At 38.2% G+C, this 60,948-nt stretch overlaps 3 protein-coding genes across 3 annotated transcripts; 2 read left to right on the forward strand and 1 right to left on the reverse strand.

The window, feature by feature from the left end:
* The first annotated feature begins 18,577 nt into the window (after positions 1 to 18,577).
* On the forward strand, positions 18,578 to 35,542 carry LOC149811564 (putative UDP-N-acetylglucosamine--peptide N-acetylglucosaminyltransferase SEC). The gene is made up of 28 exons (XM_089993747.1): positions 18,578 to 18,914; positions 20,261 to 20,406; positions 20,577 to 20,675; positions 20,846 to 20,896; positions 21,710 to 21,826; positions 21,935 to 21,991; positions 23,746 to 23,865; positions 24,839 to 24,901; positions 24,997 to 25,075; positions 25,274 to 25,383; positions 25,491 to 25,544; positions 25,632 to 25,699; positions 25,805 to 25,907; positions 25,994 to 26,196; positions 26,280 to 26,376; positions 26,844 to 26,915; positions 27,027 to 27,103; positions 32,731 to 32,847; positions 32,914 to 32,998; positions 33,106 to 33,273; positions 33,704 to 33,814; positions 33,905 to 33,991; positions 34,082 to 34,209; positions 34,363 to 34,445; positions 34,603 to 34,708; positions 34,894 to 35,040; positions 35,122 to 35,242; positions 35,337 to 35,542. The coding sequence occupies exons 1-28, from the start codon at positions 18,740 to 18,742 to the stop codon at positions 35,448 to 35,450; spliced, it is 2,958 nt and encodes a 985-aa protein (XP_089849873.1). The 5' UTR covers positions 18,578 to 18,739; the 3' UTR covers positions 35,451 to 35,542.
* Positions 35,543 to 38,998: 3,456 nt separating this feature from the next.
* LOC149811565 (cysteine proteinase inhibitor B-like) lies at positions 38,999 to 39,464 on the forward strand. The gene has a single exon (XM_089993750.1). The coding sequence runs from the start codon at positions 39,036 to 39,038 to the stop codon at positions 39,396 to 39,398; it is 363 nt and encodes a 120-aa protein (XP_089849876.1). The 5' UTR covers positions 38,999 to 39,035; the 3' UTR covers positions 39,399 to 39,464.
* Positions 39,465 to 50,836: 11,372 nt separating this feature from the next.
* On the reverse strand, positions 50,837 to 56,718 carry LOC149811566 (small ribosomal subunit protein eS8). The gene is made up of 5 exons (XM_089993927.1): positions 56,654 to 56,718; positions 56,477 to 56,549; positions 56,048 to 56,378; positions 51,321 to 51,490; positions 50,837 to 51,238 (listed from the first exon to the last, which is right to left on the reverse strand). Exons 1-5 carry the CDS (start codon positions 56,655 to 56,657, stop codon positions 51,154 to 51,156), a joined length of 663 nt encoding a protein of 220 aa, XP_089850053.1. The 5' UTR covers positions 56,658 to 56,718; the 3' UTR covers positions 50,837 to 51,153.
* Between the last annotated feature and the right edge of the window lie 4,230 nt (positions 56,719 to 60,948).

A 60,948-nucleotide genomic window follows, 5' to 3' on the forward strand; every position in this document is an offset into this window, starting at 1 on the left:
CTTCGAGTCGAGTCTTTTTATCAAAAACTACCCATTTCCAAAGTCAACCTTCAAGTTGAGCCTCTTTCCAAAACTATCTTCGCCGATTCTTTTCAAAATCAACTCTCAAGTTGAATTTGATTTTCGAAACCCAGTGTTCGTGGTGGTCTTTTATAAAAAACCAGTACTCATACTAGTTGCTTTTTAAAACTCAGTGCTTGTGCTGGTCCTTTATCAAAATCCAACGCTCGTGTTGGTCATTCTTTCAAATCGAGTCCTTGCACTGGTCTTTCATTAAAATTCAAGCTCAATACCAATCAGACCTTTAGGTCACCAGTTTTGTCAATCAGATCTTCGGGTCACCGATTTTACCAAATTTTTAATCAGACATTTGAGTCATCGATTTTCAGACCTTTCGGTCAACCAATTTCTGTCAAGTAGACCTTCAGGTCACCAAATTTTTACAATCAAACCTTCAGGTTACAATCTTTGTCGATGCCAATTTTTATAATCAAACCTTTGGGTTACAATTTTGCCAAGTATCAATCCTTCAAAATCCAACTTTCAAGTTGGCCCTTCCAAATTCAGTCTAGCACTCCTCCCAAATCCAGTTTAACACTGGTCCTTTAAATTCTAGTTTTTACACTAGTCCTGCCAAATCCAACTTTGCGCTGGTCTTTCACAATCCAACTTTGCATTGATCATTTTACAAAATCCAACTTTGCGTTGGTCTTTTTACAAAATTCAGCGTTGCATTGGTCTTTTTACAAAATCCAGTTTTGCGTTGGTCCTTTTACAAAATCTAACTTTGCATTGGTCCTTTCACCGAAATGAGGCACATTTTAAGTTCAGAAAAGTTAGAATGTCAGTCATTTCTAGCTCACCTGAGCTCGCAATGAGAAGACCCTATTCATTTCTGACCATTTCAGCTAAAGTTGGTTCATTTTCTGAGAAATGAGCTAATTTCTAGCTCAAATCTAAGTCAGTTGTCTCTGAGTCAGTAATTTCCTATCGACCCTATTTCCTTGAGCCTAACTTGAGCTCATTAGGAGTTCAAGTAGTCCAGTCCAAGTTCATATTCACTTCTCACAGTCTTGGAGTTCACTTTAGCACATTTCAGCTCATTTCAGCTAAAATTGAGCTAAGTTTTATCATTTTAGCTAATATTTAAGCTCCAGATTTAGTTCATCTCAGTATAACTAACCTTCATTTCAACTCAAACCCAGTATATTTTTGTGATCCACTTCACTCTGGTGTTCATTTCTTACCATTTTCTTGAGAATTGTGTCATTTCTCTATTATCCAGTCTAAGAGTTTAGTTGAGTCAGTGTTTTTTTAGTTCATCTAAGTTTAGAAACCCTAGAATCTAGTTTAAACTAGTTCAGACCTCATCTTTCAGTGTCACTCTTTGCCTTGAGAGGCAAAATCATTTCTGAGATCATTTTATTCAAAACATCAATTCTATCATTTTTTAAGCTGGTACAAATGTCAATCTGGACTCGGATCAATTCTTTTTCTGAAATTTTAGCTATATCCAAGATCAATTCACATTTGGATTGAATCCAATATCAAATCTGATATTCAATATCCAATTTCTATCCTCAGACAGAAATTTTCAATTCCTTATCTCTGCCAGGGGTCTGGGACTTCAAATCCCTTATCCAGGGTTTGCATTTTGCATGTCATTTTACTGCATTCCATGTCATTGCATATCATTTTTGAGATCCAGCACTTTTGTTTTCAAAATGTCAAATCCAGACTTGATTTTAAAACCTTTCTTTTGAAATTAATTTCAAAAACCTAAATTTTAAAACCAATTTTCGTCATTTGGCCAACCCTTAGGAATTATATGCCCTTATTTCAATACATTTTCCTTAAAAAAATGATTTGGATTCGTTTTAAACTTAAATTTTAAATCAATTTCTAGTTTTTGCCAATTTTCTTCAAGTGGGGCCCACCCTGTAGGGGCGCCAACCTTAATTTTTCCACCTTTATTCAATTTCATTTTATTTCTATGTTTTATCTATTTCAAAAATATAAAAAATTTAGTGGATCTAGGTGTCTTTTAAAGCTTCTTGAAAATCTTATTTTTAACCCCTTTATTTTACCCTTTTAAAATCATTTTTGAAAAACCAAATGGGGCCCATAAAGGTGGCGCCACATTTGAGGGTATTTAAGTCTATTTAGGTTTAGTTAGTGTTGTAACTAAGTTAAAGTTTGAAAAGTTAAAATGAATCTCATTAGGAGTCCTTAAGAAAATCCCCCCCCCCCTTCCTCCTTTTGTTTATCTCTTTTAATTAAGAGAGTTACGACTAGATCAGAAATCTCTAAACCAAAGTCAAAAAAATCTATAAATAGTGCTCCATAGGGGGGACGTCCCATGCTCTCTCTCTTTCTCTCCAAACACTTTCTCTCTCTCAATCTCTCATTCTCTAGCAGCCTCCATTGAAGCAGCCAAAGGTGAGCTCCCTCTTCTTCTTTTATTATTTTCCATTGAATCAACCATTGTCGCCCCTCTTGTTTGGATTTTGTTTTATTCTTTTTCATGCAAGAGTCATATTTATGATTCAAGAAGATAATCAACTGGGTATTTGATGTTCTTTACACATTTTTGATCCATTAATAATGCTTAAATTCAATCTATTTCATTAATGTCTAAAAAAAATGAGATTCGACCCTTCTATAAATCGAATCCCTCTTTTAATGGCTAAATCAAATTCTTGACTATGCTTCCCTGTATTTTTATTTTATTTCATCATGCTCATGCATATTTTTATTATTATATATATTTAATCATGATCTATGGCTTTAAGTACACATTTTATTAATTTTGTCATGCTTAATTAGGTTTCATTTTGTTCTAGGATTTTAGATTTCACAACCTTGAATTTTGGTCGTCTGTTTATGCTATTATTTTACCTGTTTATATTAGTTGTTTAAATCTGAATTTTTTTATGGTAAAATTATGCATCTGTCTACAGTTTTCAGTAAAAAAATAATTTTTTTTTGAGTTTTGTAACTCTGTTTTCAAAAATCAAAGTTGGAACCTGTTTTCTGCACCGTCAAAATGTTGTGCAGAATCAGGAACTACTTATCAGAGTCATATCTCCCTCACCGAAGATCATATTTTAGATCCATAAAAGACGGCATTCTTGTATGCATGTCTAGTTTAATCTGTGAAATGTTTATAATTTTCTATGATCGTTTATTATTTTATTTTCATTCGATATCAGAACCTATGTTTCTTGAACCGACAACTCTAGTTCGGATCTAGGTTCATCTTGCCAGAACGATATCTACCTAACCGGCGATCGTATTTCTGATCCATAAAAAGTGACCAACTCATCTGTATGTCTACTTTATATGGTTTGATTTTTGTGATTTTTTACCATCATTTTCTATTTTCTTGAAACCCAAAATTAGGGTTTGTGTTTCTTGAATCGTCAGGCTTGATTCGAACTCTAGGTCATCTTGTCAAAATGGTTTCTCCCTCACCGGAGATCATATTTATGATCCGTAAAAAGGGTTATTCCCGTCATTATATCTAGTTTATTTTTTAAATAAATTATGAATTTTGATGACTGATTGCTATTTTTCCTTAAACCTAAAACCAGGTCTGTCTTTCTTGCACCATTATGCATGGGCTAGAATCAAGTGCGTTTTGTCAGAGTTTTATCTCCCTAACCAAAGATTGTATTCTCGATCTGTAAAAAGGGTTATTTTTATTGATCTGTCTAGTTTTTACTTGTTAAATTTCATAAGTTTTTATCTCTATTTGATATATCGTTCTAGTCTGACACCGTGATAGGTACAAAATAGCAGGTAAAAATAGCATATTTTCTTCTTTTTTATTTAATATTTTTTGCTTAAATAATGATAAAAATTCATTTTTTGATTGCATATTGTTTTTAGGGTCATTATCAGTATCCATGTCGATTTTTATGATTTTTGAAAGTTGTTTGATATGTTATTTGGTTATTTCATAAAAACAGGATGCCCGCAGAGTCCTGATTTAAATGAAATACGGGCAAAATTCAATATATTTCTACTATTTTCTCTTTTTTCATGAAAAGTCTTATATTTTTAGGATTTGATAATGTTCATAATAATATCAGAGCGCTCTCCACCTGATTTGGCAGTGTTTTGAATTTGTTTGATCCCTGGGTTAAACATATAATAAAAATCTTTTTTGAAAACCCCTATTTTGCAAATAAGGTCAATTTAAATGTATTTTGGTCATTTCTTCTCAATTCTGAATTTTTAATTTATTTATTTTTATTATTTATGTAGTCATACATCATTCATTATGTTATTTAGAATTTTTATTTCAGGAAAGCACAGGAAAAAGGCTTATATCAGGATAAATCCCTCAATTTTCAAATATTGTTGGATCAATCCCGAAAAGCCTACATATTTTTACTAACATGTTTGCTAATTTTGCAGGAAAGCTCAAGATTAGATTTTCTTTTATTCCTTCTTTGTCATTTATTTATTTTATTTCAATTATTGATATAAATTATAATTGTAATATTAGAATAGGAATTTTTCTTTTCTGCATAGATTAGGGTTGCATTTGCATATAGTTTATTTTCAATAATTAACTGTTATGAATGATGATTCATGTATATTTTAAATCTACAATGGTCAACACGAATGGCACGTGCACCTACTTCTAAGGAGTTGATAAACTTAGTGGAGTTCGTATTTGTGGCCATAGTCAAAATACAAATAAAACTCAGATTTGCCATCTTCTTTTAAGTTACAAACAACCTACACTCTTAGGCTATCTTCATAAATTATTGCATATTTTTAAAAGCTTTTCCAAGTATTTTCTTTTTTAGAATCAAATGAGATATATTCAAAATATATTTGTGACCACAGTCATGGATATATGGCAAATTTATTTCATCTAAATTCTATAAGGCACATAAAAACCCTTTTATACAAAATTGATTTCTGAAAGAAAGAAGATTTCTCAAAACCTTTTCAAAAATGATTTTATAAAATTACATTTCATTCATCATATAGGTTAGTGAGCATCATTTTCTAAACCCTTTTCCTCAAAATCTTCAGTTTTCAAGAAATTTCCAAATATTTTCTAAGTCTAGTTCACCATTTTTCCAAATTCTCCTTTCTTCACAAGTTTTTTTTTTCAAGTCTGGCTCACGATTTTCAAGGCATCCCCTTTTCCAGATATTTTCAAATATTTGAAACATACATAATGTTTTCAATCTATATTTTTTTAAGTCATAGTGGATGCATGCTTCTTCATGCATTTAGAAATAGAATAATGGTTTAGGCAGTTGAGCAAAGTAAAGCACAAAATTGATCATTGGTTTGATTACCTCTAGTTATGGCACTAAGAACGGTTGAACCTCATACCGACAGGCGAGTCTCATTTTCTAAGTATTTTCCATATTTTTCAAAATAGAGACGAGTTATTTTCAAAACTTTTTTAAAAAGTCATTTGACTTGCAAAAGTAAAATTTTGTGATGCTAACACGAGTTTAAAAGAAACGCACGCTTTCTCCGTCAAAGAGAGGAAGTGATACTGAAATTTCTGAAGAAGCTTAGAAAAAATATATCATGTTACTTCGTCATGCAGAGGAGGTGTTGCCCAAGTTCTATCAAATACTTTTTACAACATAGAAAGGGTCATCACACTTCTGCAGTCAAAGCAGGAGAAGTGCTGTCAAAATAGTTGGCAAAGGATTTGCCCGAACCGGTTGAATGGCACGAGGATGCCCTATTGTCGGAACGCTGCCAAAATGGCTCATTCCCATGTTTGCTTGTAAGGGCACTTCACTCGTAAGGGTTGAAGAGCTAAAGTAGTTGTTGTGCCTTGACTAGGCCATGTGCTCATTGCGATGATATATGTTGAGCAGTCGATCTATTGAGATTGTGTCATATACATGCATATTGAGATACTGTTACACAACTAGACTCGTAAGGGCCGAAGAGCCGGAGTACATTGTCCACCTGAAACTGGTGAGGTGCTCATGATGGCCGTTGATGCCGAGAGCAATGTCAAACATGCATATGAATAAGATTTAAGGTCTCAGAACCCCGCGGTTGATGACCGTGTTAGGGGAATACTGAATGGGGTCGGGTACATAATTCCCTCGTGCGGGTTGCACTGGCTTGCTCGAGTGGCATGCAAATATCCAATAAGTAATCGTAAGACTGACTGACCCCTTCAAGACTATTGGTCATCGTGAAAGACGATGATGGTACAGTCATGAGTGACATGTATTTGATTATAAACATGATAGAGTTCAAGGGACCTCCTGTCACTCAAAAGGTATGGAGGTTATACTTATCCTTAAATATCTAAGGATTGAACTCGACTATTGTAGTAGAGAGGATGCATCTGAACCAGCCTGTTAGGATTATGCCGGTATGAGTTTTACCACCCTAACATGGATGGGGTCAACATGCATCTGGGGTATCTAAAATACATGATCAACCCCAGAATATCGCGTTGATGCCTGAACAAAACTTCTCCCGTGTATCAGGGGGTGAACCGCTAATATCGAAATAATGCATTAGCTCTAGGTTCAATGATGTATGAATGTATGAGTGAATGAACGTTGTTTTGTCAAGTCCTACATAACCTTGAGAAATGTGTCATGATCAGTATACTACTGGACTGATAGGGCAAAGAACCATGTTGTATCTGCACAACTAAGATAACCTCGAGAAACTCACGCTTGGATTCATGGGATACATATGTGTCAAGTCATGGTGACTTGAGTTTGACATCCAAATGAGGCCTTAAAGAGGCTTACGCTAAGTCGTAGAGACTTGAGCGAGATATTTAAATCACAGCCCTAAAGAGGCTTACACTAAGTCATGAAGACTTGAGCAAAGTGTTTAACTCGTAGCCCTGAGGAGGCTCTCGCGATATACGCTAAATCATGAAGACTTGAGCTTCATGTTGCGAACTGTGACCCTGAGTGATCCTTTGAATGAGTTGATGCTTGATAGAATGTATTGATGAATGCTTGCTTACCAAACCAATTGTGGTTCTGACCCAGTTTAATGGGGATTTCAGGTATTGAACCTGCATTGCGATATGCGGAGCAAGGCGACATAGAGTTTCAGGGTTTCTCTAGACAGTGTTGTACTGCTTCCTTTATTAAAATTAAATGTTATTTTTCCAAGCAACGATGTTTGTAATAAATAAGTTGTTTTGATAAATGAAGCACTTTGGTGGTCAATGAGAGCTTTGCCACATACCTATGACTTGCCCAGAGTTTTCTAAAACTGATAACTCATTATCGTTTATTTCCGCTGCTAAAATATTTTTTAAGTTCAGCTGTAAAGAAAAAAAATAATGAAATTTTAAACTTATCTTTGTTTTGGAAATCTGGGGTGTTACATTTCACCTCAAATTCCTGACTAAGAATATAAACCAAATGAGACATAGCCGAAGAATTGGAGGCTGTCAAAATAATATCATCAACATGAAGCAGTAATATCATGGTAATATCATCACTTTGATATGTGAACATTACTGGATCAACACGACTCTCAATAGACCCAATGTGCAAAAGAAAATCATTGAATCTCTTGGGCTAAGCTCGAGGCGCCTGTTGAAATCCATAAATAGCTCCTTGAATGTGACAAACATGATTCGAAAAGTCAAGATGCTCAAAATCCTAGACATTGAGACATGTATACCTCTTGATCCAAATACCCATACAGAAATGCATTCTTGACATCAAGTTGACAAATATGATAGTTGTTAGATAAGGCAATAAATAACAAAAATTGAACAGTAGTAGAATGAATAATTGGGTTAAAAGTCTCATCATAGTCAATAACTTCACATTTATGGAAGAAGTGAGCAATTAAACACGCTTTATATCTCTCAATGGAGCCACCGGACTTCTGCTTATTCTTGTACACCATTTACAATCAATAATAATAGAAGCTTGAGTGGAAAGAACCAAAATTCAAGAGTTAATTTTTAGCAAGGCATTGAATTTGTCGGCAATGACTTTCTTGATGGCTTGTTTGAAAGAAAAATGTTCAAAGGGTAAGGCTTGGGTAAGAAAACACATAAAAACATGATGTTTTAAGGCCAACCAAACTTTAGGCACACAAGTGTCATCCATAGAACGGGTAACCATAGTATGGTTGCGAGAAGGAAGTGGTAGAGGGGCAGGAGACAATGAGGGGGAGACTGAGGTTTGGGAAACAACAGGTGAAGCTAGAGAAACAACAGGTGGTGAAGACACTTTGGGAAAAGCTTCAGTAGAAGATGGTTAAGCAATGACAGTAGGAGCAGGTAAGGGTAGAGGTTGTGATTCAACAATATGAATAGGCATAGACAAAGTTATAGCAGAAGTTGAGGTCTTGGAGGCCAATGGCGGTGATCAGTTGATAAGGTCTTTCGTAAGAAAAAGAAGTCTCATAAAAATAACATAACGAGAAACATAGATGTGGTTTTTAGGAACATCAAGATAGACACTTATAGACTTTATGCTAAGAACTATAGCCAAGAAAAATGCTCTTAATGGTTTTCCAATCAAGCTTATTTGACATGTAATCTCCAATATATAGACAACAAAGGAAACCAAAAGTTTTCAAAGTTTCATAATAAGGCTTTTTCTTGAAAATCTTTTGGAAGGGAGAGGTTTTGAGAAGCATGGAGGTTGGTAGCACATTAATAAGATAAACAACTATTAAAAATGATTCAACCCAAAACTTTTGTGGTAAGTCATCATGAGCCAAAAGAGTAACACCCGTTTCTCTAATGTGCCTATGTTTAGGCTCGGCCAAGCCATTTTTCTCAGGGTTCCTTGGGTGCGGAAACCAAGCTTGAATCCCATTATCACTTAAGAATTTCTCAAACTGACTACTAGTATATTCACTGCCTTGATCACGTTAAAAATATTTTATGCTTGAAGAAAAAACATTCTTGACCATTAAAACAAACTTCTTGAAACAATCATAAACTTCATATTTCAACTTTAAAGGAAAAGGACAATAGTAACTAGTACACTCATCCTCAAAAATAACATAATAACGATAACCATTAATAAAATCATTGGGTGTTGGACCCCATATGTCAAAATGGATAACCATAAAAGGAGAATCAACCATCCTGTTTAAAGTATCAAACGGTAGTCTTTAACTTTTGCTAAACTGACAACTAGAACATAAAATATCAAATTTTTTGTCAACTACTAATGATTTATTTTGATAAAAAAATATGTCTCAAGCATGCTTCCCTAGATGACCAAGCCAATTACGTCATGTTACTTCAAACACCCAAATTGCAGCAAGAGCCATGGCCTTCGAATCTTTCTCAACTTTGCCATCTAGGGAATATAGGTTCCTGCTATTCCTTCCTCTATGCAAAACTCTCCCTATTTTCTGATCCTTAATGGTATATTCCCAAGGAAAATTCAAAACAATAATTATTGTCCAAAATAAATTTAACAACCAATGAAAGATTTCTTTTGATTTTTGGAAGTAAAAGAATATTTTGTAACTGAAACTGAAACTTATTAATGGTCAAGACAACATCATCTAAGTGACAAATGAGAATAGAAGAACTATAACCTAATTAATATATTGATAAGTTGAACTGAGAACATTTTTGGAGTTGTTGGTGATATGATTTGTGGTTCCAGTGTCAGCGTATCACTCATCATCGTCCTTCGAGTCCATTGAAAAACCATAAACAACTGCACTAATGAATTTGTAAGACCCATGAATCTTTGGAGAAAATTTAATATATGAGGGAATTTCAATATGCATATATATATGAATTCTTAGAATAAATGCATATAACCACATGGGTCAAATCCCTGAATTCTCAAACACATTTAATTTTAGACATTTTGACAAGAACCGAGGTGTTTTGAGAAATGCGTTAAAACTGGTGAAAAAAGAAAGAAAGCCCAAAGATAGAAATTTTGTTTACAAGAGGTGGTATTTGGCATTTAGAAACATTGGCATAGGGCCAACGTCACCCAAAGTAGGCATGGGCGCACGCTAGAGTGCAACCCATGCCCAGTTTTGAAAAGATTTCAAAAAAAAAAAAGGAAAAATAAAGGAGGGGCATAGAAGAAAGATTTTCAAAATCCCCTAGAAGGGCATGTGGGTTGCAAAGGAGTATTTTCAAGTATGCCACCGTCTAGAAGGGTGTGAAACTTGAGTGGATGGACCCTGGCCATTCATCTTGTCAGAGAAATCTCAACCCTCCATTCTTAAAACCCTAGCCTATTTAAGGTTTTGAGGAGAGGAAGAGAGAGAAAACCCTAGCCGATCTTCTCTCTCCCTCTCTCTCTCCCCCTACCACTGACCGTACCTCCCTCACCCTTCTCCTTCTCTTCCTCTTGTTAGGTGTAGGGTTGGGTACCACATAAGGGACTCCCCTCTACACAGTATAGCAAGAGGATCTTGTCTTCCTTCAAGCCCTGAAAGTCACATTTTTTTGCCACGATGAGAGTTTCCCCTAAATTTCATTTTTGAAAGATGTATGTATTTCTAGCATGATGCCATGCTCCCTAGTGCCACTTTGGAAAATGCCTAGGACCTAGGTCGATTAGAAACCCTAAGGGGTTAGGAAAGGGTCCACTCAATGCCTCACACATGCACGATTTTTTTTTTTGGTTTGGCATCCCTTGGTGTTTCCTCCTAGTGCACCATGGCATTCCAACTTAGTGGCCTCATGCATGGAGGACCACAACTCTGGATGATTGGTAGGAGCGGCTAGTGCATGTCACCACATGTTGGGATGTTGCATGTTCAAAACCCAATGGTGAAAACCTGACCAAACCATGTCCGTATGGACTGGTTATGGCCCGGTTCTGGATGGGAGGGCTATTTCTTGTATTCTCCCTACTTTTTTTTCATCTGTTAGTTTGGCATTGTAGCACACGCTGCCAGGCTGCAGCAAAAAACCTCACCATTGTTGGGTCGGTCTTCTGCAATTGGCTGCCTATTTTTTTATTTTACCTCCTTGGCGTTAGGCGGGCCTCGACGTGCGAGTAAGACAGTGCAAGCAGCCCTTTCCATACCCTGCAGGCGCCTTTCTCAACTGGACCGCAGCATGCTGCAACTGGGTTTTATGGATGCATGCTGCTGCGGAACCAGACCAGGTCTGAGCATGCAGGTCGTACCAGACCTAGTCGGACATGCCCATTTTCTTTCTTTTGTGTTGTTGTTTGGTCGAACCAAAACTGGCAAGCCGTGCTTGCAATTGCGGTGGTCCCGGCCCAGTCATGTCCTTCGGTTCGAACGCCCTACCATGTTGGGTTGTTGTTATCATGCAAAATTTTACTTTTGCAAGTCAACTAACCTTTTGAAAAGGTTTTTAGAAAACTCTCATCTGTTTTGAAAATATGAGAAAAGTTGAGAAATTGGGATTCGCCTGTCGGTACGAACTTTAACCGTTCCTGGTGCCTTAACTAGAGGTAATCGAACTAAGGATTGAACTGTATGCCTAGCTTTGTTTAAATGTCTAAGATATTATTCTAAGTCCTAGCATGCATAAAGAAAATAAACACACATATGATATGATTTTGAAAAGTAATTTATTGAAAACATGATGCATGTCTAAAATTGTTGAAAAACACTTAGAAAAGGAAGATATTTTTGAGATATTCTAAAATTGATTTTCTGGAAGGCTCAACTGATTGGGCGTGGCCTCATGGGCACATGCATGATGTAACCTAAGTCTAAATGATGCATGGATGCAATTTGATAAAAATGTCTTTTTAAAATATTTGAGAAAAAACATTGATAAATCTCCTTGTTTTATAAAATTCTTTTGATGAAAAAAGGGTTTTGTGCCTTATAGAATTCAGATGAAATAAATTCGCCATATATCTATGTCTATGGCCATAAATATATTTTGAATATAACTCATTTGATTCCTAAAAAGGAGGGTTTTAGAAAATACTTGAAAAGCTTTTGAAAATATGCAATGATTTTGGAAAATAACCTAAGAGTGTAGGCTTTTTGTAACTTAAAAGAAATTAATAAATCGGAATTTCATTTGTATTCTGACTATCACCACAAATATGAATTCCAATAAGTTTATCAACTTCTTAGAAGAAGGTACACATGTTATTCGTGTTTCACCATTATAGAATTGGAAAAGTGCATATGCATGACAAACCATAGCAATTAATATTGAAAATAAACTATATGCTTATGCAACCCTAAGCTATGCAGAAAAGTAAATTTTCACTATTTTTCGTATTTGATTACATTTTATACTGAATAATTGAGTAATAAAATAAAAAAAGAAAAGAGAAAAATAAAAAAAGTAAAATCTTGAGCTTTTCTACAAAATTAGCAAACAGGTTAGTAGAAAAATGTAGGCTCTTCAGGATTTATTTAACAATATCTGAAAATTGAGAGATATTATCATAAAATAAGCCTTTCCCATGCATTCATAAAATAAAAATTTTAAATAAAATAAAGGATGATGCATGATTTAATAAGCTGTAAAACTAAATTGATTATAAAATAAGAAATTCTGAATTGAAAGCAAAAAAAACAAAATACCCCTAAAAATTGATATTAATTGCAAAACAGTGTTAAAAATCAGGATTTTCAAAAAATAGTTTTGAAATATGCCTAATCTGAAGACCAAACAAATTTGAATCAATGCCAAATCGGATGGAGAACACCCTGACATGATCAAGAAAATAATCAGAATATAAAAATATAAAAACTATTTATGAAAAGATGGTTGAATATAGGTTCCTTCGTGCCTATATTCAGATGGTATACACTATACGTGTGCATCATGACACCTTGCATATGCATAAAGACATTGCGCCCTTACCTCGATTTAAAGAACCGTGCCCCAAAGATGGTGTTGCTTCATTCCCTTCCGATTGAAGTCTCATGTAAGGTGAAGAAAAACCCAATGGAGGTTTAGAGAGAGAGAGAGAGAGACATATTTCACGATTTGGGGTTGAGAGCCTCCCCTACTTTATCTCCTTCATTTAAGCAAGACTTTTAATTTCTAAAAATTTTAGAAACTGTCCACCATTCACGTTTTCTCCTCTCTTTTCTACACTCTAAATCAAATGTACCATATTGCCCTTTCTTCCTTCATGAGCATTTGATTTCTCAATCATTTTTTTTTCTTTTGTGGTACCCTTTCTAATCTTGTGGTGCAAGACTCCACTAAAATCATGGAGAGTGGGGGAGAGATCTTAGCTTCTTAAAAGCTTTTAGCAAGTGGTAACTCCCAACGTTACCACTTACTTTTTGATATAGCAAAAACATAGGAGTTTAGTCTCACTTTTTTTTTTGTAAAAAGGTTCAAAATGCCAAAGTGCAAAAAGCCGTGTGCACTGAGGGTTTCAAACCAGGGTCAGTCCCCAAAGGGGCAATGAATCCTACAACTGCATTATGTTCTGTTTCGTTGCAATTAGTGTATCTTTTAAACTATTTATGCACATCTAAGCCTCTATGCATTTTTGTAAAAAGGAGAGCATGTTTTTTTCAAAAGACTCGATTCAACTGGAAACCGGGTCCCTTTGAGTCAGGCACAAACCTGGTCTACCCAAAACCTATCTGGGTTCTGGATTGGGTCCATCAGATTAGAGTTAGACCTCATCCACTCGAAACTAGTTCAGGTCGGGCTTAGTTCTGATCCATCCGAAACCTGCTAATGGGTTTGGGTCTGGATCAGGTCTCGTCAGGTCAGATGTAGACCCAATCTACCCAGAAACCCACCAATGGGTCCAGGTATGCATCGAGTCTCGCCAGGTCGGGTGCATACCCAATCCACCTAGAAACCCATTAGCCCGGATCAGGTCCCCCTCGAGATGCGAACAAACCTGATCCACCTAAAACCCAAGATCGAGTCCCCCCCCCCTTCCCGTCAAGTTTTACAGTAGCTGCTAGAGTAAAACCCGACCCCTCCCCTCCTGGAAACCGTTTATTTCTTTTGCAATGTTACATCCCCTCTCATCCCAGCGTCCTCTGCTGCCTGCAGCCAACCTCTATCATCAACAGTGATGGCCGACCATCGACAACGGCTAGTTGACGACCGCTGTAGCGGCAAAAATATGCTAGTAGGGAACATCATTCCCTATTGCCTCATATTACATTCACCACCGGAAGGCAGTTACAACCACCTCATATTAATTTTGATGAATTTTTCAACGAGCGTCACATGGACACCGATACACCCACACCTAGAATGCGTGCAACAAAAGCGTTGTGTGGGCTCATAACCCAATGTTAGGTAAATGGATCGGAAAGAGCCATTTACTGAAAGCGGTCATGGATGATCCAAACAAAACTTTGATGGAGGTGGGTGGTCGGCATTCTCTTCAACCAATCAATGCCCTCGATGAGTTAAGGTCGTCAAGTCAAAAGTTGAGCAAGACCCTTAAACCCAGAGAGAGAGAGATCACGTAGGTAGTTCTCATCACACTACCATAGGTTTCATATTTATAGTGAGATCTAGTAGGAGGATCATGATGAGACCATAATGGTCATGCATGGACAATTATTAGACCTAGCCCCTAAAACTGAAAGGTAGCTCCAGCTAGGGGTGGCAATCGGGTCGCGTTGGCGGGTTGGTCAGCATACCTCAACACAAACACGACCCGTTTATTAAACGGGTCGGATGTGGCAAACACGAACACGACCCATTTATTAAATGGGTAACCCGACATGACACGGTTAACACGTTTAATAAACGGGTCAGGTCGGCATGACCTGATTACAGCTCCATCTGTATTCTGTTCTATCTTCTTTCAAGAAATGGTGCCTGTTAAAATGCTTTGGTAATGATGAAACATTATAGGTCCTTTCTGTCACTCCAAAAGTTAGTAGCATTCAGATAAAAAAATAAAATAAATAGTGACCAAGATAGGTTGAAGCACAAGATGATCACCATAAACGCTCAGAGCCGCCTGAGTTTATTATTTCTGTCAGAGACTAAAGGACAAGAAAAAATCAGAGATTCAGGCAATGATGGCATTGCACTCAACCTCAATGACAAGAACAACCTCGTGCTTCAGTCTTTTGCCTCCAACTTTTTAATCTAAAAAGCCTATGTCTTCCTTGCATCAAACAATGGTATTACTGCCACCAACAAAATTTAAATCCCAAACTATTCATCATCCATCCCTTGTCAAACGTTCTTTCAGTGAAAAGATGCTGATCCTAGGCGCCAAACTCAGAAGTCTGAACCTTCAAGACTCACTAAATTACATAAGTACCCTTAATGCATAGAAAAAGAAAGAAAATGTGAAAACCCATTCAATGCACAAAATATCATAAGGTATTATGTCATTAAAGGCTGAGAGCCAAGAACTTATCCATTAAATAGACAAGACCAGATGGTGAGCTACTCTGCTGCACCTTTAGAAGCAAAAACAAAAAACAAAAAGGAAAAAATAATCACGCGTGCCTCTCACACGAGTACAACAATGACTCTCATCATTTCACCGGGCAATACCAAACGACCCCCATCATTCCCTCTTAAAAAGAACAGAACTGAACACCACTGCTTCCATTGCTCTTCACTCCCTCCCCATCCATTCTCTCTTTCTAAAGCATCCACGCAAAGTATTTCTATAGTTTTTTCCTGCCAAAACCTATCAGAAAACGTCCATTACTTTGTTGAGTCATCATTTTCTGGCACTAAACACCCACCATCTTTGTTGAAACAGGAAGGAAGCACACTGAAACTTCCTCCTTTTGTGCCTTCGGAACCCCCACTCCTTCATTGTTTTTCTGTTTACGTACTTGATCTATCACCCACTTCGCCAATGGGATTTTGAATTCTCGACTGATAGGATTCTAATAAGCTATTGAGGAGGCTCGTCGGAGAAATCCCACTTGCCAAGATTATATCCTCACTTTCTGTCAGGATTGATTCTTATCTGCTCTTCTTCTCTCCACTTAAAGCGCGCCAACATCATTTTCCTTCAAGTTTCTGCGTATCATTTCCATCAATCAATGGTTCTCCGGCCAAACCTCGGCAGGTGAAAGCCTGCATCCATTCGTAACTCTTTCTCCAGGAGCTCTATCTGAAACTCGCTCCCACAAAATGGGTTGATCCATCAAACCATTTATTTCCTTACTAAACTTCATCTTGGTTCCGACCTCCTTTAATTCACTCGGTAAACCACCAAAAACCTTGCCGGAAAATCACCCTTGTAAAACCCATCTGAGTTGGCTTCATCCCGTTTTTTCCCCAACTGAGTCGTCGTCAAAACACTGAATCTTGCCGCATAGCAAATTGTCGGAAAACCTTCTTTTCGGAAACTGCATCCGGGTTATCTTCCTTGCAACGTATATATAAACGGGTTGCGAGTTGATGGGTTCGGGTAAACGGGTTGACCCGCCCGCCTAACCCATTTATTAAACGGGTCAGCCGGGTTGGCGGGTTGGCATACCCCTAACACGAACCCGACCCGTTTAATAAACGGGTTAGGCGGGTCAACCCGTTTATGACACGAACCCATTTAAGCCAAACCCAAACCCGCCTAAGAAGCGGGTTGGCCGGTCATGTCAGATTTTGCCACCCCTAGCTCCAGCCATTTGGACCCTTGATGTGCCCTGGCAATACGGGTCACATCTAGTTTGGATCCGATCCAACCAAAAAATCCGACACAAAGACCTAACTGCACTTACTTTGCCTGCCGTATTTGAGATCACTGTTCTGGCAGCATAAAACTCCGTGGTTAGGACTATTCTGGCAGTGTAAAAGTTCGTGGTTCGGACCAGGACCTATGTTGGGCATTGGTATCATTGGGATCTAATAATACCTTACGCCTTTCAATGTGAAATTCATCTTTAGGTCACTTTTACATATTTATTGAAAATGATAAGTTTTCTTCATTATTGGGTCCCTTTCATAAGCCAGCTATTTATTTGGTCTTGCCAACGGACTGTTGGGTCGTCCCGGGCAGGAGTCCACTCAGATGTGAACCTCAAGTGGTTCTGGATCCAGGATAAGATCCAATTCCTGTGTCACTCTTGCCAAAGACATTTGACTAAAAGAAAGAATGACAAGGAGATTTGTTCGACCCATATGGGCCTCAACGATGTGCATCCCCGACCCGTCTGCCGCACCAGCCTAAAACGATTACCTTAACCTAGCCTTGTAAACGGGTTGGATATGATTAGACGTAGGTTACTTGGATTTTGAATCGGATTCAGACTCAGTGAAAAGAGCTTATACCAAATCCAGATCCAATTCCTATCCTTGTATACCTTTACAACTCATCTGTTTGGTTCTCGTCGGATTTTGAAAAGGTGAGCCAGATCCGGGCCCAAACTCGAACACTCGCAACCCCATTAATCCATCACGTGACAGAAACTTCAAAGTTGACTAAAACCTAAATTAGGGTCCCTTCCAGAAGCATCCCAAATCCATGACAAATTAGGGTCGATCTGTAGAGGACGATACTGTACCAAAACAGTAGAGGGTGTGAATAGGTCCAGTTTTCTGGACCCGAAATGAACCAAACCATATAGGGTCCGAGTATGATGATAAATAAGAAGGCCGGATTAAGACCCGAGTCTGAACCTGAAGGTTAGATTAATACATGGATTTGGGTATAGTTTGTGAAAATTTATACCAGACCATGTAAGACCCATAATTTTTAATATAAAAATGATAAAAAATAGTATCTTACCGGGTATGGCCGGTGTCTGATTCATGTAATTCTTATATGGTTTCTAGGTCCAATTTTGGGTTCGGGCCTGATTCCGTACCTCCAAATCGGGAACAAGTCCGGGAACCAAACCCCACCCGTTGACACCCGTACAAAATACCTAAAAAAATTCTCAGAAACAAAAAAAAAAACGTTTCTAGAAGCCTCGAAGGTAACGTCAGCGGCTACGATTTAATTGTCTCTCAATCCGACGGTTAGAGTTCACCACGCGTGTCTTCACATCTTCTCCGGTTTTTTTTTTTGTTTTAATTTGAAATACACATCCTCTCCGGATACATCGTCAAAACCTGCCAAGCCAACGGCCCAGATCAGAGCACACACGTCACGCCAAACCCCCACTTCAGCGACACGCATCCCTGGCACGGCGCTCACGATGTGCGGTCGAGATCCTACCACAGTGTGGGACTTTTCAACGGTGGATAAGGATAAAAAAGTAAAAAAAGTTGAAGAGACATAAAACCATTTGTTTTAAATGCATGCATACATGATAATTCATCGTCATATTAAACACTTCGTATTTATATACATCATTTCATCTAAAACAATGATGTAACCGGTAGGCACCCAACTAATTATCTTTTTAATTTTTATAAAATTAATGCATTTTAATGATAATTAATAACTTATTGTACACTTAATTAATTATTTTTTAATTTTTATAAAATTAATTTAATTAAATAAATAAAATATAGTTACCAACTTACATTTTAAGCAATTAATTAGGTAGCTAAGGCTCACCGAATATGCCCCGTAGCCCATACGCCGTTGTCTCCAAATTTTTATGCCATTATTGAACAGGTTTGTAAAAAGCCAATCCGTATCAGCAATTTCACAAAGTATGAGCCGTATCTGAAATATCAGTAAAATAAAGGCCTTGATATGAAATTTATTCTTTAAAAGGAAGGAGTTAAGAAAGCTGTAGAGGTGTAAAGAGGCGAATTAGGGCTTCCTGCAAAGTCGATTCTCGCTTTCCCTTCTTCTTCTTCCTGTAGAAAAATAGGGAAAAATTTCGTTTTTTCTTTCTGTGATTGATTCCAATCCGTTGGTTCGGAGGAGAGTTCTTCGCCTTGCCGGAGACGATGCTCTCGCTTCAGAGCGACGGTCGTCATCCGCACCAGATCCACGGATCGGGCGGCAATGGCGCGTTCTCTAGGGTTCCCTTGAAGGCCGAGCACGAGGAGTCGTCGTTCCTCGCCTCTCAGCTCGAGTCATGCTTGAAACCGTCCCATTCGGCCGTCGTCGAATCGCACGAAGGTATCGGATGATTCGTTTCGTTTTTTCCTCTATTTTCGTTTTTTCGCGCTTTCCATCTCTCGTCTCAGGCAGCCGAGCGGGTTCAGATCGTGTAGAATGATGAGTTTTTCTAGGGTTTCTAGTGCCAAAGAGTGAAGACAGGTTTGGGTTGGGGTTTTATTGCTTTGTGTATTTGCTCATGACTTGAAATTTGGTTGTGATCTTGAAGAACTTTTTGATTGATGAATTTGTGATTTGACTGATGACGTTTTGTTATGATTTGCTTTATCTGCGGTTTAAACTCCGAAGATATGTGATTCAATCGATTGTTGATGGAAGTTGTTTGATAGGAATAGTTTCAGACTCCTGAGTACTGTGAAAAGATACGATCTGTGAGTTGATTTTTTATGGTTGATTGCATGACGATTTCGAAGCCCGAAATGTGCAATTGGAGAAGACAATCGTTTGTGATCCATATGACTGCTGACTGCTGACTGCGAGGATTTGTTGCACAGTGGATAGTGCTTTTGAGTGCAAATTCTCTTTTCATTTTTTTGTGTTGACGTCGATTCATCCGGTATGAGGAATTTGTTAAATGCAGTGTATGTGTTAGTCTTGTGCCAATTGAGTCGTGCTTAGGTCAGGATTGCAGCGTTGTAAATGATGAATGGTGGTAGTGTTCACCTAGTTGCGTTCCAATTTGGAGGTCAAATTGTGCCATCTTTTTCAATTGCTTGAGTGGCTTCTTGTTCTTTTACTGCAAGCCTTAATGTGACTTGTTATGCTATACCAACATCTTATTTGTACATCCACTTGTATTTGAGAAACTTTCTCCTTTTGACGGAGTTCCCCGTGAGATTCTCTGAATAGATTAAAGGAATTTATTGGACAACCTTGCGTGACAGGTAGTTCTCTCTTTTTTCTTATGTGCTTTTGCTGAATGCGGATGACGAGCTTACTGAATGCATGTCCAAGTCTATGCAACTTTCTTTCCGCCACTTTGGATTGTGTTTTACATAAGTTCATCCCAGCGACCTGTGGTCTGGTCTGATCTCATAATGAGGAATGTCTTCCCAGTCATGGTCTCTTTGGTAGTAAGGACTAGGCTCTTTCATCAAGAGTTTGATTATTTTGGTTACATATCCCATTTTCAGCAATTCTGATGGTTTTTTTGCTCATGAATGTGTTCCTGTATTTAGTCTTTTTGAATATGATAATTCGTGCTGTAATTCTGGATTGTTTTTCAAGGCTGTATCGTTGCATGCTAAATTTGGTCAAAAGCATGTTGCATATAGCTGCAGCCAGCAACATATATCAGTTTGTTCATTCCAGAGATTCCCATTAAGATCTTTGTGGTTGTGATGCAGTTGATGGAGACATGATTTTTGCCCTTGCTCACCAAAAGTACAAGACTGGACATTATAAACAAGCTCTGGAGCATAGCAATGCTTTTTATGAGAAGAATCCTAGACGAACTGACAACCTTCTTCTTCTTGGTGCAATTTATTATCAGGTGATTAGATATGAATGCTTTTCTAGAATATTATTCTTTCATTCGATATATTTTAGCTCACAACTAATTTTAAGTTTTTTATCAGTTCTTTAGTTGATATGTCCAATGCGTGAACCCTTGAAATGAGAGAAATTGTTGACATTCATAATTTGTGGCCTTTTTGTCTCCAGCTTCATGATTTTGATATGTGCATAGCAAAGAATGAGGAAGCCCTTGGTATTGATCCTCATTTTGCAGAGTGCTTTGGTAACATGGCTAATGCTTGGAAGGTAAATGACGTTTGAAAAATACAAATGCTGTTTCATATATCGTGCATTCTAAAAATAGTTTTTGGTACATTCTTTTTGTTTCTATTTTATTTTCGGTTTTGCTTTCCAACTCAGGTTCAGAATCTTCAGTTCAGATGAATATTGACACAAATTTTCTTTATGCTTTTCAGGAAAAAGGAAACATTGATTTGGCTATTCGCTATTACATGGTTGCAATAGAGGTTAGTTGGAAGTTGATATTTTTTGTCTGATAAACCTTTCACTTGATGCCTTAGGCTCTCATCTAACAGCAAACTATTAAAATTTGCCAAATAAAAAAACAAAAAAAAGATGCTTCATTTATGTACTATTAATGAATAATTGGATATTTCAATAAACAATCTTCAAGAAAATCACAATAACTAGTAAGAACCACTCTACATATTTGTATAAAGGACAACATAATGCTATACACCAACATAGTTGTACATAGTAAACACAATTGCATAATACAAACAGCATGCCACTTGTATATAACACAAATAAGCAACAAATCAATGGATTACTAAGTCAATAATTAATTAATTAATTAATTAACAAGAACAAAGTAATTTTCTGATTAATAGGTCCGATTGTTCAAGAGCAGGGGAGGAAGAACAGAGAGAGACGAGAATATCTTCTTCTTCCTTTCGGCAGAGAGACACACACACTATAGACTAGAGATGGAGTGTCCTATTCAGGGCCTCCCCTAATTTGGGTCAAATGGGGACTTTGACCCCCACCCAACCTCAAATAACACTGGTATTGGGTGCTTCTAAGCATTGTCATACATAGTGTGTAATATGTAAAATAGAAAGTTTTGTACTTTTTATGTTTATTTCTCACATTCTATTGCATGCATGCATGTGCTGGCTCATTGTGTCTTTTAGACATTAATAGAATTCAAAACTTTTGTTCCTTGTGATGTTTGTGTGCTTTCTTTAGGCTTTTTTTAGTTCCAAACTTCTGTTGTTCACTTCGATCAACCTGTAATCCCCATTACATTTTATTTGCAGTTACGACCTAATTTTGCTGATGCATGGTCAAATTTAGCTAGTGCTTACATGAGAAAGGCAAGGTTCAATGAAGCTGCACATTGTTTTCGCCAGGCTCTTGCACTCAATCCTCTTCTAGTATGCATTGTCTTTTCCTTCTCTTATATTTGTGCTTATTTGGAGGATTGCAGTGGTGTTGAGATTCTGTTGTTTTATTTTTTAACCATCTTCCATGTTCTGGCCCAGGTTGATGCTCACAGTAATCTTGGGAATCTGATGAAGGCTCAAGGTCTAATACAAGAGGTAAGGTGCTTGATCTTTAGGAAGGAGAATCTGGTTTTTATTCTGTCTGGCTGGTATTGTGGCAGTTTGTTTTATTCCTGCTATTCTGGTAATATAGGTTCGTTGAATTTGGCTCTCCTGTTTTATTGTATGCATTGTTGAGTGTCAAAAATATTTCTTTGTGAACTTGAAAACAGTCAAGGATTCCAAGTTTCGTTTGGTCTAATTTAGATTCCTTGCACTCGTTTAAATGTGTTTTCTATACTCTTGTTTGCTTTGCCCAGCATTGGCCAGAAGCAATGAAGAGATCCTTAATTATTCTGCTTTCCTTCTAGAAAGTATGCACATCCCCATGTTTCATTTTCCTCTTTCTTCTTTCCACATGATGACCTCACGGTGTTGGAAGTTTTCCCATTCTAGTAGTAAAAAAACTTGTTTGCCAAAGCTTTATGTGGATGATTTTGTCAGTAACAATGTTGTGAAAATCATGCCTAAGGTTCAACCATGTGTGGGGCATGCGCCTCGTATGCCTTGAGGCGCACGCCTCATAGCAAAACACGCCTCAGGGTGAGGCACACATCTCATTTGTAATTAAAAAAAATTGAAACAAAAGGGGAGGGGGGGCCGATGTTAGGGCACCCCCCTCCCTTTGTCTCCTCCCTTTTGCTCCCCAGCCTCTTCACCACCAGCGGCAACAGCCCCTACCGACGGCAGCCACCACTTGCGGCAGGTACATACTCTCTCTTTCTCTCTGTCTTCGTCTCTTCTTCTTCCCTTCCTCTGCTCCCGCTTCTTCTTTCCTCCTTTTTTGTTATTCTTCTTGTTCTTCCCTCCTCCTCCTCTTCTCCTTTTTCTTCTTCTTCTTCTTCTCCTTTTTCTTCTTCTTCTTCTTCTTTCCTCCTTCTTCTTCTTCTTTTTCTTCCTCTGTGCAATTAATTGACTGTACATGTGATTATGTATGTACATGTAATTGACTGTGTATGTTTTGGTTTTTGTAAAGATTGTGTATATCAAATTGCGAATGTTACTTTGTCATTATTTTAAAATAATTTTTTGATAGGTGGATATAAATGTAATGGACTGTGTATGTGTAGGTTTGTACGTGTACATAGCTACATATAAAGATGGTGTATGTACATGTGATCTATTGTGTATGTGTAGGTTTGTAATTTTGTATATAAAGATTGTTAATGTGAATTTGTGACTTTTAGTTTGTGTCATTAGATCATGGATATTAAAAATAAGTTTAGGTGTTTTTGTTGGTGAGACTAAGTATAGATAATTAGATATGCATTATTACGTGTTCTAGTTCTTGAAAAATTAGCTAGATATACATTAACTTTTGGTTGTTAATGCTAATATGCATTATATAATGATGACATGATGTTGAGGAATTTAATTGTTAGTGATTTTGTTACTTAATTTTTTTCATTGAATGCTCATATTTTATTTGTTAGATAGTTAGATAGATCAAGTTGTTGCACTCATATTACTTTACATGTTATTCTCATGTTTTCGGTATATATTTGATATTTTCTATTTCTTATTGGTTGTTGCTTCATTAATAAAGCATTTCTTTTATTTATTTGTATTTTTATATATTTTTTAAACTTCTAAAAAAATATTTTTGAGGCTTATGCTTTAAGCCTCGAGGCTTACTCCTCGCTACATATTTGGTGGAGCGCTTCGTTACGCCTCAACGCTTTTCACAACATTGGTCAGTAAATAATAATTATAACGCAACCTATTTACTAGAAATTGCTGCATGTTTTCAGGCATACAATTGCTATGTTGAGGCCATACGTATTCAACCATCTTTTGCCATTGCTTGGTCTAATCTTGCTAGCATTTTCATGGAGGCTGGAGACCTGACAAGAGCCCTCTCATATTATAAGGTAGGTCACTGCCATCCTGAAAACAAAATTTATTTTGTATGCATTGATCAGCATTATGAGTTGCTTGTCATCTTTTGGTTCTTTGGACTTCCATCATTTTCATTTTCTGGTGATGTATTAATTGACAAAATTTTTCCTATACTTAACAGCAACATAAAGTTTAGCAGGCAAATGTTAAAAATAATCTTACATCTTTTTTAAAGTTATTTGACACTTACTATTAAAGAAAGAAAATAAGGCCAGACTTAAAAGGAAAAGAGAAAAAAAGAGGGGATGTGTAGGAGGCCTTTCTGGAATACTAGCAGATAATGCTCTAGCATATTCAGTGACCTTGCTGAACTATGTATCTAACCAGTGCAACCTTGGGTTGATCCAATTAAACCCTAATACTGTCTTTGTTCATGCTTTGTCTTAGATGACTCTTAGATCCATCTGTAAGCTCTGTTGAAGCCTAAAAGCAGGTGAAGATTAGAGGCCTTCCAGGCTTCCGGCAAGCGGAATTCCATGTAAAGTGGATCATGTGTATGGATTTAGTAACAGAACCAAATCATCCCATGTAAGGAAATTTACGTCAAGCTTTTTGTGCATCCCATTCTGAATTTTGTTTCATATCCTGCCTTGTATACTTGCTTGAGATCTTTCATTGTCAGAGTATGGGTTCTATCTTCAGAAGCATGATGCATTAGTGGATTCCTTCAAGAACCACTCACTTTAGAAGGCTATTTTTATATGAAAAGAGAGTTAATTATATAAATAGTTCGGGGAGGTCAGCGTGTCTCATTGCTCTGTTTTTTTCAAGCACAGTGAAGTGGTGGAATGATGGGTCTAGACCATCTGTTCTTTTGCTTATTTTGTGGTTTAAGCTGCATACTGTGGAGTATGGATGGATTTATGTCTAGTGTAATTAGAAGCATCACCCTAGGAAGCACAGTTAAATTATTTTATGTGATTATTCTGTTGTATGTATTTCCAGGAAGCCATTAAGTATAAACCAACATTTGCTGATGCCCATTTGAATCAAGGAAACATCTACAAGGTAAGTCATCATGTATAGTTCCAGTATGGTCGGGTTGCAGCAGATTCCAAGACTGGATTCTGGAGAAAAACAGATCTTTCTTTTGCCTTTTCCAGGCCATGGGAATGCCCCAGGAAGCTATGACTTGTTATCAACGTGCTATACAGGCCCGTCCAGAATATGCAATGGCTTATAGTAAGTTTTACGTGTGCTTGTTCTTTGATTCAGTTTAATATTCCCTTCCAGTTTGATCAAATCTATCTGGTATATTTCTTGTTGTATGGTTTCCTCATACAAGAGAATTTTGTTACTTCAATGTTGTCTTTGTGTCTGATTTCCTCATGCAAGAGAAGTTTGTTACTCCAATGTTGTCTGTGTTTGAGTACCGTTCAGGCAATCTGGCAAGTTTGTATTATGAGCAAGGCCAGTTGGACCTGTCAATTATTCACTATAAACAAGCCATTAATTGTGATTCAGGATTTCTTGAAGCATACAATAATCTGGTAAGTTTCTTTCATGCTTTGCAAGAATCTCAGTTTGGTTTATAATCTCCTAGAAAATATTGTTTGCTGACTAATTGGTTTTCTGAAATCAATTTTAAACACTGAAGGGTAACGCCCTCAAAGATGATGGCAGAGTTGAAGAAGCAATTAACTGTTATAGGGTTGGTACCTACTATTTAGCTGCTATCTTTTGGCTCATATGTATTTAATAGAATTCTCACTGTTCTTATTCCTGTTGTCACATGAAGTCATGCCTTGCACTCCAACCCAATCATCCACAAGCTCTTACTAACCTTGGTAATATATATATGGAGTGGTGAGTTTCTTTTTGTCCTTGGGATGTGAGTGGTGTTACCAAATTTTAATTCTCCTGTAAAGTTCTTACCGAAGATCTAATGTAACATTCATTTTGGGCTTGTAGGAATAGGATGAGCGTTGCTGCCACCTTTTACAAAGCAACCTTGGCAGTGACAACGGGATTGTCCGCACCTTTCAGTAATCTGGCAATAATATACAAGCAGCAGGTTCTGACACGACTTTCCATTTGTTCCAAAAACTTGGCATGCATTATTCTCTACTGTAGACAAAGCTAATAGTTGATCTATGGCAGGGCAACTATGTGGAGGCAATATCTTGTTACAACGAGGTTCTCCGAATAGACCCTTTAGCAGCAGATGGACTTGTGAATCGTGGCAACACACTTAAGGAGATTGGTCGAGTTACTGAAGCAATACAGGATTATGTTCGAGCTGTTAATATTCGTCCAACTATGGCTGAGGCTCATGCTAACCTTGCATCAGCTTATAAAGATAGGTAAACCTACAAATTAATTGAATAACTTCATATTATGAAATGATTTCATGTTTTCTTATCATTTGAGTTGTGCTTGTTTTCAGTGGGCATGTGGAATTAGCCATAAAAAGCTACAAGCAAGCATTGATTTTGCGTACTGATTTCCCTGAAGCAACTTGTAACCTGCTACATACCTTACAGGTACCAAAGAAACTCTTTCAGCCCCTTTGATGGGTAGTTGCAGACATGAGTTTCATTTCAGGGTGAATCACACACATGCATATGGAAGGAACTTCTTTGGTCTTCCAATAGCAATAGGTGATTGGTTCACTCATGTATCTTCCAAAACTGAAAAAGTATTTTTGAGAGTTGTTTCATGGATCTGGAAGATAGTACTTTGATCCTCCCAATAACTAAAAAGTGTATCATGCGTGAATATTACATCTTCACTGGAACAACCTGATCGACCTCATCTTGGTCCAGGAAAGGATGCACTTGATTTGAATTTCATGAGCCAATAGTTGGTTGCTCAAAATTCAAGTTGATGTCATCTTCTCTCATCTCTCTTTTTTCATTTATCTTTTCTATGGGGGAAAGAGGGGGGGGGGTGTGGGATTGCTATTTTGCACATATCAGGCTGACATGCTTCTGTGGCTTACTTTTTTCAGTGTGTTTGTGATTGGGATGATCGAAAGAACAAATTTATTGAAATTGAAAACATTATAAAGAGACAGATGAAGGTTTGGTTTTGCACTTGCACTGTGTGATTATTTAGTATTTACTCTTTTTTCCAAAGCAGCATATTTCTTTCTTCTGCGTTTTTATTTTGCTTTTTTCCTTTTTCCTTCCAGATGTCTGTTCTTCCCAGTGTTCAGCCATTTCATGCAATAGCATACCCACTTGATCCGATGCTTGCTCTAGAAATAAGGTTTGTTTCTGTTACCTGATGCATTTGATGGTATCAATTTGATATGCACTGTAATTGTTTTTGTTTCATGCAATAAGATATACTCTTGATGCAATGCTTGCTCTGGAAATAAGGTTTGTTTCTGTTACCTGATGCATATATATATATATATATATATATATATATATATATATATATAGAGAGAGAGAGAGAGAGAGAGAGAGAGAGAGAGAGAGAGAGAGATGAAAACCTACCCAATAGAAAACCTCCCAAACCTACCCAATAAAAAACATTTGTTGGATTTTCCGTGTTTTTTTTTGAAATTCTGACCTTACAGATGTGTTCATCATGATTGATTTACTAGAAATTGACACTTGGGTCATGCATTATGGATAAAAAAATGGTATTTGGAGCCTTGAAAATTTATGAAATAGTAGGCCGTTGATTTTTGAAACCGTATGAAAACATATCCATGTATCGGAATCAAATGTTCCAAGAACTGATTCCTATAAAAACAAGCACATAGATCACATCTGCAATGTCAGAATTTCGAAAAAACATCGAAAATCCAATAAATGTTTCTTATTGGGTAGGTTTGGGAGGTTTTTTATTGGGTAGGTTTTCATTCTCATATATATATATATATATATTTATGTATATATATATATATATATATATATAATTTTTAAGAGTTTTAAGTTAACACCTATGTGTATGTGTGTGCATTTATGTATTTATATATGATATAGATAAAACTGGACTTGGTTAAGGTTAACTGAATCTACTTTTGAACAGAAATGGATCTCAGTGTGGTTGACTTCATTTGACACAAAGGAAGCCATGTCCAAGTGTCGCACCCGCATGGGTGCATGTTAAAATATGTGTGTGTGTGTGTATATATATATATATATATTAATATATATATTGGTATTGTAATAGTTAAATGCCCTATAGGGGCATTTTTGTCTTTTACATATAATAAATACTGTTTATTAAAAATAGTATTGGTCTTCTTTTATTTATTTTATTTTTCCTTTTTTTTGTAATTACGGAGTTCCTTGAGGGGCTCTATGGTCTTTTAGACCATAGAGTCATTGGGAAAAGACCATAGACTCGTTGGGAGCTCCTCAAGGTCACTCCCTCTCATTTTTTGTGTATAAATAGGGGTTCTTTTTCCCTTATTCTCTCTATGCTTTTTTAAGCATAATATCAATAAACCTCTTATTCTTCTACTTGTTTGTTTATGTTGCCCTTATGCCTTAGTGGACTTGTGCTTTTGTACTCTTGTGTTTGTGTTGTGCCTTTGCATCGTCCGCTCTTGGACTTGTATGTGCCTTTGCACTTTGTTCTTGTAATTCTGCTTACTTCATTACATAGTTTTGGTCCTTTGGGAAAGTGTTCGTGGTTGGTGGTGCTTGCAGAACTCAAGGTGGAGGAGCTCTTTTTGTGGTCTTCTATATTTTCTCTTCCTTCTTCTATCAAGTCAAAATGGAGAATGAACAAAAAATAGATCCGCCTTTCAAATTAAATGGTTCCAACTATATGATGTGGGCGTTCGCTATGAAAAATAACCTCAAAGGCAAGAAGCTTTGGGGATACATGATGAACTCTATTCCAGAGCCTCAACTCAAACTCCCTAAGTTGGAAGCAAATCAAGAAAAAGCGTTGGAAGGAGATGCTCAAATCAAAGCCATTGAAAACCATCAATCTAAGGTAGAAGATTGGAAAAACAAACATGCAAAAATTCTTGCATGGCTCATGAACAATGTTAAGCTCAAAATATGTGCCAACATTGCTAAGTTCTGCAAAGCCGACGATGCATTGTTTTTTATGAAGACTATGTATACCCGAAAAGACCTTGCAAGACAATTTTTTCTTCAAGAAAACATACATGCCATCAAATGAGGGGACATGAATGTCCGTGACTACTTTAATGCTCTTGGTCCTCTATGAGATGAGTTATCTCTTCTTTAACCCAAATAGGTTGCTAGTGAGGATCTTAAGCTAAGAAGGGAATAAATGGAAAAAGAATATTTTTTCAATTTTTACATGGGTTTAAACTTGTATTTGAACAAGATCTTCTCTCCACCATTGATCTAAACCTCTTCTTTTGAAAAATGTTGTTGCCGAAATATGCAAAGAAGAAACTCGTCTTGGTATGATTAAGGGAGGGGATGAAGTGTTGACCGTTTCTAAACTCGACCATCATCTGAAATCTTACAAGCCTCCACACTTTGGAATACAAAATAGCTATACTAGTAATTATAAAATGGCTATTTGTCATCATTGCTATGAACCGAGGAACATAAGACCTAATTGCCCCAAGTTGAATGACTCTCCAAAGAACAAGGTGACTTTCATTGAAGAATCTACACCAAAGAAGGATGAATCAAGTAAGGGAAATGACTCTTTTTCACTTGCTAAACTATCTAGGCATTTCAACAATTACTCAAATTTCCATCTACATTGGGTGCCGCAATAGCTTCATCTTCTTCTCCAGGTATGTCTTCTTGGATTCTTAATTCGGAAGCCTCATTTCCTATGACACCTCATGAGAATGGTTTATCCGATTTATGCATTAGTTAAAAAACTTCCTATATTTCCACTGTCGATGAAACATTTTTGCAAATTAAAAGTATTGGAACCTCAGATTTTTTTCAAAATTTTTGTGTACCTAAAGTCAGGGTTCTACAACTAAATTTAAATCTTTTTTCCGTTTTTCAAATTTTTGATCATGGATGTGAAATTTCTTTCTCATCTAAGAGTTGCTTTGTGCAGAATCTTCAGTTCGGGAAGCAGATTGGGCAAGGCCATGGGAAGGGAAGATCTATACTTCATAAATTATCTAATTCTTTCTCCAAATTCTTTTTGTAATTATGCCCAAGATAAAGATATTGAAACTTTGTATAAAAGACTTGGACATCCTAGCTACTCAAAGATGTATCTTCTTTCTTTTGAGGAAAAAATTTGTAATGAAAAAGATTTAATTTGCAAAGATTGCATCTTTGGAAAGATAAAATTTATTTATTTTCTTAATAGAAGTTTGTCTACCTTTTGAATTAGTGCATTCAGATGTTTGGGGACCTTCTCCCGTCATATCAAAAGGAAGGTATTCATATTATGTTACTTTTATCGATGATTTCACTAGATATGTGTGGATCTACTTAACTTCAAATTTGATGTATTTTATTTCTTTAAAAAATTTCATATGATTGTCAAAAATTAATTTCAAGCAACATTTTTATTCTTAGATCTTATTCGGGTGGTGAATACTTATGAAATGAGTTTTAAAATTATTTAGAACAAAATGAGATTTGTCATCAAAAGTCGTGTCCTAAAACTTTCCATCAAAATGGATTAACTAAAAGAAAACATAGGCATCTTATAGAAACTACTAGGACACTATTTATTTTTAAAGATATTCTTAAAAGTTTTTGGGCTAAGGCTGCTCTAACTTCAATGTATTTGATAAATAGAATGGCCTTATCTTCCTTAAAAAATGTATCTCCTTATGAAAATTTATTTGAAAGAACATCAGATTTCAAGCGATTGCGAATTTTTTGGTTGTATGCGTATTGTACTCTTAGGTAAAAGAGATAAATTGTTTCCCAAAGCCATTGAATGCATATCCATGGGTTATGGAGAAAACAAAAAAGGATATAGATGTTTTTGGCTCTAAGAATAGCAAACTATATGTTTATAAAGATGTAACCTTTTTGAAAAACGAAAACGGTTTTTGAGATAACCAAAGAAAATAATGAAGTAGATTATACCTCTCTATTTGACCTATTGCCACAAGAAGAGTTGACTTCTTGTGATGATTCTTTGAATGATAACGGTGATAATACCTTGAATGATAATAAAAATTGTGATGATAATATGCATTCAAATGATGAGAATGCAGAATCGTCTATGAGAAATAATGACACTGATGATAAACTCATAGAAATATATACCCAACGTGAGCAAAGGAATCCTCTGAGTGCTTTAGAAAAATATTCACAAAATTCATCTTTAGAAGAAATCCTTCTTAGAAGATTCAATCGTGTCTCCAACCCACCAAATAGGTTTGTATCTCATGACACATCGACACATGGATCCTCCACCAGGATTTTGTATTGAAAAAGAAAAAAACCGTAAACTTACAAAAGCTTTGTATGGTTTTAAACATGCTCTTAAAACTTGGCATGGTAAATTTAGTAATGTAATGGCTCATATGGGTTTTCATTTTGGCTATACTGACAGTGCACTTTTTGTCAGAAGTATAGGTTCTAAAGTTATTTTTTTTACTTTATGTAGATGATATGCTAATCATTGGAAATAACAAGCAGAGAGTCAATGATTTTAGGAACATTTTAAAATAAAATTTTGAAATGTTTTGAGTTAGGTTTATTAAGATGTTGTTGTATTGAAGATGTGTACTCTCTTAGAGGGTACATTATTTCTCAAATGAAACTTGCTATTGATATTTGTACTAAGTTTGATATTTCAAATGACAAGAAGATACAAACCTTTGAAGTGATTAATGTTAAATTAAGGCTGAAAGATGAAACTCTTCTCGAAGATCCTACACTTTACTGCCAACTTGTTGGGTCTCTCACTTGTCTATCACTCACCCAGACATAGCTCTTGCAATTCACTCTATCAGTCAGTTTCAGCATGCTCCGACCACTGTGCACATGAGTGTTGTATTAAGAATTGTCAAATATATCAAGAGTACTATAATAAAGGGAGTTTTCCTATCCTCATCTTCTTTATTAGATTTACATGCTTATATTGATGCTGACGGGGGGAGAAAATCCCAATGATAGATTTTTGTGTATTTTTAGGTAACTCTTTGATTTTGTGTAGATACAAGAAGCAAAAAAAGTATATTTATCTTCAATAGAAGCTAAATATCGTGCGATGACTACTATAACTATGGAGCTTGTATGGCTAAGCCTTCTCTGAGACATGATGATAATAATCTCAAAACCTTCGAAGATGTGCTGTGATAATAAGAGTGCAATTTATATTGAAAGCAATCACACCTTCCATGAGTGAACCAAACACATTGAGATGAATTCTCATTATGTGTGATGAATATATGAGAGGGACCATTGAGGCTGTATGTTACATCATAGTATGACTTTTTCACCAAGGCTCTTCCTGCTTCTCAGTTTATTTTTCTCCTTAACAAACTTTCAGTTACTTCGCCGTAAGTTTGAGGGGGTGTTAAAATGCATGTATATGTATATATACTTATATATTTATTTTTTTTGGTATTGTAATATTTAAATTCCCTATAGGGGCATTTCTGTCTTTTCACATGTAAGAAGTATCGTTTATTAAAAACAACAATTTTCTTTTATTTATGTTCTTTTTACTTTTCCCTTTTTTGTAATTACGGAGTTCCTTGAGGGGCTCTATGGTTTTTTAGGTCATAGAGTCGTTGGAAAGTCCTTGGGAGCTCCCAACGACTCTAATTGGGACTGCTGTTTTTGTTATTGTTTTGTTGCTGATGCTGTTGTTGATGTTATTATGGTTATTTTGTTTTTTGCTGTTGAAAATAACATATGATTTACATTGCTCTACAGTAGCATCTCGTTATGGTCTTCAAGCCTTCAGTTATCCCCTGCTGTAGTTTATTGTTATTTTGTTTTTTGCAGTCGAAAATATGCTGCACATTGCTCTTTGGTAGCATCTCGTTATGGTCCTCAAGCCTTCAGTCATCCTCCTGCTGTGCCCCTCAAGAGCGAGGGTGGGAATGGAAGACTAAGGGTGGGGTAAGTTGCTTGTCATACTTATCTTAGTCTTTTTTTTTATGTATCTTATTATTGGGTTGTTTTCAGGTATGTAAGCAGTGACTTTGGTAATCACCCTCTTTCACATCTTATGGGCTCAGTATTTGGCATGCACAACAGAGAAAACATTGAGGTTTTGTAGATCATACCTTTTGTCTTTCATTATAGTTGATTATGAGTTCACGAGTCCTTCCATTGGTTCCTTCACGTATAATGAATTTGGGTGGGCATGGGTTGCAGGTTTTCTGTTATGCACTAAGCCAGAATGATGGTACTGAGTGGAGGCAACGTATCCAGTCTGAAACTGAGCACTTTGTTGATGTATCTTCCATGTCTTCAGATATGATTGCAAGAATGATTAATGATGATAAGATACAGATCTTGGTCAACCTGAATGGATATACTAAGGTATTTATCTGCATATTAACATGTTTTGGTGGTTACACACTTACATTGACAAAGTTACACCATCTTATCTGAAGGATCTTGGCTTCTAGTCCCATCTTCAGACAAGATCCTACTATGGCTATTCCTCTGGGAGGCTCCTTTTCTGCCTTTTTTTTTATCTTTCTTTTGCCCCTGAAAGTCTTTGAGAGTTGGGAGCTTGTTGGGAACTTCCACATATTCTTTCTGGGGTTACACCATAGAGAATGATGTATCAGGATGTTGGCTGTAGCTTTTCTGCCCCAACAGCCTTGTTAGAATGTGGGGAATATATAACTGCCTCATTGTTATTTAAGAATGTGGAAACTCTGTTTCAGGTATTTTACATTCTATTTCACACTTTTGTCTTTTCTCATGAAATTTGATACTGCCATCTCTTAATGTTTATCTACAGGGTGCAAGGAATGAAATCTTTGCCATGCAACCTGCTCCTATTCAAGTCTCATACATGGGTTTTCCTGGGACAACTGGTGCAACTTACATCGACTATTTGGTTACCGACGAGGTTGATATTTGGTGCAAGGCATTATGGTCTAACTTTTCAGTGCTTTGTTTTAACTTTTAATGATTTCTAATTCTGAGTCTTCTTTTGCAGTTTGTGTCACCTCTGCGGTTTGCTAATATTTACTCTGAGAAACTTGTACATTTGCCACACTGTTACTTTGTGAATGACTATAAGCAGGTGATTTCTGGAGCAAGTTTGAATTTTCTTTATTTATCTTTCATCTGGAATTCTCACTGACGTACTCCCATCTGGCAAATTTCCTTCCAGAAAAACCGGGATGTCTTAGATCCCAGCTGTCGACATAAGCGATCTGACTATGGTTTACCAGAAGATAAATTTATATTTGCTTGTTTTAATCAGCTATACAAGATGGACCCAGATATCTTCAACACCTGGTATGTCAATGGGTTTTTATTCATCGTTTGCTTGCCTTGGCATCTCCTGTCTTTGTATTCTTTACCACCTGAGTCTTTTATCCTTAAAATATGATAAAGGAGGCTGTTTGCTTAGTTTGTACAGTTTTGTTTTGGCTCTTTTGGCAACTTCAGGTGTAATATTCTTAGACGTGTTCCTAATAGTGCATTGTGGCTTCTCCGGTTCCCAGCTGCTGGCGAGATGAGATTGCGAGCCTGTATGTGCAGTTGTAGTTGTCTGATGTTCAAATCTGTTCGTTTTAGTTTCATCAACTTGTACTTGTGGCTCAATAGCTTCCCTGCCTTCATGGTGGTTATGATACTTTGCCTTTGAATCTGATTCAATACATGATTCTCTGTTACTTTTATGATCAGATGCTGCTGCTAGAGGTGTGCGGCCAGAACAAATCATCTTCACTGACGTTGCTATGAAGAATGAACACATCAGACGCAGTGCTCTGGCAGATCTTTTCCTTGATACGTACGACATCTCTTATGTTAAAGAAGTGTGTCTTGTTTGTTTCTCTGAAAGCTCATTTTTCCGATTTAGCTAGGAGCATTGTATATGTACTAAGCTTGGAATACTAGTACTATTTCTAATTCAAGGTAGTGGTTTTTTTGTTTTCTTTTTTCTCCATGATGCTAATTAGTGTTTGTGCTGATCAGGCCATTGTGCAATGCGCATACAACGGGTACCGACATTCTCTGGGCTGGTCTGCCTATGGTGACGCTGCCATTGGAGAAAATGGCGACTAGAGTGGCTGGCTCACTATGTTTGGCTACTGGTATTGGTGAGGAGATGATCATTAGCAGGTTAGTTGTTAGCTAGCAAGAAATAACGGCATTAACCCTTTCTCCTTGAGCTAACGAACTTTCTTATGCTGATGCCTGTAGCATGAAGGAATATGAAGAGAGAGCTGTTGCTTTGGCGGAAAACCGCCCCCGGCTGCAGGCTTTGACCAATAAGTTAAAGGCAGTCCGGTTGACGTGCCCCTTGTTCGATACAGCCCGCTGGGTGAGTTCATGAAGGATTTATTCTTATGTTTTTTAACACAAATTTACATTTCTTTTCTAATGATAGATTTCTTTTTCTGTATTTTGTACTCCAGGTTAGGAATCTGGAAAGGGCATATATCAAGATGTGGAACTTGCACTGTTCAGGTCTGCCGCCTCGGCATTTTAAAGTAACAGAGATTGATGCAGAATTTCCATATGATCGGTAGTTTACAATGTAGAACTGTAGATAGAAATTATATACACACAAGAAATACACCGAAAAGGTTTTACAGAGTAAAAGGCAAGCTGTTTGTCCAAATGATGCACTGGTGTTTGGCTGCTGCCAGTGCTGAGGGAAGCTGGTTGTATGGTATCAAAGCTTAATCCATGAAACGGGAAATAGGGGATCGTGCTGAGGGGTAAGCAGAGATTCCAGCATGACGTTTTTTCTGCTTTTATATATATATATATATATATATATATATATATATATATATATATAATGTGTGTGTGGAACCCTCAACCACCCTGCTGGACACCGTGTGTGGGGCCCCATGATTACCCTGCCTTGCGTGCCCACCTCTGAAAGCTACGGAAGCTACAGTCACACCCGAGTGCCAGCAGGTTTTGATCCAGTGCCTTCATCTCAGCACCCTCAACCACCCTGCTGGCCACACCGTGGTTTTTCTGCTTTTTGTGTGGTGTGTTCCTTTCATTCCTTGTCCAGCGATATGGCTACATGGGCGTTGGAGGTAAATCTTCTATAATTTTATTTATCAAGTGCTCAGAATTCCATACGGTGGGCATGGCTCTACCATATTTGTATTTTTGGTCTTAGTGGGTCTTTAAAGCAGTGCCCAACAGATTTTTTCTATGGTTCATCCCCTAGGTTGATAAAGTGGGTAGGGCTGGTAAACAAGCAGACCCAACCCAACAGAGGGTGTTTAAGCTTGGTTCATTTTTTGTGTTATGCCAAACTGAGCTTGAGCTCGTGAAGAGCCCGAGCCAAACGAGTTGAGCATGTACTACCTCATTTACAAAAAGTAAAATTTCGAAAATAATAAAATTTTGGACATTCAACTCATTGAGCCAAGCTTGAACTTGCTCATTTACAAAGGCTCTGTTTGGAAGCCAACATCGGGCGGAGATGGGGTTTTCCGATGTCCTTGTTTGCTTACCTGTAGTTGGTAGGTGAGGAGATCAGAGTGGAGTTGTGCCGCTTGTGATTGTCTGAGTTCAAAAACATCCTGCTGAGGATGTTGTGAACTCTTCTCTCATCTCTGCCGACCCATCTCCCTTCCCATGTCCACTCCCTCCCCCTCAACTCTGGCTCCCGAACAGAGCTTAATTGTTTCAAATTTGTGAGAAATAGGATTCAAGTTCTATGCTTATTGTTTGCAAGTCAAACATTTCAACTGTCTATATTCTGCGTTTTAAAATATATATAAGATTATTGATTAGCGAGCTTATACAAGTGAAGCAGAGCCAAGCATCAGTTATTTTTGTCCGGTTTTCTAATCCTCTTTCATGAGTTCAATCTGATTTTTATGAGCTCAGCCACGAGGGGCTCATCTCATTTGCCAGCCCTGAAAGGTAAATATCGTCATAGCCTCCATGCTTGCCTGTTCAACCAAGCTGCTGCTTGTGTCCTGATTCAATTCCTTAAGGTTAGCGATTGAGCAAAAACAGAAACATGAAGCCGTCTCTGGGTGAATATATTTGGTTGTATATAATAATGGGTCGAGACTTTAGATTTCATAAGTTGATGGCTAATGAACAGGGAGTAATAGCTAATAAAAATGTGTTTGGTCGTCATCCAATGATCCAACAGCAGCCCGTTGGAAGTGGGTGCGAATAACTTGAAGTCATAATATTGCTCTGATCAGTCTGTTAGTACATCCAACCCAACCCAAAACTGCATATCCGTGGGTTGATCCAAACTCAACCCGAGTAACTTTTTTTTTGAGAGGTAAAAAAAACTTTATTAATGATTTCAGCAAGTAACAATAAGTAGGGATTTTAATCTAATTTGGGTCGGATCTAGACATTACCAAGTCCAACGTAATCAGGTTTGACTTAATCTAATTTGGATGGAAAAATATTAAACCAAACCCGGATTTGACTAGCTTAAAGCCTGGTATTTACAGTTATCAGGTTAGATTTTTAGTCGGATTCAGGTTCGGTTTGAGTGCAAAACTTAATACCAAACCTGAATCCAACTTTTAATCAGATCCAGATTTGGCTACCAAACCCGCTTAATAGACTCGGATATGGGTTGGGTATCGGGTTGCAACCAAATCATTTACATCCCTAACAAGAAGTTGTTAGGTTGAAGAGGATTCAACCCCCATCATTTTTTTTCAGGGGGGCGAACCACCATCGAGATCAGAGACTTATTCGCGCTTAAGATGGTGTAAACTCGTGCCGCACTCCTTTACCCCAGAGAATAGCTTGGCTGCGGCTGAGAACTGGCTTATCCTTTGCCCTCATTAATGCAAGGGCTTTGACACTCATGGGAATGGAAACCTGACTAGCCGTCTAGTTCTATGACCCCTCCACTGCACCAAACCCCTTGGGCTAACACCCATCATTTCAAGCAATGATACATCAGTAGCAAAGAGAAGATGGAGCCAGGCCAGGTCGTTTTGTGTCTAGCTGCCACTATAAAAGTCAATTCAAGGAGCACTGTTCTTCTCAAAACAGAAGCAGACGCTTTGCCATGGAATATACGATAATGCAAACAATAAGTCAGGTTTTCATACATCTGACCCGACCCTTCTGATCCCACATGTGTTCTTGTATATTTTTATAATAAAAATAAATATATCTCAAATGTCCTCTAAATAGGACCCAAAAGGATCAGATTCGGATCAGCTAAATACATAGAAGAGCCAGATCCGAATTGGGTCAGAACAGCCAAAAATCATAAAACCCCAATACTGGATCCTACCCATTTACCCTACCTCTAAATTATGTTGTTTGGGATTGAGATTCCACTTTTTTTCTGAACGCGAGCTGGGTGCTTGTTATTTGGGCCAATTTGGGTGCACCCTAATGGGTGGGGTACCAATTACGTACAGGTCCTTCACCCAAGACTATGCAGAAGTTACCCAAAAGTAGAAATGCAAATGGTTCAGATCCAGAACAGCAAAATACATAGGGATTCGGATCCAAAACAACCAAAAATTACAAAACCTCCGTCCCGTATCCTACTCATTTGCATCCCTACACAAAATGCCCAAACCCTACTCCCGTGAGAAAAAAGATCAGGTGCATTGTGACAGGCCCTATCTCCAAGATGGAGGGTGATCAGATGCAGCGGCACACTGAAAGTGTGCAATCACATTGCACCTAATCCTCTCTTCCGGTAACCGGTCCATACGAGTCCCCCACTCATCCACGCCCAAGGAAAGCAAAATAAAACGCATCGGACCAAACCGGGTACAACCCGACTCGGCGCTGACCCTTATCCACTACCCAAAAACCGAGGCTACGCGGAAACCAGACAAGAAACCTACCACAAAAATCCAATCTTTCAACAAAACCAAAGGTCAGGATTTACCTGACAAAACGTTTATCGGGTTCACCTCGGGAACTGTTTTCCATAAGCTCTTCAACCGTTCATCATCTCCCGTAGGGCCTATCTCCACCGTCAGATGCCTGAAGTAGAGACGCGGCACGCCGTTCGCAGACCGTCTCCTTTCCCAACGTGTCACACCCCGACGCCTATAAATGCGACACGCCCTTCATCCCCACCACCAAAAGAGCAAAAAATCCGTAGAAGAAGAAGAGAAGAAACCCATCTTTCCAAGATGGCAATTTGCCGCTCCTTCCTCCTGTTGCTCTCCTTCATCGTCATCATCGTCGTCCCTTCTCCGGCGGCTGCTCGGCCGGGGACCTTCGTCGGAGGGAGGACGGAGATCCCCAACGTGAAATCCGACGGCGAAGTTCAGGAGCTGGGGCGGTTCTCCGTGGAGGAGTACAACAAGAGGCACAACACCCACATCTCCTTCAGCCGAGTGGTGGAGGGTCAGAGACAGGTCATCTCCGGCATCAAGTACTCCCTTTGCATCGAGGCCGTCGACGGCGGTGCCGCCAAGATGTTCGACGCGGTGGTGGTGGTGAAGGCCTGGCTCAGGTCCAGGGAACTCGTTTCCTTTGAGACCGCTGCTTAATAGTTGAGTGGTTTTGTTTTCTTTCTTTCTTTTGTGTTTTTGTTTGAATAAAGTTGGGGTTCTCTATGTGAAAGTTTGGTTTGCCTGCCTCTGGTTGTGTGGTTGTGTTGAGCCAGAGGAAGCGTAAATAATGGATGGGGGAGTTTTGGGGATGGTGGTTGTGGCCCCTGAGCTACGAGATTTTCAGGGGGTTTTGGTTTGTGCTTTTTCTTTTTTTTCTTTTTTGAGTATATTAAAGAAGTTTTGGTTGATTGATATTGATTTTGTTGCTTGGTTTTTGTGGGTTGGATTGTGTTTTGTGGGGATTTGTTTTTTTAGTGGATTTTGATTCTTCAGAGAGAGAGAGAGAGATTTCCCTCTCCAGTCTCCACTTTGATATGCAGAAAATTCGTCCAGTCTCCACTTTGATATGCAGCATCCCATGTCCAAAAATCTGGATCTCAGACGCACCCAAACGTGTCATAAGAGGAAACAGCCAAACAGGAACCACCATCATAACATAGATTGGGATCTTAGCCATGCCAAATGGATCTATCGATCATTCTGATCTGCTAATACCTTGTGCCAACTCAATTATGAGCTTTTTTTTATTTTTTCATTTTAAACCTTACTACCTACAAATTTCAACTTTACTGCTAGGACCTCTTCTATTAAAATGCTATGGTGATGGATATGAGCAATCGATGATTTGATTTTCTAGCATAGCAGCCATCTTAGCATTTAGAATACTCAACCAAAAGCAAGTAAGTAAATGGATCGTGACCCATGATCCATGTGGTCAGCAAGGTCCTGTGTCAAGCTGAAAGCCCAGCATCGAATCTCGCTGGGGCTGTCATTGCTTTATCACTGATGAGGAACGTAAGGCTGGGTGATCGTGTCCTCAATCCAGAGTTTTATCTTGCAGGCAGATCTATTAAGTGACCCGGGGTTCTTAGTGAAGGTTTTCTTTAGTTTTCATAAAACAAACAAACTCATGAACCATTATTTCTTAGAAAAAAATCATGGCAGTTTTAGAAGCAGATAACAACGAGAGCAGATCAGGTGATCTGCCAAATCATTTTAAGAAAGTGATTTGGCATCTTCGCCGTCCATCGCTTCATCCCACCAAGACCCCACGGTCTTTATGCAATTTGTGGAAGGTGAGGATGCCAAATTACTTTTCTTAAAGTGATTTGGCAGATCGCTTGATCTGCTCTCGATAACAACCCCAATCTCATCAAGAGAACACCACAAACACTACCCCCAGTAAACGGATCCATGAATAGGAACTGGCCCGCATTGTTCAGTAAAATTAAGTAAAAAACTACCTAACTTATTAACTACTTAATAAAGGCTGCTTAACATTCCATTATTACATTTAGCCACACGTTTTGGCAGTTTTATGTTTCAAAGCACCCTTGGTCATAAAATCATTTTGTCATCCTTTGTTTAGTAAAAAAAAAAACTCTCATCGTTTATCTTTTAACAAAACAAGATGCGTGAGTTATTAAAAGAAGATAAAAAAATGTCATTTATACCTCTGAGGATTAGGGATGGCAGTGGACCGGGGGAAATCGGGCCCCGCCCCATCTCGCCCCGTTTGGACCGGGGATGAAGGGTATGAAACGGGGATGGAGGCGGGGACGAAGGTTAAAATCCATCCCCGTCCGGGGGTGGAGGCGGGGATGGACGTGCACTTTTCCCCGCCCCGCCCCGCCTCATCCCCGTTTGAACCGGGGATGGAGGACATGAAACGGGGATGAAGGCGGGGATGGAGGATAAAATCCATTCCCCGCCGGGGATGGAGGCGGGGGCGGAGGATAAAATCTTGAGGCGGGGCGGGGGTGGAGACCTTGTCCCCCGCCCCACTGCCATCCCTACTCAGGATGGCTGAATGACCTAATCTAAAATTGTTGGCAGCTTTTGTAAATAGCTGATATGCTAAGCTAGGGCAGCACATGAGGCGAGTTAGACCCGAGCTTGGGCTGGCTCGGCTCCACTGATTTATAAACTTTGCTGTTCAAGCTCGACTCGAGCTTGAGCAGAGCTTGAACAGCCTTTATACTCTGTAATAGGCTCGAGTCGAGCTTGAGCTAAGTTGGGTTCAGTTGGAGCTGAAAATCATTAGTTAAGAAATGTTTTGAAACAAATAGGGAGGGTGAAATTTGAACAAACCACCTCTTCTAAAGATGGCAACTTCCTATCCATCAGGAAAAGACCTTTTTTTTGTTTAAAACAAATGAAAATTTGTCACCTTATATGCCTTATGCCTTATAGGAATCAAGCTTAATGGTACTAGAGCTTAACTGAGCCTAATTGCTTATTCAAGCTTGCTCGTATATATACTAACAGTCTAAGCTTTTGCTCAAGCTCAGCTCGTTTATTTTCTTGGACAGATTCAATCCGAACTTAAACAGGCCGAGCCTAGCCAACTCAATTCATTGTGCAACCCTAGCTTTTTTCTGCTTCGGTAAATTACACTAAACAAATAATGCCCTAAAATGCAAAGACTGGACATTATCATAAGTTGTGTAATAGATTCACAGGATAGACTATTTCGGGTTAATATTTAATGCCTTTAAAGGCACCAAATTATATGAAACTATTGAGTTGAAAAGCATACTTTTAGTTTTTTTTTTTTGTAAATTAAATCTTATGGATGTGATCTATAATGTTTGTTTAGTCAAAAATGAGTTTTGAATCATATGATTGTGATACATATCAGATTGTTTAAGAGCTTCAAAAATGAATGATCTACAATGCACTAAAATTTCATGACTCAAAAATCATATTTTTTTGACTGAAATAACAGGATCCAAGGTTTGATCCTTAGCAATCAAACCTTCCTGACCACATCTATGAAGTCAGATTGAGTTGATAAAGCTTGAACCTATAAATTTCAGCTCAATAGTTCCATATAATTTGTTGCCTTAAAAAAGACTAAATATTAACCCGAGTATTTTCCAATAATACTATGGTACTCCATTGGGGTGTCATACATATACATGCAGGCCAGCACCTGCATGTGCCCCACGTGGATGTGTGGCCATGATTCTATTTGATCATCAACAGGAGATCGAGATCTGGCATGGTTGGCATTCTTGGGACTCGGTATCGTATCGAACACATGCAACTGGGTGACTTTGGACAAGTCAACTGAGTGACTCGGGTGAGTGAAGATCTTTTATTTAATTTATTAAAAATATATTATATATATTTATAGTATAATAAATTTTAAATCCAATATATGAATGTGATTTATTACATATAATAATACACATAACTTTAAAAAATATGGTGAAAATAGTGGCAATATTTTTAAAATATCACAGAAAAATAAAATATGTTAGTTCATTATTTTAAATTGTACAATGACATGTTATTTGCCAAATATCATGATATATTTGATAAAATGTAATTTACTTAAGAAAATGATGTTCTACATATAAATTTTCAAAAAATGAAGATAATTAATTGCATGAGAGTTATTTAAGATGCATTAAAATAATGCCATTTTCATTATGATGTCTTCTTATTGTCATTTAATTATCTCTCTCTCTCTCCATTGAATGGTAATAAAGTTCTTCTCATCCACCGATTACCAAAACCTAGAATAGAAAATATTTTCAACGAGTCTAAAATCTAAAACTGTTTAAAAAACGGGTTGGTTATGAGTATAGTAAATAGAGACCCGACCCGGTTTTGTACCTGACCCTAATGATTCTATGTACTTTATACCTGAATCCAGTATGTATACAAAATCGTTTCATCGCCAACCCATTTTTCGTTCCTGAAGCGATCCGGCCCAAAAACTGTTTTGGACCCAACACCTAAACCAATCATAAGCCAAACATAATTTATACTGATTATGAGATTTAAGTATAATTATCATTAATTCAATAGGGTTCGCTTGTGATAACAAGTTTTCTAACTTTAACAAATTAAAAACCATAATTGAACGAACTTGTATCAAAGCAAACACACCCGTATAATATACTCGACCTAATTTATACTTAAAACTGATTAACCCATACAAGTCTACAACTGTCACAAAGACACGTCGCCACGAGGAGGCACGACGGGATTCGACTTGCAAATTCGAAATTTTTTTAGAAGATAAGCACGAGGACATGAAATTTTTTAATTTTTAATCTATAAAACTATGTTTTAATATTTTTAATGTTAAAAAGTATTTTTATTGAAACAATACTTCAAAATTTTAAAATATTATCCTATCCGGTCTACAATCTTGATAATATCTTGACTGACCCCAAACATGAATCAATTAAGACCTGACCCATTTGGAATCGACTCATGGTTGACCTAAACATGTTAACCATATGAGTCCAAAATTTTCAGCCATACCCAGACCTGAATTAAACTAGGTCAGGTTTGAGTCTATCTGTTAGACCCAATTTAAAAACAGGTCTATTTAAGACCCAAACCATTTTGTATCTAAACCCCTTAATCTTTGTGGGTCTTCAATTTTAGTCATATCCAAACCTGAATCTAGATGTGAATCAAAATGAGTCGGATTTGACTCTAATTTTTAGACTCGAATAAAAACAGAAGCTAACCAGACCGGTTATGCTTCTAGAGGAAGTGTGAAGGGATTTAAACATAAAAATAGGAATCTAATAAGAAAAACTGGGGGCACATCAGAGTACTTTTTTGCCATTTAGCAAGAAACGAATGCAGGGATGGCAGTGGACCGGGAAAAACTAATCCCGTTTGAACTGGGGATGGAGGATACGAAATGAAGAATGTATCATGAAGGTTAAAATCAAAACCCTTGCGGTGATGGACTTAGGGATGGCAGTGGACTCGGAAAAAATGGGGCCCCACCCCGCCTTGCCCTGTTTGAATTGGGGATGAAGGGCATAAAACTGGAATAGAGGTAGGGATGAAGGTTAAAATCTATCCCCCTGCCCTGATGAAGGTGGGGATGGACTTACGCTGCCCCACCCCACCCCGCTCTGCCCATCCCCATCCCCAATCCTTCTAAGGGATGACAATAGACCGAGGAGAAACGGGGCTCTGCCCTGCCTCGCCCCCGTTTGGACTGGGGATGGAGGATATGAAACAGGGATGGAGGCGGAGATGGACTTATGCTTTCCCTTGCCCTGCCCCATCCCCATCCCCATCCCCATCCCCATCCTTCTAAGGGATGACAATAGACCGAGGAGAAATGGGGCTCCACCCTGCCTCGCCCCCGTTTGGATCGGGGATGGAGGTGGGGGTGAAAGTGAAAATCCATCATTGTGTGGGGATGAAGGTTCGGATTTTGAGACGGGGTGGTGGTGGAGATCATGTCCCCCGCCCCAGTCGGTTGCCATCCTTAGATGAACTTACTCTTACTTTGGCTGTCTTTGATCCTTGTTAAGAAAATCACTATTATAATCTTATACATATTATAAAAATTATATATATATATATATATATATATATATTCTAACTCTAACATAAAAACTTTTTTTTTTAATCTTTCATCTCTCCTTTCTTTTTTTTTCCTCTGAGGGTTCGTGCCAGCTCTCATTTGTCTCATTTTCTTCTTCTCCTTTCTCTAACGGTGGAAGGCAGCAACGGCCAGAAATAGGGTCTCAGTCCACCTCGCCCCCATTTGGATCAGAGATGAAGAACATGAAACAAAAAATGAACCAAGGATGAAGGTTAAAATCAAAACCCGTGCAAGGACAAAAACGGAGATTGAGGGCACGGGTCAAGAGTGGAGACCTTGTCCCTCTCCCCGCCCGTCTACTGCCACCCCTAAACAAATGGGTCCTTGAAATCTTTGGCAGACAAGCGAGACTTGGACTCGTTTTCAAGTGTAGAGTGACACCACAGGCGGCCAGCCAGCCAGGCTGTAAGATTGTCACGTATGAGTCCAAAACCACCTGTCCACTGTGACCATGTCAAGCGTCTAGAGCGTATTCATTGAAGATGCAACGTGGAAGAGTCATAATGATTAGTGTTGACTACAGCTATCAAGTTTGTTGTATATGACGAGGATCTGTTAAATATTTTACTGATTTTTATATTTTTGAGCTTGGTGTTTTTTAAAAGTGTCTAAAAGTCTCATGAGATTTTAAATCAAATCTAACACCAATGATATTTACTTTCTGAATCTTATTGATTATTTTTGAAGTTTGGGCTAACTCATTTTTTTAAAAAAGCTTACTTTTAAAGTAATGTGTCCAAAAAGTTTTACATGAGTTGCTTTTGAAGTACTGTTTAAATGAAATTCACTTTTTAAGTCTCATGTAATCACTAGGGACGGTAGTGGACCAGGAGAAAATGAGGCCCCACCGAGACTCACCCCGTTTGATTGGGGGTACGAAGGACATGAAACGAAGATTAAGGCAGGGGATGAAGGTTAAAATCCATCTCCACCTGGGGATGGAGGCAGGGATGGACGTACGCTTTTCCCTGCCCCGTATCTGTCTAGATCTCTGCCTTGCCCCGCTCTACCCTATCCTCCATCCTTTCAAGGGAGGCCCGCCCGGCCTCACCCCTGTTTGGACCAAGGATGAAGGATATGAAACGAGAATGAAGGTTAAAATCTATTCCCGTGGGAATGGAGGCATGGATGGAAGTTTGGGTTTTGAGACAAGGTGAAGGTGAAGACCTTGTCCCCCGCCACATCAATTGCCATTCCCTAGTGATGACTAGGGGTGGCAATCAGGTCGGGTTGGTGGGTCAGCATACCTCAACACAAACCTGACCCGTTTATTAAACTGGTCGGCTGTGGCAAACATGAACCTGACCTATTTATTAAACGGGTAACCCGACACGACCCGTTTAATAAACGGGTTGGGTCGGGTAAACAGGTTGGCGGGTTAGCGGGCGGGTCGGGTAAACGGGTTGGCAGGTCGGGTTCGGGTAAACGGGTTGACCTACCCGCCTAACCTGTTTATTAAACGGGTCAGCATACTCCTATCATGAACCCGACCCGTTTAATAAATGGGTTAGGCAGGTCAACCCGTTTATGACACAAACCCGTTTAAGCCAAACCCGAACCTGCCTAAGAGGCGGGTTGGCAGGTCGTGTCAAGTTTTGCCACCCCTAGTGATGACATGAGATGCAACACGTCTGTGGGTAAAAAGCTCAGACCCATGCTCAAGCTCAGCTTATTTATTTTCTCGGATGAGTTGAAACCAAGTCTAAACAGAACAAGTCCAAGCTAACTCGGTTCGTTGTAGAAAGCTGATCAAAACAGTTCGTGCATGTCCAAGTGCTGGGACATTGAAATTCCAAAACCCACTAATGTCAATGCTATGACAACTACATGATTTTAGATCCAAGGCTCAATGCTATTCAAACATAACGCCTACTTAGATTTTTTTTTTATTACAATTTTCGTGCTCTAAACATTATTCTCAGTTGAACGAGCTTTTTTTTTGCTAGCATTCTAAGAAAAACAAAGTTGTTAATTTTTTTGGCCTAAAGACGTGATAAAGTTGATGTATCCATGGATAGGGGTTGTCTCACCCGACCCATCAGGGTATACTCAAACCCAATAACAAATTACTGGGTTCTCGTTTTGTCGGATTATGAAAATGGAATCCCAAATTCAGATCCGCATAATTTTTAAATTTTATTTTTATTAAAAATACATATAAAATACTATGGTCAGGCTGGATACTTGGCAAAAAAACTGGGTCGGGTTAAGTATCCTGCAAAATTCATGACCTGAACCCAGTCCGCATTTGATCTGGTTTGCTTTGAGTTGGCCCATATATTATTTGGGTTGGTACTTCCATGCCCAAACCCAGGAATTCGGGTTCGGGTCAGGACTGGTACCCAATACAAACTGGACCCATGGACAGCCCTAGATAGGTCTGAAGAATGAACCAAGATGCACGTAGCTCAGCCTGATTCAGCTAGAGAATGATCTTACTAGGCTCATAAAAGATTTCCGGTTTCTTTTTTTTAGGAACTCGTATGCTGAATAAATGGAGCTTGAACAAGAGCTGCTCAATTCAGTTGGTCCAAGGTAGGCTCTTAAAATATATCATATAGCAATATACAAATAAATTTATTTTTTACTCATGACCATTGAGACGAGTTTGGGAGTTCACTTCACTTTAGGACCTGTTTGGAATCTGTAGCTGGGATGAGCGTTTATGGAGTTTATGCATTTGAAGAAGTGGCAGCTGCCAAATTCATAATTTAGTGTAAATACAAAAGAAAAAGGGCCTCACTTCCCATCCCAGCGCCGAGATTCCAAACAGGACCACCATGGTAGTTTGACCAAGATTTTACCAAATGCATAAACGCCCATCCCAGCGCCGAGATTCCAAACAGGACCACCGTGGTAGTTTGACCAAGATTTTACCAAATGCATAAACGCCCATCCCAGCGCCGAGATTCCAAACAGGACCACCGTGGTAGTTTGACCAAGATTTTACCAAATGCATAAACGCCCATCCCAGCGCCGAGATTCCAAACAGGACCACCGTGGTAGTTTGACCAAGATTTTACCAAATGAATAAACGCCCATCCCAGCGCCGAGATTCCAAACAGGACCACCATGGTAGTTTGACCAAACGCATAAACGCCCATCCCAGCGCCGAGATTCCAAATAGGCCCTTATCATTCTTCAAACAACATAAAGAAGGTTGTAGACTAGTTTTGGACTTCAATTCTGCCTCTTTTCGCTGTTCAAAGAACTACTTTTTTGTCAAATGCCCCTCAGTCTAGTGAGTCGACGTTTTTTGTCCACACATCCTGGGCTGTCCACAGACAGGACACCATGTCCTTGTGCACAGACATATAACCTCCCCCCGTCTCATGTACGATCCATAAAGTGTTAGCTAAACTTTTTGGATTCTCCTGTCACTGTGAACAAGTTCATTTCAATATCTCTCATGTACGACCCAATCAATTTGCACCAATAGCTCATGGAACGTCTTAGTTATGCTTGCTTGAGAGTGCGTTTGCATGTCAAAAGAAACAAATCTTCCAAGAAAAGCAAATCTGCAAGGATTTTAGTTCCTTTCATTTGCTTTCTGCAAGAATAAAAAATGTCATGTTTGTTTTATAGAAATCAAAGTGGCATGGATCTGCTTTCTAACGTTTGCAACTGCACTATAGAAAAATTGGACTCAAAGTAAGATCTTTAAATATCCAAATCCAACTAACATGGACATGGATCGGTTACCTGTGACAAGTATGAATACAAATAACTGGGATATGGATTTTTTCAAGCATATCCTCATGAAAGATCCAAATTTCAAATACAGTCTGGTTCTGGCTCCCGATCCATCTTAAACCTCAGTGTAGTTATGAATCTATTAAAGGCTTGCAAACCAAAGTGGTATTGAACCTATGAGAAATAAGTAAATATATCATTTTTCATTAAAAAAAGGATATGGCTGAAAAAAAAAAAGTTCACTTTTGTAAAATTGGAGTGAATGGTTTTTTCTTTTGACGTGAATTGAAGATGCAACTAAAGGCTCGAATCGAGGCAATGCAGATGATCATAAGGTGAAATTAGGGCAAGAATCTCCCAATAGAGAACTGCATCAGCTGAGAGTTACGGTGGTGTTAGGGTAAGGAAGCTTCTAGGGCAAGATTCCAAAGGTAGAAGGGATTTCGCTAAGCTCAGGCAGCAGTCCATGAGCAACATCGGCAGGAAAAGTGGAAGAGGCCACACCAAGAGAAAATGGTTGTGCGAGCCTAAGAGAGCTCATCGCAATAAAGAGGAAATACTGCACACGCAATTGTTTATCCGTGCATTTTGGCTGTTTCATGGAAATGTAATCCTTGCAAGAGCAAAGGATTTTATTTCTCGTGTTTGCATCTCCAACGCAGAAAGTGCACAGTTTTCTGTGACTTCCACTGAAAACGCATAAATTCTGTGACATGCAAACGGGCCCTGAAAGGGCATAAGAAATTACAGGGGTGACCCGGTGAAGTGAAAACAGTTGCAGATAAGTTCTACAGCAGTTTTTACGCTACAGAAATTTTTTTGTTAAACTTCTCCATGGTTACCGTGCATTGGTTTAGTTAGCATTAGTTACAGTAGGTAAATTAGGTAAATTTCCTTTCATGAGTTAAGACTTACGGTACAATTGGAAGGCTAAATCTGTTGCGATCTGGCCTAATTGTTGAAACTTAATTGTTGCAACTTACGGAAGTGTATCTCTGGCAGCCTCACCGACCCCTAACAATCAGGGATGACTGATCAAGGAATGCTGTATTATATATTTCAATAGTGCAGGATGAAAATTATCATTTTTGGCTCCCATGCCTTGGGATGTTTTGGGAGGCCTTGCAATGAGATGAAAACACGGTTTCAGTGTGATGTTGAGAGATGGAATTGGCTCCCAAAAAGCAAGAGTGTGAGAGCACGGCAGAAACCACAACACAACCTCCATTTCAAGGCTCCCAAATTTGGCCTTACATGCATTAATCACCATCACCATGGGGACCATCCACTCTTACAAATGAGAACGTTTGAAAGCTAGAAAGATGTAGGAAAAGTGCAGCAAAAAATCTGTATGGATTTTTTCAACCCTTACAAATGAGTCTTTTTTGCCAAGAGAGTTTTTCTAAAAAAGCAGAGGCAAGGTACAAGGTCTCCACCCCCACCCAGTCTCAAAATCCTCCTCCATTCCTGCACAGCTTTTGATTTTAACCTCCATTCCCGGTCCAAACAGGGTAAGGCGGGACAGGACAGGGCAAGGCAGAGATCAGTATGAGAACAGAGCAAGAAAAAGTGTAAGTCCATAGCCATACAGAGCGAGGCAGGGCAGGGGCCCATTCTCCTCCAGTCCACTACCATCCCTAATGGAAAGGGATGGACGGTTTCTAACCAGAATAAAATTTATTTTTACACTACCCACCACCATCACCACCTTTTTACTCATCTCTCAAATTTTCACATTTTCTCACTCTGTTTTTTTCTCATGCTGCACAAACAAGTAAGCGAAAAACTTTCTTTTGAAAAACTTCTCATAGGCAAAACTTTCTCTTCCTATGAGAGTTTTTCTGTCTTCCAAACGTGCCCTTAAAGAAGCATCTCATTTGTATTAAAATAAGAAAACTCCATTTTCTCATAAGCCATTCCTGTCAGAGTAGTTTGTCTGGATCATCGTGTGAATCCAATCAAATCCAATTCAGTGTCCAGAATATCAGATCTGGAGACCCATGTGGTGCACAGCCTAGGAACATCTAAAAGTTTGAGACCAATATCAGGATTTTCTCATTATGGGAAAATCTCAAGCAAAAATAAATAGAACTTCTCAAAGAAATCTTGGCAAATATAAAATACAAAAATATAAATATGGAAAATAAATGTACAACATTTAATATTGTTAAAAGTGAATTCTACCGGGTAAATATTAATGTAATATTCTCAAATCGGGAAGATTTGCAAGTGTGGAGGAGCCTGTTCTGAGCGTGTATCAAATTCAGTACATTATATCATTAACTTGTTTCTTGCATTGTCATCCCCTGCCATGCTAAACTCCATACATTATATAATAACTGCTTCATAGCACAGAGAGTGCAACAAAAGCAATTCATAAGGGGAACATGAAAGCAAAAGCTATCGGGCAGTAAATAAATTTACTGAAAGAAGACCTACTGAATTTAAAACCACAAAGAAGCCTATGTCCATAGAAAGGAAATCACTCTAATCTCTCAGAAACTCTCAAAGTTTACATCACGGGAACAAAAACTTCAATCCTAGAATTACCAATTCATAAGTGGAGAGCATCTTTAACTTGAGGGAATGAAGAAAAGGGGGCAAAATTCAGGATCCTGAAGTTGCTCAAGCAGCACCAGCTCCACCTTTGCCCTTCTTCCTCTGAATCTTCTTCATGTAGAACTCTAGTTCCTTACCCTCAAGTATGTATCTATCATCCAAAACACAGCCAATCAATAACAGAAAAAAGATTAAAACATCTCCAGCCAATCATGTGCAGAAAAATCACTCACCCATCAGCTCGTCCGCATTGTCCAGGGCGAGATGAGAGGCAAGCCAATAATCTGCCTGAACTGAATTGTTCCTCAATATGAGGATCAAGTTTATGTCCCTCCTGACGCTTTGTGAGCTTTCTCGTGAGATGGTTGCTTTTCTTGGTTTCCTGTGTTGCATCTTCAGCCTCCTGCACATATCCAAAAGCCAACAGAGTTAGAAGACCAGTTGTTTGGAGGCCTTTCAACCAACCAATGTGATCCGGGTGAGCATCTTTTGCTAGTGGGGTTGGAAAAACTGGCAACTAGAGCTCAGGAACAGAAAAAAGGCTCGAACATCAAAAAGAGAAAACATGTTTCTGAAACACACTTATGCAGGCTGGTGAAATTTTTGACAATGATGGGCAAGGTATAGTAGTGCAGAAGCTCGGCCTAATGTAAAGCCACTCGTTCAGCAACAGTGACAGTATGACAAGATATGTAGTAGAAGCATAACAAATATCAACACCATAAACACTACACAACTTTATAGCACAGACAGGAAGACAAGACGACGATTTTGCAGAAGATAATTTCACTGCCCTTATGATTGTCAATGCATCCGAGAATACTGTTAGAATACATAAGCAAACCTAGACAACTTTTACACTACTGAACTTGTTGACTGGCCACACTGCAAAAAATGAAAAAAAAACTTCATGTCCAATAGATCATAATAAATGCAGAGAAGTCCCTGTACCACCAAAACCTATTTCTTCAAATAACATTTGCAACACACACAAAGATGCATTAGGGATGATTGGTAGTTGGTACCACATACAAACAAACTCACCCCCACCCAATATGTGCAGAAACTTCTCCAGAACAATGCTTTGATCTATAAGATATATTTTGTGGCCGGATTTGTTAATCATAATGGTTGGTATCTTCAATGCAGTGTTGGCCACGGGCATGCAGGCATGCCAACATGCATGCACATACACACATATGTTCAAATTCATTATCGACATTATTGGTAGCTACAATTTGCATGCTCATAGTAGAGCATCACAAAAATTTACTATTAAAAGCACAAATATCATGCAAATTATATCTCTGGATAATTATATATTTTTGGATAAAACATCAAACAGAAAATGATCTAGATCATCCTAACCACCTAACATCTATCTAAGAAAACGCCTTCGCAGACATTCGAAATTATAGAAATATGCCCCTAATAAATCCCCTCAACATGTGCCCTGTGAAGGATTTCCAAAATTATTAAGTACATTCAAGCATGTAATACAAGTAGGAATAAAGATTATTTTGGAAATTTGCAAGTCAATTGAATGTATAGCACTAGTTGATACAGAACACAGACTGTGAATTGAATTTGGGCTTTTATGGATCATAAACCGTGATCCTTATCATCGTCACCAACACCACAAAACAACATCACCAGGCCTTATTGCATCTATATGAAATAGCCTTTAGAACACTATCTTAACACAGATACCAGGCTGATGAAATTTGAAATCGTGGATATAATTGATAGATTTTAAGAGCATGAACTTTAGGTAAAAAATTACAAAAAAGATTTTCAATCTTATATGTTTCCAATGAGGGTTTTTTGTTCATCCTAATGTTATGTACTTATTAACAAATATAATAAACACATCTGATAACTTTCATATGCACTAATAGTGAGATCATATAGAAACTGTGTTCAATCATCAAGGGCACATTTGGTACAATCTTGATTTCTTCTCAACAAAACTAAGTTAGTTTAATTCCTATGGTATACGATGTACCAAATAATTAAGGGAACCAAAAGCAACACCATTACATGTTGCTCATCTTAAAACTGCGAGAACAATGACCCACTGCTAGTATTTTGACCAGTGTTGTGAGAGGTGTGTACGCCTCAGTACCTGAAGCGTACGCCTCAGAGGCGAAGCACAACCTCAAAGTACCGAAGCACCGTAGTAAAGCGTTTGCAGACTGAAGCGCACACTTCAAATGAGTGAAGCGTGCACCTCGCTTCGAGGCCCGCTTCGATTCTAAGGCATAAGCATCATGTACAGCCCACAAATATAAAACACTGAAGAGGGGGAGCGTGAGGGTCTCTTTTAAACCTTCATCCCCCCTTTCTTCTCACCTCCCCTCTCTCTCTCGTCTCGCAGGACAAGAAAATTGCAACTTTCACGACATGGTTCTAGATTTTCTCCAGTATAAGATAAAAAAGGTGAGACTTCCACCCCTGCCTCACCGCGTTGAGGTCGGCGACGCACGACTTCCACCCCGATAACTATCTCGGTGAAGGTGGCTATGGGCATGTTTACAAGGTACTGAATCAATCTTTGGATTTTTTTTTTATGAATGCCCAGATGGGGAAGAACGCCGTCTTCATAGGGCCTGGAGGAGGGAGAAAATGGGGTACTTTTTTCTTTTTTGCTTTGTTGGTGGTTTTGGTTTTGATGATTTGTGGGGATGATGATCAGGGGAAGTTGAAGGATGGGAGGGACATCGCGGTGAAGAAGTTGTCGCACGCGTCGAGGCAGGGGAAGAAGGAGTTCAAGAACGAGGCGACCCTCCTCTCCCGTGTGCAGCACCGAAACATCGTCAACTTGCTCGGCTACTGCACCGAGGGCATCGAGAAGATCCTCGTCTACGAGTACGTTGCCAATGAGAGCCTTGACAAGCTCCTCTTTGTTACCTACTCCCTCCTCTTCATCATCCTCCATTTGTTTTTTGTTTTTTTGTTTTTTTCTTTGTTAATTTTTCTTCTCTGTTCTGTTGGTCCTCTCTAATTGAGAACATAAATGCCCACTCATATTCGTTTTACTTCTTTCTGCAATCTGGTTGTCTGCTTTTCTTCCTCTTATTCTTCTACAGAAAAATCATGTTGGTTGGTTGCTAAATTATGTTGGTTTTTCCTCTCTGTTGTGTTTGTCCTCGCTAATTGAGAACGTAAATGCCCACTTGTATTCATTTTTGCTTCTTTCTTCAATCTGGTTGTATGCTTTTGTTCTTCTTATCCTTCTACAGAAAAAACATGTTGGTTGGTTGCTAAATTATGCTGTTTTTCCCTCTCTAAGTGAGAACATAAATGCCACTCATATTCGTTTTACTTGTTTCTGCAATCTGGTCATCTGCTTTTCTTCCTCTTATTCTTCTACATAAAAATAATGTTGGTTGGTTGCCCTATGATTTTTGCAATTGGTGTTTGCTAACTGTAGTAATTATGCATTCACATGCCCTTTTAGATGCTTTTCTTTTAGTGTGCTTACTTGGTTTCTTTTAGAATAATTGCAGTATTATAAATGATGGGACTTGTACAAATAATGAGTTCAATGATATGTATTTGGTAACAACATTGGAACCTATTCCTCTTTCTTCTTTTAGTCTTCAGGTGAACAAATTTGTGGAGAAAACTAAGTTGTGCTTTCATATTGCCTGTTTCTATCACATGATCTTTTGTCTAATTTGCTATTACATGGTCTTTTATCTAATTTGTTTTTTATACAAGCTCGTAGCCATTTTCTGTTGATGAAAGCTTTGGTCATTATAGGGCTTGCTTTAATGCTGATATTGAGAACATGATAGATGTGGACATGATGGAATATGTTATGTAACAAACTTTACATTGTGCATTTTTCAATGACATTTAACCCTAATGACTTAACTCCTTCCAAATGGCCAAAGATTATGGCCAGTGATCTGTATGTGTAAGGTTTGATTGAACCCCTGATACAGGCCTAAGAGAGAAAATGCCTTGTATTTTGGACATTACTTTTGGGTTTATATTTTCGAGCATCACCTGCTTTTCAGTGTCACTACGTATGCATGATAGAAGCTGATTGCTCATTACACACTCTGATTGCTCATTACACACTTTCAAATCTGTGTCAACTTGAAACAGTAAATCACAACCTCTCTCTCTCTCTCTCTCAGTGTTACAACTATTATGTATACTCATTTTGTAATTGTATGCATAACTCATTTTCGCTTCTTATTTCATTATTTTATTAATATTATATATTTTATTATTTTGATCATGAAGCTTAGGCTTCAACGCCTCGCTTCATAACAGGATCAACGCCTCGCTTCGCCTCATCGCATTTAACAACCTTGATTTTGACAACTCTTGATACGATTTTGACTCAAGATTGCGACACTTTCAAAAAAAAATTTGTTGGCACCTCAAGCTTTACTTGACGCTCTAATCCCACACAACAAAAGCAAGAACATGTGAAGGGCCTTCCGATAATGCAAGAAAATCACATCACCCCAGAAAAAAGAAACACGGTTTAATGATTTAAGTAAAATTAAGACCACATATCCGTTCAAATCTATTCTAAAAGACCGCCTTTGGATCTAAGATGCAAAAAAAAATCACAGCGCATTTGTATATAGTGGAAAAAAAGATGAAACAGCGTTGATTTAGTAAACATAAAACAGGAAAATGAGCACATCATAAGGTTTAAAAAAAATAGAAGACTATTTCTGCATGCAGAAACGCCAACCATTTGTCAACTGCAGATATAAACAAGACACGGAATTTCCATATCCTTAGCACCCAATTCTAGAAGCATAAAAAATCATCAATCTCTACAGTTAATAGAAATTTCAGGAGAAACATAATCATGCATTCTAAAAGAAATCGAAACAACAACATGCCATAAAATACACAAAATAAAAACCCCCACCGCGATAAGAAACAGACAGAATGTGGAGGAAGAAAAAGGGAAAAAAAAGAAGCTCACCTCTCCCTCCTTCTTGGCGCTGGCGGCCTTCTTCTTGCGGCCGATATCGATCCCGTAGTGTTGGTTGTACCAGAGCTTGAATGGCGCCGCGTCGACCTGAACAATGGCGCTCTTCACCAGCGTCTGCGTCCGCACGAGCTCGTTGTTCGACGCGTTGTAGACGACGTCGAGGATTCGGGTCTTGCGGGTGACGGCCTCGCTGCCCCATGAGTAGTTGCCGGAATCGAGACGCAGGGCTCTCCACTTCACGTTCCCCCCTCGAACCCTAACCCTCCGCACCGTCTTGTTGCTCGACAGCTTCGTCATCGCCGGCTGCCGTCCGAGCTCGTACCTGGACCCAAACCCCAAATATTACGCACCAGAGACTCTAAAAACGAGATCGAACCAAATCGGAAGAGAGAAAGAGATAGAGAGAGGGGTGAGACTTACTTTCTCTTCTTCCTCCACGCCTTCTTCTTCCCTCCGGTGGCGCGCCTCTTGTGCATAGAGTCCCGAGAGATACCTGCAGAACAATCGGACGGCCATGATCGAATAACAGAAGGATCAGAAATCGAAAGAAAGACAACAGTTGCTGCAGATTCAGAGATTAGCGTTAAACTTTAGTACCCATCTTGACGACGAAGAAACTCTCTCTCTCTCTCTCTCTCTCTCTCTCTCTCTCTCTCTCCTATATGCTAAATGAGAGAGATACACATTAGGGTTTGGGGGCTTAATTGGAAAACCCTAGAAAGTGTCAGCTTTTCTTAGTAAATTACAAAACTATCCTTCGCCGCCAATGGGTCGGGGTCTGGACATGGATCTATTAAGCTAGACACGGAACCGGATGATTCGAACCAGGCGACGAGCTCGAAAGAGCTTAAAACAGCCAAGTATTCAAAGTGAGCAAAATGTACATAAGCTCAAAACTTATCTGATGCTAAAATAGGAAACAAAGACTAAAAATAATTAAAAATGTATATAATATAGTGAGTAATTTCTCATAATTTTTTTTTTTCAAAATACTTAAATATCATGGTAAAAACACACGACCATTTCATTTTGAATATAAATGACGTTTTCAAAATTATATTTTAGTAGATAATCGGCCCCGCCCACATGGCCAGGCCCTATAATATAACTCAAATGGTAAAAAAAAAAGTTTACATCATATACACTTTTATCAAAATTAAAAGTAAAAATAATGAAAATTAAAAAAAATATTGATAATTTTAAAATATTATAAAATTATTTCATTTTATTGTTATTAAAAAGGGGGAGAAAGACATTTTGAAGAGAAAGAGAAAGTTTTCTTATTTGATGCCTAAAAAGAACGGGGGAGAGACCCTTTAGGGCACCCTAGACATCAAAATTTGATGATGCCTAAATGTTAATATTTTTCACTAGTGTTTACAGGTGTTAAGTAGGAATCAGTCACCCTTCCATCTAGAGGATAGTTTTTTGAATTGTCGTTCATTACTGGATGAAAGAATGGAACATTGTTCGTTACGGGATAGAAAAATAGAGCATCATCTGCTGGACGAAGGCACAGTCCTTTCGTGGTCTATTGTACCAAACATATAGATAAGTCATGGTTTATCTCTATCTCATCATATTCAGGGTAGAAAAACTCTTCTTGGATGAGTTTTTATACGAGAAGACTCATTTGGATAGGTCTTACCCTCCTCTAAGATAGACTTAGATCTATCAGGGATCGGATCTAGACCCAAAAAATTCAGTAATTCATATCCTATTCTGAATTCTATAAATAGGGACTCACCCTTATACCTTGATTATCTAAAAATTTGATACCCAAGTGTTGGGTCTGTAAGATCAAGCCTACTTGAACCCTACTGACACTCTGTCCTGACGCTATTGAAGAGCATTCATACCTACATAGAGGTGTTTACGAATGAAAATGAGCTTGAACGATAAAACAGACTCGCTAGTTTGAAAAAAGTATTTTTCAAATCCCTAATTTGTTTATTCTAATTTTATTTATTCTTTTGATTAGGTGTTTATATACATTTTTTTATTTTTATTTGCATATTGGAATCCATGGTGGTGTGATTCAAGTTATGGAGATCGAGAAACCTGCCTCGTCTTTATATTCTCGTCAGGTGAAGAACACTCAAAGCTTGCAAACAACGTCCCTATAATTTCAAAAAGAATTTTATAAATCCAGGTAAGTCCTACCATTCGCAGCCTCAAAATATTTTTACCAACAGTTTTGATGATCGTGATGGGACATTGTACTTTTTTTTTCATAGCTAGAATTGCATTGCGGAGAGATTTTGAGCCCTAACGAGCTCAAAATCTTCATCCTTTTGGATTTCTGTCTCTGTCTAGATGGCAAACCCAACTTTGTCATCTGCTGACTGCCATTTGCTGCATTTGGTCATCCGCTGACCGTCGTTCACCAACTTTTGGTCATCCACTGACAGCCATTTGCAAACTCACGTGTTTGCATATCGGTCATCTGACAACGTTTTTCATAGGGTTCCGTTTTGCCAGATGACACTATTTGGTAACCTTTGGTCATTTGTTGGCAAGAAGTGTCGTCCACAGACCCCCACCGCTTGTAGGATTTGTCATTCACTGACAAGCAATGCCATATGCAGACCCTCACATCTGCAGGTTCTATCATCCGCTGACAGACAGTATCGTTTGCAACCACTTATGTCTGCAGGCTCTATCGTCCACTAACAGACAGTGTCATCTGCAGACCCTCACATTTGTAGGCTCTGTCATCTGCTGACAGGCAGTGCCATCTTCAAACCCTTGTGTATGTAGATTTTGTTGCCTGGTAGGACTTTGTCGCCCAAACGCGTTGCTTTCGTTTGCTTCTTTTTGTTAGATTTTTTGTTTAATTTTTTTCTTAGTCGATTTATTTTGTGACTAAGTTGCTTTGTATTGGATTCATACATCAACATTAGGTTTAAGCTTATTGCATTTTAGAAACCCTTGCTAGTGAAAATAAATGCTCACTTAAAAAATAGAAAAACACAACCTCATTTTTTTGTCTTCCTCTTTCTTAGGAAAAGAATTATTCTTCTATTGCAAATTTTTTTAAAAATCTCTTATCCTATCATTTGGTTCCTCGATTCCTCTATTAGTATTCTTAAGTTGTTAGCTTGAATATATCAGTGGTGGTACCATTGGAGTCATATATTTCACACTAGTACCCTTAAGTTGACCCAAAAGAGAATTCTGAAGCCTTAGAACCTGAAGAGACTTCGCAGACCAGTGAATATAGCTTTTTAGGGTACCCATTATTTTGAAAATCTCTCATTACTTATTATGGATATGTGTGAACCAATTGTTTGGGTATAATGCATATTCGATCCAAAACTTGCAAACTCCAAATCCAATCCATCCTAGATGAACTATCTCTTGGGAATCTCACGTACAGGCTGCCACCCTATATGGTGTCAAACGTCATATTCAATGAGGATTTTGAAGAAGGGATCCATACTAACATCCCTGAAGAGTTTATGAACGATGAAAAATGGGAAAATACTCTGATGTTTCTTGAGTGCGGATCACATACCCTCATCGATCTCATAAAATCCCCCATGTGGGTTATGAGATAGGTAGTTTTAACACGGATGAGTCTACAAAAAGATGAATCCTTGAGACCTTGCATTTTAAAGCTTGGTTCGAAGAAAGATACCTTCACCAGTCTTGTAAAGTCTCTCATACGGGTTACGAGATGGATAGTTCTAGCACAAGTGAGTCCACTAGGAGACAGACCCCTAGGACCTCGGATTTCAAAGCTTGTTTCAAAGAAAGGGATACGCTAGCATAAGCAAAACACAATATTGAAATGATGGAGAAAAAGATTAGAGAAATCTAATAGTAGTTGGAATGAGAACAAACACAAGCCAAAAGAAGAGTCCGAAGAGTCTAGAAATCCGAACATGAAATGACACGCACCAACAAAGAGATTAGAAGGTCCATATAGACTCTAGAACCACAAGAAGAAAGAGTATAGTGAGTGGGGAGAGTTTCAAGTATATAATGTAGAGAGGAGAGTTATAAATTCAGACAAACTCATCCAGTCTAAACCATGTTGTCCGAGTCAGACAGAAAGATCAAATGACTCGAAGGCATGGTCTAAAGCCCAACATCAAGAATAAGACATATGGACATGGACCAAAGAGAATACTCCATGAATGACTTCTTGCCAAGGAGATACGATAATGAGGATGATGAGATCCCTCTAAAATTCTTAAAGTTTAACGAAAAGGATGACACAATGACTCATGTGTTCTTATTTATGGTAAGTATGGTCAAATATCAAAACAACAACAAGAGGCTAATTAATTGGTTCCCTGAAAGCCTGAAGAGAGAGGCATTGAAATGATTTGCCATGCTGAACCTCTAAAACGTCAAAGAATTTAAGCAGGTCATCAACATGTTTATGAAACTGTTCAGATTTAATGTTGAAGTCATTCCTACCATAAGTCAGCTTTAAGACTTGAAGCAAAAGAAAGATAAAGGTGCCCATGAGTTTATAAACCGATGACAGTTCATGGCCAGCAGGATGAAGGAGTCCATCTCAGACTCTCAAGAATTGGTCATCCTTATGAACAACTTCTCTCAACCTCTACGGAGCTTGATTAGCATGGTTCAGTTTGAAACGTATGCCGAACTCATCAAGAAGGTTGTAATACTCCAAAATTTTTACCCCCAAAAAAATTATATATATTTTAAAAATCAGTAGAAACAACATTTTTCTTTGGGTTAAACATTTTAGGCGGGTTATAAAATGAACAATCATCATAACTAAATTAAAATATGAATAACATTCACTATTAAAATTTAATTCAGTCTCACTAATTTAAAATTCATATCAGAGCATTTTTAATCTAAAATAACAATAAATATTTTTCTAAAACTATATTAAAAAAAATGATTGGTTG

This window comes from Nuphar pumila, chromosome 17 (genome assembly GCF_984573655.1).
Source record: "Nuphar pumila chromosome 17, dmNupPumi1.hap1.1, whole genome shotgun sequence".
NCBI lineage: Eukaryota > Viridiplantae > Streptophyta > Magnoliopsida > Nymphaeales > Nymphaeaceae > Nuphar > Nuphar pumila.

Bases quoted from the DNA above. Each gene is read 5' to 3' on its own strand.
- LOC149811566 (XM_089993927.1), bottom strand. The intron at 56,379-56,476 runs GTAAGTCTCACC...GTTTGGGTCCAG, and splicing joins GCGTGGAGGAAGAAGAGAAA to GTACGAGCTCGGACGGCAGC. The intron at 51,239-51,320 runs GTGAGTGATTTT...TTTGGATGATAG, and splicing joins CAATGCGGACGAGCTGATGG to ATACATACTTGAGGGTAAGG.
- LOC149811564 (XM_089993747.1), top strand. From the start codon at position 18,740: ATGCTCTCGCTTCAGAGCGACGGTCGTCATCCGCACCAGATCCACGGA. The intron at 25,076-25,273 runs GTAAGTTTTACG...AGTACCGTTCAG, and splicing joins AGAATATGCAATGGCTTATA to GCAATCTGGCAAGTTTGTAT. The intron at 34,446-34,602 runs GTATGTGCAGTT...TTTTATGATCAG, and splicing joins CGAGATGAGATTGCGAGCCT to ATGCTGCTGCTAGAGGTGTG.
- LOC149811565 (XM_089993750.1), top strand. From the start codon at position 39,036: ATGGCAATTTGCCGCTCCTTCCTCCTGTTGCTCTCCTTCATCGTCATC.